At 44.0% G+C, this 71,911-nt stretch overlaps 2 protein-coding genes across 4 annotated transcripts in view; both read left to right on the forward strand.

Moving 5' to 3' along the window:
• Positions 1-21,241: 21,241 nt before the first annotated feature.
• On the forward strand, positions 21,242-36,446 carry TMEM183A (transmembrane protein 183A). 3 transcript variants are annotated; one of them, XM_056844257.1, is made up of 8 exons: positions 21,242-21,437; positions 21,526-21,615; positions 23,327-23,479; positions 24,867-25,026; positions 31,678-31,858; positions 34,728-34,802; positions 35,320-35,472; positions 36,183-36,446. In XM_056844257.1, the coding sequence occupies exons 1-8, from the start codon at positions 21,332-21,334 to the stop codon at positions 36,363-36,365; spliced, it is 1,101 nt and encodes a 366-aa protein (XP_056700235.1). In that variant the 5' UTR covers positions 21,242-21,331; the 3' UTR covers positions 36,366-36,446. The 3 variants fall into 3 exon arrangements, with proteins under 3 accessions (XP_056700235.1, XP_056700236.1, XP_056700237.1); XM_056844258.1 differs by lacking the exon at positions 34,728-34,802; XM_056844259.1 differs by lacking the exon at positions 23,327-23,479.
• Positions 36,447-62,059: 25,613 nt separating this feature from the next.
• LOC130473666 (alpha-1,6-mannosyl-glycoprotein 4-beta-N-acetylglucosaminyltransferase-like) overlaps positions 62,060-71,911 on the forward strand; it is a 14,228-nt gene continuing 4,376 nt past the window's right edge. Inside the window, exons 1-2 of the mRNA XM_056845235.1 lie at positions 62,060-62,123; positions 70,431-70,593. Coding sequence (XP_056701213.1) covers positions 70,495-70,593 — 99 coding nt within the window. The 5' untranslated portion in view covers positions 62,060-62,123; positions 70,431-70,494. The remainder of the gene's footprint in view (positions 62,124-70,430; positions 70,594-71,911) is intronic.

Here is a 71,911-nt window from a genome sequence, read left to right on the forward strand (position 1 = left end):
TTTTCATAAAGATTAGGAGCAGATTCATGTTACAAAATCTACATGGTAGCCATGTGGACTGTGAATAGCGATCAGTTTTGTGCTGGCAATTCCATTCCCAGGCACACCACACCATGATCTGGATCAGGGCCATAACAGAGAGACAGGGCTTTAGCCTTCCCACTGCTCCATTTTCCTGACTTGAAACAGACCCAAGGGCTCTTCTTCAATCCATCAGGGAAGCTTAAATGTAGTGATGACTGCACCTAGGTTTTCCCAACAGGCTTGGGCTTCCCGAGGCTGTTACAGGTCAGGAAACAGGGCTGGGGAGTGGGGGGGGGGGGGAGTTCACTCTCCCTGCATATTATGGTCTGAATCTGGATTCCCAGTAAAAAAAAAAAACTCCAAGCACACATCTGATCCAAAACCTTCATGGCTGCCACATAGGTTGTGTGGAATCAACTCTGTGTTAATGTAGAAGAGTAGTTCTAAATCTTAGAAAGAGCGACATAAATTCAAAATATTACTATTATGCATTCAACAGACATTTGTTCTAATCAAGTTTCTTATTCTGAAATGAAGTCAATAAATAAAATACTAACTGGCTGTTGCTAACCCACGGCCTAGTGGGGAAGGGGCAGAAGGACGCAAACCCCAAAACGCAGCATGCAAGTAACTAGGACACCATTGGAATGTAGAACAGCCACAACTTCATTGGTTACAGCTAAAAGAGCATTTGGCATAGGATAGGGTCTGGATCCAAGACATCGGCCGGCCCACCTGCCAACTTATGACTGACCTCCTACTCCCAAGCCTGGCTGCTGGGAAGTAGCCTAGGATGGCAGTATCTGGGAATTTACCTGGGCTCGAGCCACTTGGTGATTCCCCTGCCACTTGGAAAGAGGCTGCCCTGACAGCCCCCGAACTGGGCATATCCATTTCCCAAGCTTCCCCCAAAACCCTTAATGGGATCCCCAAGGTGGGGGAAAGGGGCACACAGGCCGATTTCTCCCCAAACTGGATCCGGCCTCATGCAAACACTGCCATAAAGTTGTGACAGAAAAATCAAGCAAACAAGGAAGCACTGCTACAACCACATTAAAAAGAGGGAGGGTGGGGGGACAAAGCTGAGAGGTAAACTGAGCAAGGTGGCAAGGCAAGGCTGAATAAATATCTAGCAGGAAGACCCAAGTGAGAACTGCAGGTGTGAGGTCCTCCTGCTAAGCCCCACCCCCTGCCGGCCCCAGGAGACCTGGGATTGGCTGGTTTAAACGGTGGGGCGAGAGCTAATTGGCTGAAGCCAGCCAGGCCTGGGAACCTCTGAGTAGAAGGACAACGTGGCTGCATGGTTTCCAGGGCCAGTGCCATTTTGCCTTGCCACAGAGAAGACAGCTCTGCACAGCTGCTGCCTCCCCTGCCCAGGCCAGCAAACAGAGCTCAAGGTAAGCCCTAGAACCCTCACCTATAACAAAATGTATTGATTTAGAGAAGTATCCAGAGTTTGAGGACTGAAAATACTGCAGAACTCCAGTAGCTGAAGCGTATATAGTGGGGGAAGAAGATCATCTAGATGGATTCAGTGGATGATCCTGGTAAGATACTGGAATACAACCTCTGGAATCTAGTATGTGGGATGATTAGCAAGCATAGCAAAAAGTCTACATTATGATACATGACATACAGTTCATACATAACAGTTATCCACAGCTCAGATACTTGTCCGCATGGCTTTCTTCTTTATATAGAAGTATCCTTTAACTCAACAGGCTACACCCAATCACTCCATTCTGCTAGCAATGGAACTGCTCTTCTTATGTTCTTAATATGAGAAAACCATGTGGAAATTCCTGTACCCTAACATCTTCTCCTCCTCAAAAACTTTCAGCACTCTTGGATTCTTGAACAGGCTTGTTTTCCTTCTCCTCCCTTTTTTCTGTTTTCACTGACTTACCTGCTCTCAGTATTCCATACCTCATCTAGTTGTTGTGAATGGGGAAAGAGTACTTCTTCTTTTGATTAATTTACAAAGATACTTTTCAATGTACCTTGGGTATACCTTAAGTACAAAGATGCCCTTAACTCATCTCTTTAGTTTGATGCTCTCATGACTGAGGGGGTCCATCCATTTTACTATCAGATATGGCAATAGCTGCTCACAGTACATATAGAGATAGCAAGTATACATCTATGCCACTCAGGCAACATCAGCTGCTCTAGTATTTTTCACTATTTTTGCCACATGCCTGGCAGCAGTGATGATGGGGACCAAGCTTCAATGAACATCGTATTCTCTCAGAGCAAGACCAGTGTCAGCATTCAGATGGTAACGCCATTGGACACAGTACTCATGCTCTCTCCAAAGTGAAACAGCACCAACAGGAATCTTCAGATAGGAAAGAGCCTCAGAAAACAGAACGTGCGTGACTCAATGCTTCATTAACACTCTCTAACAGAAAAAAAATTATAAGTGAGAGGTGGGAACAGCTCACTGAAGATAGTACTAAAGAAAACCTTCACAGCACAGCGCACTGGGGAAATCAAACAAGGCGACAAAATTTTCAGTATCAGCATATACCTTCCCCCAAAGAGAGCTGAAAAAGCAATGGCAATCCCTTGCTTAAACCACCTAAATGAGGTCATGATCAAAAGCAAATGAAGGCAAACAAGATATCAAATACTACAGTGTAGCATCAATACCATTAAAATATCACAAACTGGAGAGAACCAAGTTCTTTTAAAAAATGGTTTCAGCATAAAAAAATCTGATTGGCACAGAAATAACTGAAACATAAGTAAAATAGTACTTTGAGTCAAGTGATTTATATAGGACATAGGAATTGTTCTATGTGAATATTGAGCTAGCACTGTACAACAACACAATACTTTGGTGTACACTGATGGCCAGGGTGGATTTGAGTTAAATCAAATTGATTTAAATCATGATTTAAAGACTAGATTTAAATCACGGTTTTCTACATAAACAGCATTTCTCATGATGTTGTTTCATTTGGGCCACCAGGCTTTGCATTTTGCACCCATGCCTGCCTTAACCATAGGTAGAGGAATTTCATTAAAATATTCCCAAACCGGGTCTCTTTTATGGTCTGCCACCATTATAGGTTTTCTCCTCCAGGGAGAGAATATGATAAACCTCAGGCTATACACACACAAAAATCCCAAGGCTTGTGCAGTATTCTGCTCAAAAGGTTTCACTGTCATTCTTACTGTTATCCCTCCCTCCTCACACTTAGTGCCTTGTGCTGATCTATTCTACTCCAAATAATCTTCTATTCATTTAACTTCTTGAAATGTAGCACTAAAGAGGTAAGGTGTTGATTTTGTGTACATAGAATTGCAAAGGAACAATGGGGTTAAGGTCTATCTCAACTCTGGATGTTTATTTTATAACATTTTTGCTGTGAAGAGGAGGCATGTTATCTCTGCAGACAGAAAATCAGTTTTGAGAACTGCAAAACCAAGCAACTGTGATAATATCTTCTAGACAGAAAAATTGCCCAAATTAATCTTACAGAAACCTCAGGAAGAGCATGACATTGTGAATGGATTAATAGAATTTACCAAAAAATTTAAACATTGCATGACTATACAGCCTCATGCTACATAATTAAAAAGGAATCCTTGCTTCATGATGAATAACTTTTGGACTATAATGTAGCTTAAATAGAAAACTATTTTTGATATTTTCTCAAAAAGCATTTTATTTTTTTAATCCCATTTAAGTAGGGATAATAAGCACTACTTCTCAAAACTCAAGGGGGCGGGACATGTCATTTTTTGCAGGCAGGGTTGTGTGTGTGTGTGCATTGGTGTAACTGTGAGGGGGCGGGACCACGTGTTCCAGCTGCTGGCAGGCAGGCAGGCAGGGTGTGTGTGTGTGTGTGTGTGTGTGTGTGTGTGTGTGTGTGTGTGTGTGTGGCCATAGCTTTCTGTACAGGAGGGGGAAGATGGCTGGAAGTTTTCCCCAGTCGGTGGGGTTGTAGAGCACTTCTGAGTGGTTATTTTAACCCATGCCACCTCCAGCCAGGAGATTACCCAAACATGTTGTTTTTTACATGCCTGAGGGGTTTTTTAGCACCCTGTGTTTAGGGCACACAGTGTGCTTTACGCAATAGCGTGTTTCAGAGCCCCCTTACGGAACAGGCAGCCTAAAGTCCTGTTTTTTTTCTATGCCAAGCCTGCTTGCCATTTTTTCAGCCCCCAAGACAGAGAGAGCCAGACTGCTTTTAAAATCATGCCCTCTCCTCTAGCTATACCCCCTTAGAATACCCAGCTAAAGCTCTGCATTGAAAGCCTTTCCACCTTTCCCCCAGCCACAAAAGAGCTGGTTGTCTCTGGCCACCGCCTAGTACCTTTTTAACGACCCACAGAGAGACAGAGACAGAGAGAGAGAGAGAGAGAATATTTTTCCCTTAGAACGGCTGCAGGGCACACAGGGAAGTTAAAACTTTTGCAGCTTTTCTAGGCACGTTTTGCACAGAGAGGCAGAGAAAGACCCTTTCCCCTAGAGGGGGAAAGACAGAGGTGAAGGTGCTCGTGCACTTTTAATAATTTAAGCAAGAGAGAGAGACAGATCTTTTTTTTCTTTCCACTTTACACCCAAGGCAGCTCATTTTTTTTTTTTTTTTACAGAAGGGAGCTGATTCCTAGCCCCACTCATTCTGTTCCTGAACAGATAGAGAGTAGCGGAAGGTCTTTCTGAGGGGGAGGGGAGGAGGGGCACTTTCAAACCCTTAAGACAGAAGAAAACAGTCTAAACCAGCCCTCCAATTGCAAGTTCCTTGCAGGAACTTTTGAGAAAGCAGATTTTTGCCCAAACTAACTTCTCCATCTCCAAAAGCCGCTAGCTGTTATCTCACACTATGCTGCTTATCAGCAGGGCTTCCTATTTTAAAAACCAAGAGTTCTGAGAGAGAGAGCCACAGAGAGGGAGAGAAATCAGCACACATGCAAAACTCAGACTTAAGAGGAGGGGAAGGGAACTTATGCAGTCTGAGAGAGGGAGAGAGAAGCGACGCTTTCATAGTTACTGTAAGGAGGGGGGCTGTGAACCCCCCTAACCCCCAGTTTATTTGTGCTAATGTTCAACCAGATCTTACCCCTCCAGAGAAGTGTAGCGAAAGAAAGGTAAAAGCTGTGCTCCAACCGTCTATACAGCGAACAGGCGGAGTTGGGTATTTGGAAAAGCCTCCGTTCCCTACCATCTGATCTGGCTTTAAGAATATGACAGGCTGTTTGCACCCCATGTGCTCTCCAACTCGGGGAGGGTTGAGGGAGAAAGGGGGGAGAGGAGGGGTTGGCTTCTCTCGTTATCTTTTACCAAACAGCTCTCAGCAGTATGAAACGACAGGGGCAAGCACGTCACACGGCTTTCTAGCTTTCCCCAATCTTTATCAAACACGGGTTGTTGTTTTTTTGAAACTTTGCCTCAGAGACAGCGACGGGGCCCCACAGGACAGAGTTTGTGGATTGACAGGTCCCGGGGGGGGGGGCACAAGATGATCGGAGGAGCCTTCTATTTTTTTCTAAGTGGCTGAACGAGCCCAATCTCGCAAGGAGGTCTAAAGGGGCTGAATGAAAGCGGCTCGGGGTTCAGACTCTTGCTTAGCTGGTCCCTGTGAAAATAAAACACAGAGGTGGGTTTTGAACCAGACCCCCGCAACTTTTTTCCCCTCAAGTCCTCCCTGTGGAAAAAGAGAGACAGGATGGCTAATTCATGTGAACAAAACACTCACACGAGCGCCCCTGATGCCCAGCCCCGACAGAGACCAAACAGGGCCCACCTGTTTTTGCCTGCTTGTGTGGTTTTTTAAAAAACGCACGTCAAGAGGGCCACCCCAACACACCAACTCGCCGGGAGAGCGGGGCAGAACGCCGATCTTTGGCACGGAGGTCAGGGGCGGCAAGTCTGGGCGCCCCGCTGATTTTCGTGGAATTCTGAGCTGGTTCAACCGACAACCACTAGGGGCGCTTTGCCGCACATGTATTGTCGGGGGTGTCACTTGTCACCTAGGTTACCCCCCAGGGCCTGCAGCCTGGCACGGAGGAATTAGGGCGCAAAAAGCACCCCCAGTCGAAACACAAGGTTCTGAGAGGCGGCGGGAGGCACGGCGTGGGGAGAGAGGGCCTCCAAAACTCGCTAGATGGAGAAGGGTGCGGCCCGAACCGCGGAGGGGAGCCCCGGGGGGGGGGAAGCCAGAGGCGGGGTGGGAGGCCCGGTGAGCGGGCTTAAAAAGGGAGGACGAGCCGGTGGTCTTTCCACAGCATGCTCAAATGCTTATGCATCTCTCATTGTGCTATGGAGGATAAAAACAACGTTTATTTTGAAATGCACCCTACAACTCTAGCGCTGGCAGGGGAACAGGCTAAGGGAGAAGATTTATGAAGAAATGGACGCACTGGGGGCACCGGCTAAGGGGGAAGAGGAGCCGATTTATGAAGAAATGGACGCGCCATTGCCCCGTTCAACGATGTCCCCGATTCTAAGGAACCTGCTGCTGTAAAGCAACCTAGATGTGTGGCCGGCTTCATAGAGGAGGCAAGTACAGAGGGTACGATGTTACCGAGGAAGAACCAGATGTCCGGCGATGGTGAGGAGAAAATTATAGGGTATTTTTTTTCTTTCTGTCTTACAGCTGAGGGAGAAAGAGATTCCGTTTAGCGTTTTTTCGGATATAGTCGAAATCGCCCACCAGGAGGTGCGGCGAAATTGCTGTGCCGGTTGTTACGAGATTGAGTATTACCAGCACTTCAGCTGTTTGAGAAAAGAGGTTGATGAGGTGGTGGATTCACCCAGTGTAAGTACAAGTTGTGCCTAAAGGGGGACATTAGAAAAAGCATCCGTAGGGTGTGTGTTTGAATTTTTTTCTTTCTGACAGTGTGAGACCGCTGAAACGGCTAAAACGGAGTCTGCCGTGATCTCGGAAGGAGATGCGCCGAAACGTGGTCAGACTGGACAATATGCGACCTTCTCCTCGGACTCTGAAGAGTCAGAGGATGAAGTGAGATGGAAGACCGCACAGGTGTTGTATGGCGAGGAAGACGACTCTTCGGATTCGGGCCACCTTACAATGGAGGAGGAGGAGGAGGAAGGAGAGGCAGTAGAACCCCCGCCCTCATGACAAGGGACAGCCGAACGCCCCAAGAATGACCCCTCCCCCAAGGGGGAAGCAGAACAGCATCCCTGCAAGCAGGAATAATTCCCCGGTGTAAGTAGACCCACAGAGCCCCCGTCTGTGAATGAAGTTATGGTGGCACGAGCGCTTAACAGAGTTTTTTTCTGTTTTTCTAATGCAGGTGTGGTCAAAGCTCGTTCATTACAGCTGCCTGGCTAAAAGAGTCTCCGCAGAACTGAACCCCACATGTTGTCACCGATGTGCTTTAACCCAGCTGTTTCAATAGTTGAATTTGGGGGAGGCCGATGCATGAAAGATGTGGACATGTTTGAGATTAAGGAGTCAGAGCTGTTTGATCTCCTAAAATCAAACATGCGAGAGGTGGCGCTGGGGAAGAAGAAGACAGACCCGAAGGCCAGGGAAGCAGCTGAGAAATAAAATGACGAGTAGGGGTGTTTGGGGAAAAGAAAAACCACACACACACACACACGTATTTTGTATATAAAACTGTCTAATAAAAATGACTTTTTCATTGTGACTGTGAAAGACTGTGGCGTCATGACTCGGCAGGAGGCTATCCTGAAAAAATTTTATTACCAACCGGGTGAAGAGGGGAGCTTCGGGGGTGCCGAAGAGCTTTTCAGGGCGGCTTCTAAGAGGGGGTACGTCCAGGATAGAAAAGGGGCCAAAGCCTGGTTGGCGGATCAGGATGCTTACGTCCTGCATAAGCCGGCCAGGGTGCATTTCGAAAGAAACAGTGATTGTGGGGGATATTGACGAGCAATGGCAGAGCGATCTGGTGGACATGCAGAAATATGCGAGTACAATGGGGGATACAAGTACATTTTAACGACGGTCGACATCCTTTCGAAATATGGTTGGGGAGTGCCTCTGAAAGACGGGGCCGGAGGTGGCGAGGACTTTTCAAAGCATCTTCGCCGAAGGGCACGTCTCTAAAAAACTGCACACCGACAGGGGGAAGGAGTTTCTAAATAAACACGTTGCTGCGGTGTTAAAACAGCACGGGGTTCGACACTTTGTCACCAACACATCGGTTCCCCTTCTGCGCGACTGTGCAGGGAAAGGCTCATGAGTTTATCACGGTGACTTACGACCACCCTCACTATATCCCGAACAGCAAACAGCACATCGAGACGATCCACATCGAAATAAAGAACCATCGAAATAAGAAAGTTCTGTTTCGCTACGGAAAAGTGCTGATTAAGCTGCATCTCAGGCCTCGGAAAAAATGGTGATTGTCAAAGAGTACGGGGACCCCCGGCTGTTCAGGGGCTATTATCAATCCCAGGCCGGGTACGGCCTCCCCGGCTTTCAAGGGGCGCCGGTGATGTATGGTCGTGGCATGGGGGGGGGATTTTTAATCGGCTTTTTCGAATGGACGTGCCGCTTTTTTGAAGGGGGTTCGAGCTCGCCAAGCCGCACGTGAAAACAGCGGCGCGCCATTTCGCACAAGACGTGGTGGGCCGAGTGTCTCAGGCCGCTATGAATAAAATTGCGCCTCAGGAAGACTCGGGGATGATGTACCTTCCAAGAAGGGGCGGCTTGAAAAGGAAAGCCTCGAGGACGAGCAGCGCCCCCCCACCTCGTCACACTACCCCATCGCCTCCCTTTTCAGCCAGCTGGACGTGACCGTGGGGGACAGCCTGGTCAGCCAAAGCAGCAACTGCTACCCTTACAGGGCCTTCATCGAGGGGGTGCTTAACTACAGCGGCGAAACCTTGACGACACAGTTTTCCCCGGGGCTGTTTTACAAAGACACCCCGGGGCACCTCGAGAACACCGCTCTGGACAGCCCCAACGAGGGCTTTAAGCAGAGGGCCACTGTGACCGCCGAGAGCAAGAAGCTCGAGCTTCTGGGGAACCTGCACGCCAACATTTTTTTCCAGGAAAAACTCCTCCTGAACGGGGTCGACGTGAAAATCAAGCTGACCCGCAGCAAGGATGCTTTCTGCCTCATCAGCCACGGTCACGTCGACCACTACAAGGTCGTGATACTATCCGCCTCCCTCTTTGTAAAAAAGGTGAAAGTGGCCCCGGGCATCAGGCTGGCCCACGCCGAAGCCCTGCTGTCCTCTACGGCCAAATACCCCGTGGACAGGGTCGCCATGAAGGTGTTCAGCATCGCAGCCAGCACTCGCGTGAGCAACCAGAATAACCTCTTCCTGGGGCAGCTACCCAAGATGGTGGTGATGGGTCTGATGGACAATGATGCTTTCAGCGGGGATTTCAACAAAAAACCCTTCAACTTCAAACATTACAACATTAACTTCTTGGCGATGTACATGGACGGGGAGCAAGTGCCCGCCAAGCCCTTCCAACCTGACTTTCCGAACAGGAACTGCGTCAGAGAATACATGAACCTGGTGCAGACGGCCAGGAAGCATCTGCAGGACAGGCCTCTCCTGATAAACAGGGACGGGGTACATGCTGTTTGCCTTTGACCTGACACCCAATCAGGAGTGCTCCGACCATTACCCACTGATCAAGACGGGGAACCTCCGAACCGAAATACGCTTCGCCAATGCTCTGGCCCACACGGTCAACCTGATCATGTAAGGGGTGTTCGATAACGTGGTGGAGATCAACCACAACCGCAATGTCCTCTTTGACTATATGTAGCATGGACACGCTGCAGCTGACGAGGGCCTTGCTGGCCAGCCCTCACACGTGAAAATCCTTCGCGGGGGTCTTCCCTTGCGATCGGCTGCCTGCTAAAAGATTGCTCCGCCATCCTGTCTCTCTAGTGGTCAACACCCACCCGCACATAAGCCCACTGTGATTTGATGGCAAAAAAGGGTAGTTTCCTATCCCTTGGAATATAGTAAAAGCTTTCCTAACTTGCACTAGGTTAACTGAAAAACTCGATTAACTGACTTAACGCACTAATCAAATCATCTTTCAAACATATACATACAGTATCCCTGGAATTCCTACCCAAGATTGTATTTATGGTAGTAGTGACATCTGCTTGAACGGTTTCAGAAATATTCATTTAGCCAGAGCTAAGCATGTTTCACAAGGAAATGGTCACATTAGGGCACACCCAGTGCTTATCCCTAAAGTTAACTCGCTTTTCACAGAGATCAAGAGTTATGTCTTCCTTCCTTTTGTCCTAAGCCTCAGTATCCAAAAGAAAAGGAATACTGTAAGTTGGATGTTGAAAAAGCACTATTTTCTTCCAAAATTTAGAGATCCATCTAAGGTCTGTTCCTACAAGAAAAAGATACCCACACCAATGCCCATTTCTCCTCCCTTCCCCACCCCCCTTTTGTAAAAAACAATTCCCATGACATACATACCCAGTGCTAGAGAAGTGCAGCATATATCAAAAGAAACGTTAATGAAATGTTGTCTGAAAGGATGATTCCTTTTTATAGGTCTATACAAATGCCAATGTAGGACAAAAGCAAAGCACTAATCTAGTAAAAAAAAATTTACAAGTTTAAATAAAATTTCAGCGTAGATTTCTAACCTACAACAGGCAGCTCTCTCACACATCATTATTTTTGCATTATGCATTGGCCCAAATTTTCTGCAGCCTTTAGAGACCACTTAAGTGTTAAAAACATCAACACAGTGCCTCAGTGCAAGCAATGTCCAATGCCCAGAAGCACAAGAATAGTTAACATTAATTAAGATGAGACATGGAAGATTCTTAATGCAGAGTACTTACTACTTGGCAATGCAGCAAATTAAACTGCATAATTTGTGCTTCTATGCCTGTGCAACAGATAGAAATTGACTAGAAACTTCCAGATAGGAAAGCCAGTACCTTACAAACTGAAACCCTCTCCATGAATACTTCTGTGGTCTTACAGCAAGAAAATAAAGCAAGAGGCAAAAGATTTGAAATTGGTTAACAAATATGGCTTAATTTTTCAGGAATAAAATAAGAAATATTTATGGTGCTTGCACTAGAACAGTGGTACTCATTCCACCTCTTGCGAGACACATGTGGCTCTTTCACATGACATCTGTGGCTCTTCTTTTGGGTTCTCTGGCTTTCCTCCATGACTCCAATGGTACACACCAAAGGAAACATGGAAGAAACAGAGGACCAATGATGAGGTCCAGTTAATACCACAGAGAAAACTGTTGGATTACCAAAGGGCACTAGAAGGAAGAAATAAAGAGGGAAAGCAAGAGAAGACTTGCCTTTGCCAGGAGAGAAGAGCTAAACATTATGAAGTTGTGTGCGCTTTGTGGTATGGTGCACTGGGCATATAGCATTCATGTGGCTCTTTTGGTTGATGTGAATTGTGAATGTGCTTCACTGTATGCCATGGAATGAGTATCATTGCACTAGAGAAAATTAAACTTACTCCATCTGCTTAAATTTATTCAGGTTTAATGTTATTTGCACTTTGCATGATTCATCCATAATGTTGGGGCTTGGCTTCTGATCACTGTGGATCCATCTATCCCACATGACAAAAGCAAGGGTAATGTATCTTAACTATAGTTATTTTCCTGCATAGGCCTTAAGTGTCAGGGCATGGAAGAGGTGGGTTTCCTGTCTGGCTGGAGGGAGCAAGCAGATGGGTACTGCTTAGATGCTGGAAGAGACAGAAGCAAGCAGACATTTCTGGACTTGGCTGAAGCACCTTAGGGTGCAGGTTCCTCGCCCTGAGGATCTGATATGAAGTAGCACATCTGCTTTCCTTAGGCTTGCTTCTGAGACTCTACCATTGCTTTATTTGTATATTTGTAAACAAAGCAAACAGTATAAAAAAAATCTTTAGTCTCGTTCTCTCCTCCAAAAGGAACCAACCCATGTAAAACCCATTCAGAAAAGTGGGGCACACATAATAACCAAAAACACTTTGCTCCTTTAACAAGCAGCTTTAAACAAGAAGCCCAAAACCACAAGCTGATGGCAACACAGGTGACAGATTATACTAACTCCTCAAAGATATAAGCCCTGCCTTGATTATTGTTCTGATCTTAATTTCCAATGAAAGATACAAAGCTCAGGATTGCCTCAATGCTATGGTGTCATTCATTCGAGACCTGCCCCTCCACCCCTCTTGTGTGGGACTAATGAAGAAGAAGAGTTGGTTTTTATATGTCGACTTTCACTACCACTTAAGGAAGAATCAAACCGGCTTAAAATCACCTTCCCCTCCCCACCACAGACACACTGTGAGGAGGTGGGGCTGAAAGAGCTCTAAGAGAACTGTGACTAGCCCAAGGTCAGCCAGCTGGCTTCATGTATAGGAGTGAGGAAACCAACCCAGTTCACCAGATTAGCGTCTGCCGCTTGCGTGGAGGAGTGGGGAATCAAACTTGGTTCTCCAGATTAGAGTCCACTGCTCCTAACCACTGCTCTCAACCACACCACGTTGGGATTGAAATTAGCAAGTGCTGAATTACACCTATTCTGAACATACTAAGATGCACTCTTTTCACAACCTCCTAAATGTCTTTCTGGAGACACAGAGCAGGAGGTTTATGTTTCAAAAATACAGACCCGATGCTGCAATCCTAAAAATGTTTAGTAGGTTCTGCTGCATTTGTTAAGATTAATAAAAAAATGTGTGAGGTCCTGATTTTAACCAAGCTACTATCTTCTCCAGCCCCAAACTGTAATATGAGGATAGAAAAACTGATCTACCTTACATACTGCTGCAGCTGTAATGATCATCATATGATGTATAAAAAAATATTAAATACTTAAAATGTACCAAATGAATGAAAGGTCTCCTCCCCAAAACAACATGCAGATTCCTTTATTCATGATTCATCTGAGGACAGAAGAAAGCAGGGAAGGGGGAGACGATATGGGGCTGCCAGAATAAGAGTGAATATTGTGGAGAAAGGGATAATTAAGCGATCTCTGCAAGCCCTTGCGGGTTCCTCACATGTATTGTTTTATCAACATAACATTCAATTGTTGATTAAGGGGGAAAAAAACCCTCCAGAGGCAGGGGAAAGAAATAGCCATTGCGAGAAACATAGTTGCCAATAGAGTGGGATTAGGATAATCTGAATTTTCCCACCCTCGGAGCAGCTATTCCGGCTTTGCTACAATCTCTTGCAAAACTTCAGAGCAAAGCAGGTTTGAGAAAGACTGGGGGAAAGCCAGAGAAAATCTAGGAGGTACATTAATGCACCACAGTACTGTAGGGAAGCAAAAGAAAACCCACCCCCCAATAGCACTGAACCCAGGGCAGATAACCTCATATGGAAATGGCCTTATTCTTTGACTGTGACTAGAACTGTCCTTCTCATGATGTGGCATTCTCCTAGGAGAAAGAGGTGCAGCCTTCCCAGTAGCATGTTGGCCTCCCGCTACTGACAAGATGCCAAACACCCTTCCCATTATCATAGTAATATCCCCAAGTCCATACACAGAATCAGAGTAAGCCCCCCCCCCCCGCCCAGCCATGTCACCTTTGTTTTGCAGTAGATAACTGTGGAGACTATTTTATAAGCAACTGACTCCACTTGCTCTTTCACTGGGTTGGCTTCATGGTAGCATATGCTACAGCACCGGACAGGAAATAGGCCACCAGTAGTTCTCATATAGCTTGCAAGTATTACATGTATAGAAATGACATACCTGACACCCTAAAGAGCTTCTGGTTTAGTGAGGAAGCAAGGTAATGCAACCTTGTCATGTTCTTTTTTCTATGCACTATGTGGAACATAATTCCATCAGTTGATAGTAAAGGGATTGTTTTATAGGACTTTGACCCAATACATTCACCTGAGACACTTTTTACCTTGCAGATGAAGATACCTATTCTGCCTTGTTCTGTGTGCAAACATACAATCATAAAAGCAGCCACAATGCTTACAAAACACTCAAGAATGGTTCAGCAGCTGGTGTGCTATGACAGCTGTTTCTCCTGTTCTGTACTGTCATGCTGTCCCCTTGTGTTTCTTTCAACCATTTGTTACATCCATCTGTTCCTTCTTATTTCAGGCTTGATTTCAACATTTTTGGACAAATACTCCAGCCCCATCACCCCCCCTTCCCAAGATTGCACATTATCTTTGAAAATAGAGCCATCCCTTCTCAGCATTATCGTAATACAAGTTAATTAGGACTGCATTTTCCCATAGTAAGTAATAACTCCATAACTGGGCATGCTATTCATTTTCAAAATGAATATAACCCTGCAACATTGATGGGATTTCACAGAACCATACAATAACCACCTAACAGCAAGAATTTACACAACTGAACATGACAGTCACCAAAAACAGAAGTAATCTCCATTTTAAAGCATGGCAAATACAGCAAATTTATATCACCGATTCACATCACAATATTTTAGAAAGCCATCTCTACCAAATGTAATAGTCACACTTTTGTAAATATAAACCGAATCTTTAGAATTCTGTTCCAAATTATAATCCATTCCCAAACAACCTTCTTCGACTGAGCGCCTACAATCAAGGCAAAATAAGAGATTTTAGATTCTTATCAAGAGCAAATAAGTTAGGGGCCTGTGGGAAAGTACAGGAAGGAAAAACCATTTGGAAATCCCTCCATATCCAAAATCTCCTCTCCAGGATTCCAAAAGGTCTCAGTGATTTCAGGGGGTTAATTTTCTCTCCCTGCTTTTTCCCTTTACCTGAATGTCATATGAAAGCCATCTCCCACAGCAAATTCAGTCCTCATCCAGCCATTGGGGAGGGGGCTTTCAGCTAATTTGTGTGTGTGTGTGTGTGTGTGTGTGTGTGTGTGTGTGTGTGTGTGTGTGTGTGTGTGTGTGTGTGTAAAGGTGCGTCAAGTCACAGCCGACTTATGGCGACCCCTTTTGGGGGTTTTCATGGCAAGAGACTTAACAGAGGTGGTTTGCCAGTACCTTCCTCTGCACAGCAACCCTGGACTTCCTTGGTGGTCACCCATCCAAATACTAACCAGGGCTGACCCGGCTTAGCTTCTGAGATCTGACGAGATCAGGCTAGCCTGGGCCATTCAGGTCAGGGCTTCGGCTAATTTACATATATATACATACACACACAGTGGGTCATCCAGTCTGCTGTTAGACCAAAAAAAAAAAAAGCTGGGGATCCACAAGAAATTCCAGGAGAAACAGTTTGGAAATTGCCCACCACCACACAAGAGTCCCCCATCCAAGATGTCAAAAGACCCCAGGCCCTTGAAGGTGCTTCTTCCCACCCCTCCCCTTTAAGTGACTCTCAGCTGCTCTGGACATTCCACACAGCTTGGAACTTTTTCAGTCCTCTTTATACCATTTTGTTTGGGGGTGGGCATTCCCGTTTCATCTCGGCCGTTTTCTCTGCATACCTGAGGACTACCCCCCCATCCACCCACCCAAGTTGAAATGCCTACCCTTTCTCAGCTGTTGCTCTTTAATTTATCATTAACGGGAAACAGCCACTTTACTATTTGACGGAATTACGCGAACGAATGTTTAAAAAATAAATCTCGCTGCCCGTCGATACTTCTTCAAGCCAGCCTCGCTAGGCAGCCCAGGAGAAGGGCAGCGCGCACCGGGACGAGCCGCCAGGGCCAGGCTCACCCCACAAGTGCTCTTCCTCCCTTCCCTCGAGCATCGCGGCTCCTGAATGGCCGCGTCTACGCCCATCGCCTTTATCCGCGCGACTCCACACGAGCGAAGCGGCTCTATCAGGAGAGCTCCAGGCAGCCAGGCTGCTCGGCTCGAGGCAACGGCTTTCCCCACCGGCAAGGCAAAGCCGCCTCCTGCCTCTCCAGCGGGCCTCGCGGGGATGCTGGCCGCCTTTCCCTCCCCCACCCCCATTCCAAAAGGGCAGCGCCCCTCGGTGGCGCCTACTCGCCTCCCTAAAGGCACCTGTTCGCGGCCTCAGTTGCTCCCCGAAGCCGCGGGGGAGCTGGGGGCCGGGGGGAAAGGGGCTGACGTCTTGCGGCAAGGGCGGGCGCAACGAGGCCTGAGCAGCGGGGCGCGCTCGCCTCACCCGCTCCCGCCGCTTTCCCCAGCCGCCCGAAACTCCTCCATCCCCACACATAGCCTCGACGCTGACGGCCAAGTGACTCACCGCCACGGTCAAACCCAGCCTCCGCCGGCAGAACCTTTTCCATCCGGGCATATGCAGCCCTCAGGGGAGAAACAACCAGAAGGACTCAGCCCCCCGCCCCGTCTTGCCCCCCTCCGAAATAACCGTCACTCACCGGCTTCGGAAAACCGCTTCACATCGCGGCGGATACAACAGAGTACCTCATTGCGCAAAGCCACGCCCCCCGCCCCGCCTCACCCTTCACAGCTCGCGCAAAGCCACGCCTCTAAGCGGAGCTCTCTTAGAACCGTAGCCACGCCCCCCCTTCGTTATCCCGCCCCGAGCTCTTGCGTATGACTCACAGCCGTTCCATCGGATGAAGCCCCGCCCTTCCATGGTTCCGGCACACCCTGGAAGACGCTTTCTAGGCCCGCCTCTCTCCATGCGGATAAGAAGACACCCCATGCTTTACACGGGGTTCTTTAGAGCTATGGCACGGAACGCAGGGACACAATTAATCCATCTACAGAACATGCTCCTTTGCATAAAAAGTGTCTCAAGATCACAGCGTTGGGTTACCTTGCTTTTCCACGGCGAGGGGAGCTATGGTAGCATCACTGCCTCTGGGTGGCGGATAGCCTTGTTCTGAGGAAGAAAATAGCAAGGCTTTGTGCTTACAGATCATTGTGCCACATACAAACCCATCACAGCATTTAAGATCTTGTTCTATTAAGTATAGAACAGACCTAAGAATATTGTCGAAGGCTTTCATGGTCAGAGTTCATTCGTTCTTGTAGGTTATCCGGGCTGTGTAACCGTGGTCTTGGTATTTTCTTTCCTGACGTTTCGCCCGCAGCTGTGGCAGGCATCTTCAGAGGAGTAACACTGAAGGACAGTGTCAAGTGTGTAGGAAGAGTAATATATTTTGACTATATATTACTCTTCCTACACACTTGACACTGTCCTTCAGTGTTACTCCTCTGAAGATGCCTGCCACAGCTGCGGGCAAAACGTCAGGAAAGAAAATACCAAGACCACGGTTACACAGCCTGGATAACCTACAAGAACCAGACCTAAGAATACTTGGGTCAGCTAGCAATCCTATTGAGTAACTGACTTCCAAGTAAGCATACATAGGATCTGATTTGTTTATGAATTACTTAGAGTTAAGGGTGTAATTGTATACATGGGGGAGAAATACGAATCATAAAACTATTTGTATAGACTACCTCACCCAAATCCAAAAGCACACACTTCCATTGCCAATTGAATATTTATGTGAGAGACTACCTAAGCAGGTAGAAGGAGAAGCGGCTGCTAAGAAATTGGTCTTGATATACAACTTTTCTATGCTCCCCGTGAGGCATGACTTCCAGCTGTACTTGGGAGAGGGAGGAGGGGCCTGAATCATTTGCCAATGCCAACTTCCATAAATATACATTTAATTCAGACGGATGCATGAAATATTAGGTCATTTAGTATTAAGTCTGAGCTGTAAGGGGAAAAAATGAACAAGAAAAGCCAGGCAAAATACAATCCATTCTTTACACCCAAGTTTACAAAGGATTGCCAAATCCGGTTTTTTAAAATTCTGACATCATGGGCTGAATACATCTGAGCCATACCCTTTCTGCCAAGAAATATTTTTGAAAAAAAGAATGGAGGTCAGAATGGCTCTTTTTCCTTTGAGAAATGAACAACCTTCATCTTTAAAAGAGGGCCTATGGACAAAATGCCTTAGAGCATGTGCAAGTTACACTCTGAACACTGCTTCTATGAAACATACTCAATTTCTTAATTAAACTATTACCTTTGTTATTTACATATTATACACACATAATTATATAGGTTCACATATGTAGTTATAAATTTTCCGTTACTTGTACCAACTTTTACTCTGGTGTGGCAATTAAGTAGTTCAATCATTTTCTTTTAAAAAATAATATGAGAATTTTGCTTAATCATACTGAGCGTTCATCAAATCCACCATGGTCTTTCCAGCCAGATGCTTCCAAGAAGCCCACAGGTAAGATATGAAAAAACATCCCTCCCCAGTTGTGTACCCACAGTATCTAGTATTCAGAGATGTATTACCTCTGAACATGGAAGTTCCATTTCGCTATCATGGCTGACAGACATTGAAAGCCAACTCAATTAATTTTGTCTCTAGACATCTTTTTAAAACCATCTGTATTAGTTGCTGTCACTACAGCCTACGGTAGAGAATTCCACGTTACCTATCGGATGTGTGAAACGCTATATCCTTTTGTCTATTTTGAAGCTATTGCAGGTCTCTGGGTCACAGGATAACACCAAATTCTAGCATTATGAAAGCAGGGGGGAAATCTTGCTAGATCCACTTTCTCTGTATCATTCATACTTCTGTCAGTTTCCATCTTGACCCATCTTAGCAGTCTTTTTTCTAAACTGAAAAGCCCTAAATGCTTTAGACCAGATTCACATGGACCACTGAAAGCACTGTCCTCTGCTACTATTGTAGCACATATCTAACAAGCAATTTTGAATGTGCTTGTGCATGTGCAAAAAAATAAAAATCAGGAAGTGTTTTAAATGTGGTTCTAATGGGTTTCTGAATTGCTTGATGGTTATGCAGGAAGGTTGATTTAGAATGATATCCTTACTATGGCTGCTTGCACATGGAGGTTTTTCTCCACTTTAGCTTCCTTTTTCCTTCTGCCCCCTTTTTGGAAGCATCCAGAGCTTCACTCATCTTTCCAGGTTTTCCCTGTGCTCAATATGCTCCAGTCCTTTTGGAAAGAAAAGTCCAAGTGCACAAGTGCATTAGCATTTTATGTGGAAGAAATAATGTGCATTTTCCTGCTGCCAGGTCATCAGTGCTATTTCCTGCCATCGGCCCCTCTCAAGTACCATGTTCCCCAACACTTTTTTCTTCTGTGCCACCATAGCTTTTTGATGGGCTTTTTAAAGAAAGCAGTGTTTGCTATTTTGTGATCTATCACCACTTATCTATTTTGATTTAAAAAACTAATGTAAACTTTTAATGTAATTTTTATTGCAAGAGAAAGGAAATTGTATGTTTTTAATGCAAAATTTAACCTTGAAGTAAAAGATCTGTGTTCAGGAGACTATTCTGAGCTTTCAGTCTCTTAAAAGCACAAGATTAGGCCAGCTGATTATTTCTGGTCAGTTGGTAAACCTACCTATGATCAATGCACAATATACAGTAAGTACTTCTAGGCAGGGCCTTTCAAAATTCTTTCATTTCTCTATGAAATGTGTGGTTTCCTAGTCAACTAGTTTTCCAATGAATATTGTATAACTGATTACTGAGGGTAGCAATTTTGTGAGCTCAAATGTCAGAAAATGGGAGCCTGGAACCACAAGTATTGTACAGAAAAAAAGTGAATGAAGAAATGGGAACAAATGTTTCTTAAAGAAATGGCAGGATAAATCAACAAAGGCAAAATATTAGAAATATAAGAGAGGGTGGGGGCTACAGTGTGAGGCACCATGATACCCGGAAACCTTTTTTGGTACTTTCCAAATGGTTTTAGAATGTGAGTGGGGCCAAATGGGGATTCTGCCCAGGAGGACTTCAGATTGGTCATTGGAGATCTTGTTGGCAGTGCAGGTTTTTTAAAAGTTGTTTTGGCGGCATCTGTCACCACAGCACAAGGATATTCACTGCATGACTGAACGTGTATGAAAGATAGTATTTTTAAACAATGTTTTTTTTTTGTTGGCATTCTGAGCTTCTGCCTAAAATGTTGAAGTGTTACCATTAGAGTTATGCATGACCTCACTCCCTGACATTCTGTGGTTGGCTCCCCCTCTTGTGGTAGATAAATGGTGGTTGTGCCACCACTCTCTGTCAGAATTCCAAAGATGCCTGCAGACTCAAGGTGGTTGGGGCCCCAGTAAGGTATTCACCAGGATAAGAAGGGCTTCTGATAGCAAATTCAGCTTGGGAGCTTGAAGTAAAGCTTAAGGTAGGCTGAGTCATCCTAGATCAGACTACTTGGGAGGAAAAAAATACTGCACAACTTGACAAAAATGATGTGAGTATGACCCATTTGAGAATGTAGGCTACTATTGGGGGGGTGTTATAACTTGTTTACTTGGATCAGAGCAAATAAGGATGGTTGAGCTGATTGTGTGTATTGCATGCAACAAGTTCTCTAGGAAACAAAAAGAAGGCGGCTGAAACATAGCCCAGTTCTAGCGTAACGTTCTATAAACATGCCAAACATTACCTCTACATCCGAATTGAACGCTATTCATAGTTATTACATAGTAAAGGTCCCCTGTGCAAGCACCGGGTCATTCCTGACCCATGGGGTGACGTCACATCCCGACGTTTCCAAGGCAGACTTTGTTTGCGGGGTGGTTTGCCAGTGCCTTCCCGAGTCATCTTCCCTTTACCCCCAGCAAGCTGGGTACTCATTTTACCGACCTCGGAAGGATGGAAGGCTGAGTCAACCTTGAGCCGGCTACCTGAAACCGACTTCTGTCGGGATTGAACTCAGGTCGTGAGCAGAGCTTTTGACTGCAGTATTGCAGTTTAACACTCTGCGCCATGGGGCTCTTACATAGTGGAGGCGAAGAAAGTCACAATTTCCGAATCAAACCTTTTAATTGGGGATGTAGACAGAGGGAAGTGCAAGCTAAAAGGGATTTTGAAATGTACCTTCCAACGGCAATCCTAAAGGTACTTTCTTAGGGGTGCATCCTATTGAGTAACATGAGAGTTACTTCGGAATAGACATGCTTAGGACTGCTCCCTCCGTGTCTCGTCAGGCCGGCGCATTCTATTGCACCCTCTCAATACTTTTGTAAGGTCACCTGAGACAGTGACTTGCTCGAGGCCCGCTGAACCGACATTGTAACTCAAGCCTCTCCGTCCGAGGCCTGTCTACAGTCCCTCCGTGGCTCTTCGGCTTGAGATACGGTTCCGAAAAATATCATTTGTTATCCGATGTATAAAGGAAAAATAAGAGGCCGTTAAAAGCATTTCCCGGCCCCAAGACAGCCGAAGCGAAAGAGGGTCGCATTCTCTAGGGCGGTCTTCCCAGCCTTCCCAGCAGCCATTATTGTCGCACGGTGATGACGACAGAAGTGCCGAGGGCGCCCTTCTCGCGCCGAGCGACCTGGGGATGTCGCGAGAGTTTGCGCTGGGGCTGGTCAGGTGCCGGTAGGAGCGGGATGGCTGAGGAGCGGCGCGGGGCCCACCAGCGAGGCTCCGGGGCTCAGCCGCTCTGGAGGACATGGCGCCTCGGGACCGTGCGGTAGCGGCGCCCCCGTCCGCCATGAGAAAACGCGGAGCCCGGAAACGACTCAAGTTCCGGGCTGACGACGTCTGTTCGGAGCGCGGTGAGTAGCCGGCCCCCCTTGGCTTGTCGTGGTCGGCGGCCGTTGCCCCTTCGCTCAGGCCGCTGACTCTCTGGCGCTCTCTCCGTAGTGACGGTGGCCGACTATGCCAACTCGGATCCCGCCGTGGTGAAATCGGGGCGCATGAAGAAAGCCGTGGCCAACGCGGTGCAGCAGGAAGGTGAGCTCGGGGGTGAAGGGCCCACGAACATTGGTCCTGACCCGAAGAGTCACGCCAGTGCGATGATAGTGCCCGAGGAGGAGCCGCGTTCACCTACTCCTGCAAGAGTTTTTGCTGCACTTCAGAGACTTAACGTCCTCGTTCCTAGGGCTTCTCCATAAGTTCTCAGGGCCGCTTCATGCTTTTCTTATGCAGAATCAAGTTCTTTTTAGGAAAAAAAGCACGATGTTTATCATGGGGGGGGGATTTTAAAGATAACTCTGGGCTTGCTTGTTCTGTAAATTTAGCACTCTGCTTGTTGATGTCTTGCTGGTTTGTATCATGGCTGGCATTTGGCCAGCTTCTAGGTCATCTGCCACGTCTCTCTACTGCTCCTATCAGTTTTGTGCTGCTGCACACTTGTAGATAAGTAAGGATGCTTCACATATTGCCAAGAATACTTCAGAGGTTGAACTTGAAGAAACGCAAGATTGTTGCCATCTTATCATGGGCACTGACAGGGTTGAATTTGTTCCATACCACCAAATACAGCTGAAGGAGAACTTGTACAAACAAACATATTTATGAATTTACACTGTATCAGCTCTACACTAGTCAGTGTCAGGCCATTAGAGTTGAAATGAGAGTGATCTGAAATGTATAGGAACATTGACCCATAAAAACAAATTTGGGTTAGAAATCAGAACAGGAAGTGAATAGGAACATTGACCCATAAAAACAAAACTGGGTTAGAAATCAGAACAGGAAGTGTATAAATTTCTGAAACAGCATTTTTGAAAGCTCTGTGAATGTTATGAGTCTTACTGTAGTTGAAACATGCACATAGACCATGATGTGACTTCTTCCCACGATGCCTCAATTTTTGACCATTGGGAATGATTAGGCATTTTCCCTATACTAGTGGCTGGTCTCTTTCCCCCAAATTTTCTTTTGGCATTAGGAACAGCCACAGCATGGAATATAGGCTTCTTAGAGAAAGGGATGCTTTTAATCATAGATCATGCTTCTGTCCTAGCTTGCCATATTTGGGATCAGGAAGTTATTTTCCCCAACATCAGAACAGCAGTGGCCCTTGGAAGTTCACTTTCCTAGCAGTTCAGAACATGGCTCAGGATGCCAAATGCAAACAAGCCAAGCAAGAACTCATCGCATGTACCTGCTTACCTCTTCTGCTTTGTTGCAGTTTTGACCGATAGTTCTCAGGTAGCCAACTTGCAATACAGGAGTGGCAGTTATGGCATCCTTGGGCTTGTCATAAAGGTTGACTGCCACTGGCATAAATGGGTCCACTGGATGGTCCATCTTTCCTCATGTATGGTCCTGTGATTTAACTCAATGACATTGTGGTCCTTTTCAGTGCTTATAATTAATCACACCTAAAGAATGTATTGATGTAGTTTTAGCTGACAGAAAAATAACATAAGACGAGTTGTTGATCAGGTTTTAGATCTGACACTACAGAGTGTAGAGTATTTTGAAAGCTAGTTTAACTGTAGACTGAAATATAAGTGCTCAGAACAAAAGACAAGCATTCTCTCTGCATGTACAAGATAATCCAATATTCTCGCTTAACAGACAATCTTACAATTCTCTCTTAACAGACTTTACTAATTCAGGAATATGACAGTCATTACTGAGCAAAGATAGGCATTTACCAATTCGAGGTGATATGAATATCTTATATTCTGTGTGTGTGTGTTTATGGTTCTAGTGAAATCACTTTGTGGTTTGGAGGCCTCTTTTGTACCTACTGATGAAGTACTATCAACAACAGAATCCTGTGCCAGTAGTGACGAAATGGATTCTAAGGACGTCACTAGTGATAGAATATTATCTAGGAAAAAGAAAAGTAAGAGACATAAAGGTAAGAACTGTGGCTTATTTAATCACTCCAATTTGTCAGACTGTTACCTATATGTAAACTCTGTGATTGAACGTTTGTGTTTATTTCTTTGACTAATGATCTTTCTCTTCCTACTATTTTTTCAGTAGGATAGAGGGCAAAATCGTATCTAGCTAGTGAATTATGTAGAATGTTGGACTTGGACCAGGAGACCTGGGTTTGAATCCCTGTTTAGCTATAAAGGTTACTGAATGGTCTTAGACCTGTCCATCTCTACTCCGTCATAGGGTTCTTGTAGAAATAAAATAAAGTAACTCTTATGTATGCTCCTAGAGCTCAAACTAAGTTAATAAATAACTGAATCTGCATCCAAGGTGAAAGGTGTTCTTTTCTCTCATGTTCTTGCAGACAACCAGGAGTGGTAACTTTTTGCACTTGTTCCACGCACTTGCTTGGGAGTAAAGGCTTGTTCCCGGTTGGTTTACAATGTGCCACTTTATTATATTTATATCCAGCCCTTCCAAATATCTGCTCAAGGCAGCTAAGAAGAAATAAAGAAATAAAACAATAAAATAATACAATTTTAAAACAATGAATCAATGAAACAGTTCAATATAATATTTCTGTCTGAGTGTTTTTCTTAACTACGCTCATACTGCTATTTAATCTGGCATCGTGGTCAAGCTTCTTAATAAAATCGTTCAGCTAAATGAAAGCTCTTCTACCATTGCAGATAAACTATATTGTGATCTTACTTTAACAAATCCAGTAAAGAAAAGTACTTGTAGCCTCTTTGCATTAAAAAGCTGGTGGTTAAGAGCGGTGGTTTGGAGCGGTGGAGTCTGATCTGGAGAACTGGGTTTGATTCCCCACTCCTCCACATGAGCAGCGGATGCTAATCTGGTGAACCAGGTTAGGTTCCCCATTCCTACACGTGAAGCCAGCTGGGTGACCTTGGGCTAGTCACAGCTCTCTTAAAGCTCTCTCAGCCTCACCTATCTCATAGGGTGTCTGTTGTGGGGAAGGGAAAGTGTTTGTAAGCTGGTTTGATTCTCCCTTAATTGGTAGAGAAAGTCGGCATATAAAACCAACTCTTCAAAAAAGACACACACACCCCCAATCTTACTAAACTGAATCAGGTCCTTGCTAGTCCAACTGGTAACTAGGGATCTAAATGTTATTTTAAAAAGCAACTTTTATTTATTAATATTAATTTAAACATTGATTAGTAACAGCTTCAGTTACATGAAAGGGGATCAGTCTGCAGATCCTGTCATCTCTCTCTTGGCTTCCCAAGTTCATTGTGGGCCTTCTTTAACCACTTCCAAAATGTTTATTTTTTGCTTTATTTAAATATTTAATAATTTACATTCCTATTGGTAACACTTATTTTTTTTACTACATTTAGAAAGTACTGATGGAGCAGTAGGCAAGGAATATCCCATTGATATTTGGTTGATGCTGGCATCCTACATACGTCCAGAAGATATTGTGAATTTTTCTCTTATTTGTAAAAGAGCCTGGACTGTCACTTGCACTGCTGCCTTTTGGACCAGACTTTACAGGAGGTATGACAGTTTGTCAACTATTTATTTGATAGATGATGTACAGTAGAATCCTAACCAGAGTTGCTGCCTTCTAAGCCCATTGACTTCAACATGTTTAAAAGGGTGTAACTCTTAGAGCCCATTCCTGAAGGGGGAGGCCGAAACTTCTTAGGTGCCAGCCTGACCCCACGCTGGCATTGGTGCCACCTTATCACGGAATACGGTGGCACCTATTCCAGCAAGGGGGCAAACACGCCGGCAACCCCACTGGCAGGGATTTCTTGAAAGGGAAAGCCCACACCAGCGTGAGGGGAGGGGGTGTTCCAAGGGGCAGAGCTAACGCTAGTCAGCTTCCTGACTCCTTTGGTCCTGGGAACTCCTCCTCGAGCAGCAGTGTTGCTACACCACTGTTTTTGGAGGCATAGCCCTGTTGCTCTCTATGGGGGCATTTTCACCTTTTTAATTTTAAAAGTACTTTTATTTTCCTTGCAGCAGCTGGGAAGTCTCTGTGGAGGCGGTGTGGCTGCGCTGCTCCCAGCTGCTGCCTAACTGCCTCCCCCTTCAGGAATGGGCTGTTAGTACTGTAACTGTCAGAGATTTAGGATTCTTCAAATTCTGAGCTATTCCTGTTTTATCACTATATTATAACAAGGCTATCCATTCAAATAAATGAAGTTAATTAGAACAATAGCACTAATCATGCATGTTTTGTGACATATATTCAAATAACTATATGCAAAGTAGATATGAGGTATAAAGTCTTAGCCACATTGCTTATTGTGAGGCAGTTAGAATGGAGGAGTGAATTGTAGCCACTGCAAGCTGATTAATGTAGTTAATTGGCCAACAGTTCTTTTCCCATAGGGGGTGGAGGGTTAATTCCCCCCATGTGCATAATGTGTGATGAGGGCACTCTGGAAACCTGGTTCAAGCATTCCTTCCTCCACTTCTTGATCATGTGTAGACTTTAATAAGAATGCCTGTACAACATGTTACATTATGAGAATTGGGGTGGGGATATACATCCCTGAGCCTCTATCTCTGGAAAGGGTCTCATTAGCAGAAGCATGTTTATCAACCCTCTGATTATGGAGGCATCATTCACACCAGCTCATCTTTTTTTAAAGTCCTTAATAAGGTTAACATTTATAGCCAGCTGTAGTTTGCTGTAAATATTAGTGGTTGTTTCCAGACATAGATGGGATGTAATGATACACTAATATGTAAAACGTCATGCTGAGTTTTAACTTGGCTGACTGTGAGAGGGCTGCAGCACATGATCAGAAACAGATAAGCAGAGAATATCCGAGCTTAATAGTTTTCAGTGCATTCAATAAGAATTGGTATCTTTTGAGATTCATTTTTCTTTATTTGCTCTCAGGCTTTTTCATGTAGGTATTTCAACAATCAGCCCCGTGGCGCAGAGTGGTAAGCTGCAGTACTGCAGTCAAAAGCTCTGCTCATGACCTGAGTTCGATCCCAACGGAAGTCGGTTTCAGGTAGCCGGCTCAAGGTTGACTCAGCCTTCCATCCTTCTGAGGTCGGTAAAATGAGTACCCAGCTTGCTGGGGGTAAAGGGAAGATGACTGGGGAAGGCACTGGCAAACCACCCCGGAAACAAAGTCTGCCTAGTAAACGTCGGGATGTGACGTCACCCCATGGGTCAGGAATGACCCGGTGCTTGCACAGGAGACCTTTACCTTTTACCTTTATTTCAATAATCACATTGCTGAATTGTTTGCTTTTCCACTATCTCTTTAAATGTAAATTTGGACTTTGGTTAGCCAGATTTATTTCCTGCCAATTCATTGACTGGACATAAATTTTCAAATAAATGTAACATTCATTTTATAGATTTGATGGCTCTCATTATGTGTACTGGGTTCCCCCATAAAGCACAAAACACCTGGAAGGGGCAGAAAGTTAGTGGTGACAGCATTGGAGCTTTCCCTCCTTATGCCAGCCAAGACATAGCTGGTTTGAATACTCTCCAGCAGAAAGTCCTCAATAATCCTGTTAGACTTGTGTGTATTGGGGGAGGGGAGTAACTGCTCCTCCACTTGACCCCTCATTATAATTTGATTTGGGAAGGTATGTAGCTTCAATCTGATAATGTTTCCTTATGTGAGCTTTTAGGAAGGCTCAAGGTGTCTTTTTGTGTTACATTTTCTAATGCCAGAGTTATACGAGTGCCCCACTCCACAGATGTTTGAACATATTGAGCAGCATCGACACAGCTGTGTTCAAGGGTGTCTGCCTGCTATGCAATGTAACAGATGGCTGGTGTTGGGTTGGGGGTCTCTGAAGGTGTGTGTGTTAAGTGCCATCAAGTCACTTTCGACTTATGAAGACCCTTTGAATTAATGACCTCCAGACCGTCCTGTCGTTAACAGCCTTGCTCAGGTCTTGTAAACTGAGGGCCGTGGCTTCCTTGATTGAGTCAATCCATCTTATGTTGGGTCTTCCTCTTTTCCTCCATTCAACTTTTCCTAGCATTGTTGTCTTTTCCCTTGAGTCTTGACTTCCTGTAATGTGACTAAAATACAATAGCCTCAGTTTGGTAATTTTAGCTTCTGTGTGTGTGTTAAGTGCCGTCAAGTCGCTTCCGACTCATGGCGGCCCTATGAATGAAAGTCCTCCAAAATGTCCTGTCTTTGACAGCCTTGCTCAGATCTTGCAAATTGAAGGCTGTGGCTTCCTTTATTGAGTCAATCCATCTCTTGTTGGGTCTTCCTCTTTTCCTGCTTCCCTCAACTTTTCCTAGCATGACTGTCTTTTCCAGTGACTCTTGTCGTCTCATGATGTGACCAAAATACGATAGCCTCAGTTTAGTCATTTTAGCTTCTAGGGTCAGTTCAGGCTTGATTTGATCTATAACCCATTGATTATTATTATTATTATTATTGGCATTCCACGGTATTCATAACACTCTCCTCCAACACCACATTTCAAAGGAGTCTATTTTCTTCCTATCAGCTTTCTTCACTGTCCAGCTTTCACACCCATACATAGTAATAGGGAATATGATGGCATGAATTAATCTAGTCTTGGTGGCCAGTGACACATCCTTACACTTCAAAAACTTTTCTTGCTCCTTCATGGCTGCCCTTCCCAGTCTCAGTCTCCTTCTGATTTCTTGGCTGCCGTCTCCCTTTTGGTTGATGGTGGAGCCAAGGAATAGAAAGTCTTGAACAATTTCAATTTCCTCATTGTCAACCTTAAAGTTGTGTAATTTTCCTGTAGTCATTACTTTTGTTTTCTTGATGTTCAGCTGTAGTCCTGCTTTGGCACTTTCTCTTTTAACTTTCAGCAGTAGTCATTTCAAATCTTCACTATTTTCTGCCAATAATGTAGTGTCATCAGCATATCTCAAATTATTAATGTTCCTCCCTCCAATTTTCACTCCACCTTCATCTAAATCTAATCCAGCTTTCCTAATTATATGTTCTTCATATAGACTGAAGAGATAGGGATATAAAATACATCCTTGTCTGACACCTTTGCCAATTGGAAACCATTCCGTTTCTCCATATTCTGTTCTAACTGTGGCCTCTTGTCCAGAGTACAGGTTGCGCATCAAAACGATCAGATGTAGTGGCACACCCATTTCCTTTAAAACCAGCCATAGCTTTTCATGATCCACAGTCAAAAGTTTTGCTGTAATGTATGAAACACAAGCTGATTTTCTTCTGAAATTCTCTCGTATGCTCCAGTAACCAGCGTATATTTGCAATATGATCTCTAGTGCCTCTTCCTTTTCTGAAACCAGCTTGAACATCAGGCATTTCTCTTTCCATATATGGTAACAGCCTTTGCTGTAAGATTTTGAGCATCACTTTACTTGCATGAGAAATTAATGCGATGGTCCGATAGTTGCTGCAATCTTTGATGTCTCCTTTCTTGGGAATTGGAATATAAATGGATCATTTCCAGTCTGTGGGCCATTGTTTTGTTTTCCATATCTGTTGGCATATTCTTGTCAAGATTTTGATGGACTCCGTTTCTGTGGCTTGGAATACCTCTATTGATATCCTATCTGCTCCTGGTGATTTGTTTCTCCCGATTGCTCTCAATGCAGCTTTCACTTCACTTTCTAAAACTGTAGGTTCTTCTTCAAAAGATTCTTCTTGGAAAGAATCTTTTATCCTTTCCTCTCTTCTGTATAGTTCTTCAGTGCATTGTTCCCACCTTTTCTTTATTTTCTCCTGTTCAGTTGTTAATGTATTTCCATGCTGATCTTTCAGCATGCCTAACGGTTCTTTAAATTTCCCTTTGATTTCTTGGATCTTGTGGAACAGATCTCTTGTTCTTTTTTGTTGTTCTCGTCTATTTCTTTACACTGGTTATTATATTAGGTCTCTTTGTCTCTACGTGCGAGTCGCTGGAACGTTGCACTTAGACTTTTGATTCTATTTCTGTCACCTTCTACTTTTGCTTCTCGTCTATCTCTGGCAATTTTAAGAGTTTCCTCAGACATCCATCGAGGTTTTTCTTTTCTTTTGGCTACAGGAATAGTCTTTGCACATTCTTCCTTGATAATATCTCTAGTTTCCACCCATAGTCCTTCAGGTTTACATTCACTTGAACTCAGTAATGCAAATCTGTTCCTTACATGGTCTTTAAACTCTTTTGTAATATTGCTTAGATTGTATTTTGGCGCTATGAATGTTTTGGTGTTTTTCTTAAACTTTATCTTGATTTTCGATATTAACAATTCATGATCTGTTCCACAGTCAGCTCCTGGTCTTGTTTTGGCCGAGAGAATAGAGCTTCTCCATCTTCTGCTTCCAATTATATAATCTATTTGATTTCTATACTGGCCGTCAGGTGATGTCCATTTATACAATCGTCTATTTGGTTGCCTGAAACATGTGTTTGCAATGTACAAATCGTTGTCTTCACAGAATTCCAAGAGGCATTCTCCTGCTAAATTCTGTGCTCCTAGCCCAAATCTGCAAACAACATTTGATTCTGCTTTGTTTCTTACTTTTGCGTTCCAATCACCTATGATTATCAGCATATCTTGTTTAGGTGTGTGATCAATTTCTTCCTGAACACTGGCATAAAATCTTTCAATTTCTTCCTCATCAGCATCTGTAGTTGGGGCATAAACTTGAATGATGCTTATGTTGATAGGCTTTCCCTGAAGTCTGATTGATATTATTCGGTCAGACTTTGCATTATAGCTTCTGACTGCCTTTGCTACATCTTGCCTCACTATTAAAGCAACTTCATTTCTTCTCTTTTTGTCATTCCCTGAATAAAACACTTTGTAATTTTCTGATTGAAAATGTCCTAATCCAGTCCACTTTAATTCACTTACTCCCAGGACTGAAATGTCCATACGTTCCATTTCTTGTTTAACAATTTCAAGCTTACCCTGATTCATGCTTCTCACATTCCATGTTCCAGCTTCGGACTTTCCTTTTGCATCTATTCATGTCAACCACTGAACGTCCTTTTGGCTTTAGTCCAATCGCATCATTTTGAACAGCACTACTTGTACTTGTCCTCTGCTCTACCCCAGTAGCAGATTGAGTGCCATCCAACCTAGGGGTCCCATCTTCCAGCACTATATCTTTCTTCATTTTGGATTGTCTCATCATAGGGTTTTCAAGGTAAAGATTGGTCAGAAGTGGTTTACCAGTGCCTTCTTCTGCGCAGTACTAACCAGGCTTAGCCGTAGTGGCACTGCTGTCGTCTACGAAAGATCCTCCGCCAGTGTCACCTTCCACTACTGCTGCTGCCCAGTAGCTAACCTTCAGGGATTCCTCTGCCCCCATCCCCATTGGAACTGCCTGTTCTCTTCTGCGGATGTGGCCATTGATCCCTTAAGGGGGTGGATGCATCTTCGTCTCATGTCTCAGCTGTGACCATTCCGTCTTGAGTGACTCTGCTAGGAGTTTAGACTCTTGATAGAGTCTAGACCCCTTACAGTATTGCTCTCAGCTTCCCTGACACACACAAACCCCCTCACCACGTTAAGGTATGCATCCAGAAGGGGTCTTCTAGGGAGAGTTCAGGCTTGATTTGATCTAAAACCAACTGGTTTGTCTTTTTGATGTTCCACAGTATCTGTAAAACTCTCCTCCCACACCACATTTCAAATTAATCAGCTTTCTTGTCAGTTTTCTTAATTTGTCCAACTTTCACTTTATCTCATCATAGGGTTTTCAAGGTAAGAGATTATCAGGTGATTTACCATTGTCGTCTTCTGTGCAGTACTAAAAAGTGTTAGCTGAAGTGCCACTGCCGTTGTCTATGATAGATCCTCTGCTGGTGTCACCTTCCATTACTGCTGCCGCCCAGTAGCTACCCTTCAAGGATTCTTCCACCCCATCACCATTGGAACTGTCCATTCTCTTCTGCTGATGTGGCTGTTGATTCCTGAAGGGGGTTGCATCTTAGTCTGGTGTCTCAGCTGTGATCATTCTGCCTTGAGTGACTCTGCTAGGAGTATAGCCTCTTGAGAGAGTCTAAACTCCTTACGGTATTGGTCTCAGCTTAGCTGACAAATACAAACCCTCTCACCACATTAAGGTGGGCATCCAAGAGCAGGGAAAGTAGAATAATTTTAGATGGGAGACCCAAGCTCAGAATCTGAGAATCTCTGATTTAAATAGTATTTAATTGAAACATAGTCTTACTAACTTAAATTATTTCTCTTTTTAGGCACTACAACAGGACTGCACCCCTCCCAATCCGTTTACAGCCAGAGTCAATGGAAAAGATGTATTGTCTTCGAGCATGTGTAATTCGATCTTTATACCATATGTATAGACCTTTTGCTTCTCGAGTAGCCAGAAATCCAGCTATCCCAGAGACTACTCCCAGCACTCTAAAAAATTCAAAAGTAAGTAACAGCATTAGGGTGGAGGGAGAGTTCCTGTCCAATTCTTTAACTTGTTTTTAGTAAGGCAGTGAAATGCATGTGAATGAATTCTCTCATTCAGCTTTTGACATAGTTTGTCTGCTAGAAACATTTGTGTGCATCTCTACTTGCTGATTAACGCTGAGTTTCTCAGAGGTTTGTTCTATGACTAGCTGGTGTTTGGACCTGCCAAATAAAAGAGAATTACAGTAGAAATTAAAATATCTGAAGATAGAGGATTCACATTAAGTTTGGGGGCATAGTCGTTAATATATTTGTCTCTATTTCTGGGGAGTCTAGTAACAATATATGTATGTTACTTGTGTCAAAGCAGCTTTCAGTCCCCTCTCAAGTTTTTCCTAATGCAGCTGGAGCAGGGGCTAACCCACTCTCAGTCCAGTGGAAAGAGTGGATTTTGGATTTTCTCATGTTCACATCACAACGGCTTTGGTGTCCACAGATAATGCTGTATCATGCTAACAGTTTGTATATCCCTTGTGTATAATAAATTGACCTTGGAAAGGAAATTAAATATCAAAAGTTTGTATTGCAGTAACGGTTGTGGTTTGGCTTAAATCCTTAAAAGCACAGGAACTCAATATCAACTTGATTCCACTGCATCTTGGCATTATGGAAAAAAGTCATGCCTTTGTATTTACTTCTTTGTGTCTTTGCACACTGTACTATCAGAGAGCCTGTACATTTGGATTTTGCTTTCACCTATTTAGAGCCTCCTCTCATTTATGGGAGATGACCACGTACATTATTTGTATAAGGCAGGGAGACTTGGACTCTTTGGTTGCTGAATCCAGCTTTTCCTATTTAATTTCCTTTTCTCTTTCCTAGTGTAGCTTTTGTGGGACACTGGAGCTGTTTTGGTGTCAGCAGAAGTTTGCTCATAAGATACCCACACTCTTTGGAGCAGCAGGCCATATGGTATACATCTGAAGGGCAGGACAGCTGATATGTGGACAACGTCCTCTGCCCCTTAGGAGGTAATTGCTTTCCTCCTTGTAACTAATATCCAAAGCTGCTCAATTAAACAGATTTTGCATGGAAGAGGGATTAAGCATGGAGAGCATGCTTCCATTAAACCAGTCCTAAGGGACACTTTGCATAAATGTCCCTTAGTACTGCATGCTAATTGACAGTTTGGCTTGTGCATGCCTCCTTTATAAAGATTCGTTTAAGTCCTCTAATTTGAGATTAAAGTAAAGGCTGCCCTATTAGCTGATGGCTTGGGTAGCAGGTTTGCTGTCTGCTCATAAGGAGGGATTGTGTTGGAATGTTCACAGTGGCATATTTGCATCAGGGCTTAGTATATTTGGGGCTGCTTGTGTATGTTTAATAAATCTTGTAAATGACAGGCAAGGTAATAGAAAGGCAGCGTTCATAGGATGCTGTCACTAAAATAAGTGTAACCCAGATGATGTTAGTAGAATAAACTTCTCATAAATCCAAAATGTAGATTTCCTATCTTGAACACATGTTTTAGAAGTGTCCTGAGGTATATTTCCTCTGGCTATTCTGTGTATAAAATTGTTTGCTCTCTGCTGTTGAAATCATTATTGCTTGTCTAGACTATTGAAGGTTAACTTGAAATATAAGCCTTGACATGCAGTTTGTTTCCTCTTAGCAATCTCTGTTTCCAGTTCCACAAAAAATATTAATTTCCTACTTCTTAATGTGATGCTTTTGTGTGAACAGTTTACAGGTGCATTAAATCACAAAACCTATAAATGTGATTAAAAAAATTTTTTTGTCGATCCCCACTCCCCCCAAAAAACTGCAGGCATACTAAATTGACAGGCTGTGTTTAATTGCATGTGAAGGTAAACTGAGATGCCGGCTCAAGTGCATACGTTATAGGCTACAGTGTCAATAGCTTGGAAATAAAAGCTGGTAGAGCTTTGACTGCAGTGTATTGAAACCACACCCCACCCTAAATAATTGGCTGACCTGCTGTAATGAACTGTTCACACTGCTCAAGGTTAGTCAGAGGAGAGGAATTGAGTGCTAATGGAGGAAAGAAGCGTAGAAAAGCAGGCCGTAGACTCTAAAATAAAAGTTAGACTCCATCTTGTTGCCAGCTTTCTCTTGTATACATTTAGGAGTCAGTTTCCCTGCCTGTTGCCATATAACTGTGAAGAAACTGCATAGTCATAATTAAAATTCCAACGTTTCAGTTAAGATAGAATTTTGTCTGTGAATCCACAGAAAAAGGAAGCCTCTTGGAATTGTTCTTAGTAAAGAAGTAGTAACAGATTTGGCCTGCAGGCAAGTAAGAAGCAGTCTGCACAAAATGACAGTGAGCCGACATGGCTGCGTGCTTGATATCAAATTATTTGTTTCACCTTTCCAAGAATAATTCGAGAGATTCACATCCAGGTGCATATTATGTGGAAAATTCCTGTACTATTTGTGGGTTCTTCTTTAAAAAATGAGTTAGATTTTTCAGTTTTGGTAATCTGTTCCTAAAAGCATCCTTAATAGCACTGAAAATGTAAACTGGCTTCTTCAGTTTAACTGTAAGCACAATTTGTATCTCCCTTTTACATTTAATCAGTTTCTTTACTGTGTATGTTTCAATGTGAGCTACATACTTAAGTCAGTTGGGTTAGATACTTAATTTTACTGGCTGAAGTTTGACACAGGTATCATGTGGAACAAATGGAGCAGCCATTAACAAGTACTGTGGTGCCCACCACCACCTTTTAAAAGGATGAAAGATTTTGCTTCGTGGATTTTTCTATGTTTACTTCTCTAAGTTGGTTTACTACTTACTTCTGAGTCGTTTTTCCCCTAAGTTAAACAATGTCTACAAATTCAACATTTCTCTTGTCTGCATTAGTGTCTGCTTTTCTGGTCTAAAAGGGTTGACAAACCATCTTCACTGTGGGAATTCAGCTTCAAATTCCAAAGGCAGGTATGAAAATAAAACCCTTACTATTATCTGAATGCTAACAGTTTGAAATCTGTAGTAGTATTTAGTACTTAAACTATTGAGTGTATAAGAGATAACATTGCAATACAATTGATCTGAGTCACACTGGCTTTCAAATGTGATCTAAAGACATGTGGAATATCACAATATCTAGGAACCTTTTGAAAGCATTTCCCCCCTTCATGGTAGAATCTTAAGTGAAATTTTATCACACCATGATTGATTGGAGTCTCAACTGTCCTGCCAAATCTTAGGCCATTCCTGAATTCATAGTTTGTTCATTGTGAAAGTTAGCACTCTAAATTCAGGCACTGGAATGGAAGGCTTCAGAACAAAACAAAAAGCCCTTACAGAGAAGGAAATAGATGAACTGTAGAAGGTCAAGGAATTCAAAGCAGTTTTGATTCTTCCTTCTCCCTTGAATTTGAGTGTGTGCTTGTGAAAGTTTATGGATATGAAGTTAATTTCTGATAAACGGTATGAACTTATTTCTTTTGAGTCTCCCAAGTTCAAGAATAGCCATTTGAAACTTCAACCTCCTGTCCGGTATGAAGATGTCCATTTGAATCCTGACCAGGACTGCTGCCTGCTGCAGATAACTACCTTTGACTTTATATATATACCCATAGTCATGGGCATGACAGTTAATTTGGTAAGTGCCTGTCACTACTCCTTAAAAATGTCCAGGACAGTCTTTATGCTAGAGTGGCTAGAGCAAAAGAGATTTTTATAGTGCATGGTGAGTCAGAGGCATAATCTCTGTCTGATGTTTATTAGACAGTTTCATGGATAGAACAGTCATTGCATCTGCTTCTGAACTTAAAATGTGTTTGTATAGCAACTTTAAAATAGGCCTCTTCCTTCCCAGGTCAGTTTCATGTGTTTTCTAAGCCTCTGTGGTATACTGGTTACAGTGTTGGGCTAGAATTTGGGTGTCCCAGGTTCGAATCCCCACTCTTCCATGGAAGCTTGCTGGGTGACCTTGGTCCAGCCGCACATACTCAGCCTAACCTATCTCACAAGATTGTTGCAAGGATAAAATGGAGGAGAGGAGAACACTGTTGTAAGCTGCTTTGAGTCCCCATTAGGGAGAAAGGGAGGGTAGAAATGAAGTAAATAAATATAAATAATAAAATCCTAGAAATGTAAGATTGAAACCTAAAAAGCTGTTGGCAGCATTGAAAAGTCCGTGGCCTTTTAATCAGTTTCACAATTCCAAGTATTTTCTCAAAAGATTAAGCTTACTCTGAAAATATTTACGAGTTAAATGATGTTGTTGCATTAAAAATGCCGTTTACTTTAACGGGACTGAGCATGCTACAGAAAGAATGCTTAAGATGTCTTGTTCTGTCTCCTTTGCAGTTCACAATAAATGTAAGTACTGATATGAGGCATCACAGAGTGAAGATGGTATTCCATGATTCTCCGGTGTGGAATGGCAAGAAACCTCGATTTGACCACGGAGTGCAGCTTATCATGGACCCTGTGCACAGTGTGCGCTTTTTTGACTGGTGGCACCCACAGTTCCCACCTTCACACATCTGAAGATACACAAGTAGTTGCTTGATATGAACTGAAATCTCTAGGAAGCCTGATTTTCATTTTAGTTGTAGATTGTATTCTATACAACCCCCATAAATGACTGAACTTGATAGGCCAGCCTCTGTATACATTTGTTTGATCACCAGTGGGGAGTAGTATTCTCTAGTAATAGGGTTGTGCTAAACATTTATGTAAAGCATATTTTCTGATCTTGAAAAAAAAAACCCAACTTCGACTAAAATTCTTCTGGTGCTAATACAACTTGTCCTGAGGTTTTTTTCCTGTAAAAGATGCCAGTGTTTTGCTTCTGTGCAACATGTTAGGAATACTCCTCTAACCGTTCGTATGTTAATGATATGAGGGCATAATGATCACGTGTTTTCAGTGTTCCTTTTAAAATCTGCTCAAAGACAACTGCTGGACTAGCGCTACTATTTCTGTCGTCTACAAAGGTGGCTGGGCTGCCATATGTTTAGATTTCCTCACTGATCCAAGTACTCAGCGAGGAATGCTCTCTACATGCCTTAAGAACCTTTTTTCAAATGGAGGCAACTGTATAGGAAAAATAGGAACGAGGCCGCAGTATAATCTCTTTAACAGCTGTCTTTTTACCTTTACGGTAAGAATATATATTTCCCTTCTGCATTACCTTGGTCGCTTGAGATCAGTCTGCTTGTATATGCCATGTAGTTATTTCCCCTTAGTGCCTGCGTACATTCTCAAGGGTCGGGCAATTGCAATCAGTTTTCATATAGCGGTAGTTGGAGTCATGTCTGCTGCTTGGTAGCATCCTGGACTGTTTCTGGGAGCATGTTCCTCCTATAGCAGAGGGAGGGGAGATCCCCTACTGAGTGTTTGCAACCTTTTGGCTCAGATGATGGAGAATTCACTGTTGAGTTTGCCAGTGGGTCTTCACACCATATGCCAGCTATGAAATGAAGGCTTATGTATAGAACATGGTTGCCAAATGTGATGGTTAAACGAAAATGGAGGTGACGTAGTAAAATAGAGTGATTGTTACTAAATATTTTATATGATATCCCACACATTTGCAAGTCTGTTTTTCACTGGAATCAGTTCCCAAGGTCAGACGCAGAAGAGCAGCAGCTGGAAGATGAGAGAAAGAAAGAATATTTAGGCGATCTATAACTTTTCATCTGGAGGGGTGAGAGTGAATACATGCTCACAGTTCCTTTACTCTGTCAACAAGAGCAGCTGTCCTTTTTATGTGCACAAGACCTGATATATCTCAAAGTAAAGAAAAGGTGATTACTTCCTTTATTAGTCCTCAGAACAGAAGGTCACATCTAGATGCATACATTCACTATTATCTGCAAGCATAACAGAGTGATGGTGCAAGCATGAAGACAGCCATTTTCTCCAGGGGAACTGATCTCTGTCATCTGGAGATCAATTGTAATTCCTGGTGATGTCCAGCCCTCAACTGGGGGTTGGCAACGCCAGATCCCCTGGAGGAAATTGCTGCTTTCGAAGGTGGATTCTATTGCATTATACCCTTTTGAGGTTCCTTCCTCTCCTCAAACCACTCCTTCCCCAGGCTTCACCCCTCAAATTGCCAGGAATTACCCAACCTGGAGTTGGCAACCCTACCTCCTTCCCACCCAACAGCCAACCTACCTTTATCTGCCCCTCTGACTTAAGTTTTCCATCTCCCTCCCCCCACCCTGCAGCCTCTATCTTGGAAAACTACAGGCTTTCTCCACAGTAGGGACCAAAGCAGCTTACATTATTCTCCTTTTCATCCACACAACAACCCTGTGAGGTTGGTTAGGCTGAAAGTATGTGAGTGGTCCATAATCACCCAGTGGGCTTCCACAGCAAACAGGATATGAACCTGGGTCTCCCAGACCCTTCTCTGAAGCTCTAACCACTACACCACAGAGCAATTCATAGGGTTGAACAGTAGCAAGCAGCCAGGCCTAGTTGAGTCATCCAAGTGGTATCAATTCATGTATAGGTTGCTATGGTTGCCAACTTCCAGGTGAGACCTGGAAATCTCCAGGAATTACAACTGAACTCTAGACAACAGAGATCTGTCCCCCTGAAGAAAATAGCTGCTTTGGAGGGTAGACTCTATGGTATACTTTGCTGAGGCCTCTTCCCTCCCCAAATGCTGCCCTCCTCAGATTTCACCACAAAATCCCCAGGAATTTCCCAACCTGGAGCTGGCAACCCTAGTCAAGCCTGGCCCCAGTGAGTCCTCCCTCAAAAGACAAAATGGGTCTGGAAAGGGCCCTGCCCCCTTCCCCTACCTTTTACTGGCAGAACCAAGCCTGGAATATGTGGTTACCTAGTAACAACCACTAAGGGAATCTACTTAAAGCTACATGTACTCCTATCATTTTTGGCTTTTTTAATGTATTTTTCATTTAAATTTCAGATATTTCTGCAAACCTGGGGCCCTTTTCAGGTTTTGAGAAAGATCTGTCTTGCCTGTTCACAGTTCGTCACCAGATTTAAGTATCCAAAGATTTGCCAATTTTGTTATTTTATATATATATGTGTGTTTATGTGTATATGTGTGTGTGTGTGTGTGTGTGTATGAAGAAGAAGAAGAGTTGGTTTTTATATGTCAACTTTCTCTACCACTTAAGGGAGACTCAAACCAGCTTACAGTCCCCTTCCCCTCCCCGCAACAGACACCCTGTGAGGTATGTGGGGCTGAGAGACCTCTAACAGAGCTGTAACTTGCCCAAGGTCACCCAGCTGGCTTTGTGTGTAGGATTGGGAAAACAAATCCAGTTCACCAGATTAGCCTCCGTCGCTCATGTGGAGGAGTGGGAATCAAACCCAGTTCTCCAGATCAGACTCCACCGCTTCAAACCACCGCTCTTAATCACTACACCACACCAGGATTTGTGCCCTGACCCAGATAGCCCAGGCTAGCTTGAGCTTGTCAGATCTTGGAAGCTAAGTGGGGTTGGCTCTGGTTAGTATTTGGATAGAAGAACGCCAAGGAAGTCCAGGGTTACAATGCAGAGGCAGGCAATGGCAAACCACCTCTGAACGTCTCTTATCTTGAAGACCCCTGGGTTTTCCATAAGTCAGCTGTGACTTGATGGCAAGAAAAAGTATTTGCAGATGTCAGAAGGGTAGCTTTTTCTTTCATTAAACCTACTTGTCTCATTATCGAAGGCTTTCATGGTCAGAGTTCATCGGTTCTTGTAGGCTATCCGGGCTGTGTGACCGTGGTCCTTCAGTGTTACTCCTCTGAAGATGCCTGCCACAGCTGCTGGCGAAAAGTCAGGAAAGAAAATACCAAGACCACGGTCACACAGCCCGGATAGCCTACAAGAACCGATAAACTACTTGTCTCATGTTTACAGCTTGGATGCCTAATTAAAAATTGGGGGAGGTGGGGGGTATTTTGCAACAGTGTGTGATTCTCCTGTTTTGCTGCTTTTAGCTTTTCAAAGGTTTTCTTCCATGCCAAATGGTTATAGTGATGTTATCCAGTAGCACTTAAAGCTTTTCTGGGTTATATTTTCTTCTTTATTTGTATTATTCTTCCTTCTAAGATATGATGTCATATGCAGATGATTTCGTTCCAAAACGTGCAGTTCTGGGTTAACAGAATTTTTTTAACCATTGTTGAGTTAAAATTCAAGCTTAGGAGGGGGAAATGCAAGTGTATTTGTCTTAATATTTTTCCCTATATTGATAGGAGTCATTGTCCTTAAGGATGAACAGAAAACAGCACCCCTGTCAATGTGCTTTTAAAATCTTTCCTGGTTAGGGCTTTCCTTCTGTTCCCTCCCTGAGTCACCTAGTATGAGCCTGTCTGCAAATGTATAAGCAAAGTGCTGTTGTCTTGGATACTGCTGTGAATCTAAGCCAGCAACCGTTTCTGCTGAAAATACTGGAATAGCAACAATGTGATAGCACAGTGGGAAGACATACAGGCAACAAGAAGCAGACTTAAAATGAGAGATACAAAATGGAGGTAGGCTGCACTAGAGTCTTCTGAATCCAAAGCCAGATGTATCCTTTCTCACTCAAAACTGTCATTGATCAGTAACCTGATTGTACCTTTTAATTGCTCCACTTCAATTTTGTGCAGCCTCAATAACGATCTCCTCGTGTAACTTCGCTGTAGGCAACCCGATAATCATTAACCAGAGATTTGTAGGTGCTAGAGTATATTAAATACAGTAATTGATTGTTTATACGGACAGTATAAGGAAGATGAGCAGAGAACCATACTGCCATTAGGAAAGCCAGACTTGGAGGGGAACTGGTTACATTTGTTCATGGTCCTGGGAACCAAAATACTGGAAAAAGAAATCTGGATTTCAAAATGACGCAGGAACACTGGATGATAACCCTTAAAAAGGTGTTCTACCCGCTTCTTGCTATAATTGGCATTCCATGTGAGTATGACGGACAAAAGCAGTAGTCAGAAATGGGAAAAGCTAAAGGAGGTCTCAGAATCATGAGCTGCTGGCATGGTCTGCTTGACAAAACCAGAGGTATGGACTTAGGGTATAGGGGATAAATGTTGGGAACCATGGCACTCAGCAAGTGGAAACAGACTACATATCTTGCAGATATGGATTAAGGAAGAGGACGCTGCTGTGAAGTAGGAGACCGAGGAAAACAGTCCCTGAAAGTGGGTGGAGTGTCTTCCAGTCTTGGCAGGGGCTCCCCCTTGCATTTCTGACATCTCGGACAACGTTGGCCATAAGTAGGGTTGCCATATAGTTATTCCCTGTGCTGACAAGTGTTATAGATGGGAGCCTAGGGTGAATCGAGTCTGTTGCTTTGAATACAATGCAATGAAAGGAGAAAGTGAGATTTTTTTTCTTCTGGAATTTGATCTTTGGGGGAAGCACAGAACATTTGCAGTTCAGCTTCTGTGACAAAATGGTGCCTATATCAAATATTAATAAATATCTCTTGCATATTTTAAAAGTAGAAGAGTAGAGGGCAAGCTGAGACAAGGAAAACAAAACAAAAAATGTTCCTGAAATTAGGGCAACTAAGAGAATACAGAGGCAGGCTAACAGAAGAAAGAGGCGTGATAGGCAGTAGGGATGTATAGGTGGGAAATTTGCTTTTGAATCTTTAAAAAGGTGCTTTGCTTTCTTGATTATAAAAGCTAGTTTTAATTATTTGTGTTTTTCATTTCCATTGATTCCATTTCCATTAGTTTCAATGGGAATGTGTTGCTGTCTGTAACTTTCCCCCCTCCAACTGGACTTTTATTCCAGGGACTGCACCCCTCCCCCAAGTGATAATTTTTGCAAAATTTCAGATAGACTGAAGAAGGAGATCTCACTTTATGGGCAGAGGGCAGCATCTGGCACCACAATCCCAGAAAGCAGGAAGACTAAGAGGAGGCACAAATCATGCCATTTTGCAGTCATTATGTGTAGCCGGAAAGGAGGAACCTCTCTGTATCAGGCATGCAAGAAACGTGATCTTGTGAATTGTAAAGCCACCACTCTGCCCCTTTGCCCCACAATATTTTTCTCTTTTCCGTCAAGACAGAATAATATGGTATGAACCTAACCAAGTTTTTACGTTTCTTTTTTAACTGAATGGATCGTAGTCTCTCTGTGTATCTGATTACAACGTGCACATATTGAGACAGGATGGAACTCAATGCCTGATTTCTGGAGAGGGGTCAGTTTGCCCTTGTTTTAAGCCTCTGGGAACTTGCCTTCCATTGTAAAATTTCTACATTGCCGAAATGATATTTACCTGACCCATCCAAGGGTGTGTGACCACTTCGTGGTTCTTCAGGTATTCCGAAACCTGTACCCAGTCCTTCAGGCAACCAGAGCACCTTATTTAAAAGCCTCCTATATTAAAAAATATTTCCCAGTACTAATGAGGAACTACCCAGCTATGTGTGATCAGTGGAACAGACATACTCTGAAAGTATAACCTATTTTTTATTTTTACTTTTAAATCAAATTCACATGGCAGTTTTCTGCTTCCAATTTTTAGAATGCTATCTGTTATACAGGAAGGTAACTTTGGGATGCAAGCTCCTGAAAAATGCTGGGCTATTAAGAATTAGATCAGCTTTTTTACACTCAAGTTGCTCCATGGAGCCTTCCTTGCTGTTACAAATGAAAAGGTATTCACAGCAGCAACAGTGTCCACACAGCTGTGTTCCTGACACTACTCTCTTCAGCCTCCCATAGCCACTATTCCCCTCCTACCACCACCAGAGGGCACGTTTGAGTCTTTTAAACTAACAGTTGCAGTATTGCTATAGTGCTATAGCATTTTTTAATTTATTTTAGGGGGTGAGCCCTGGGTTGGGAGAGTGGCCATGAAGGGCTGAGTGAAGGAAAATGGTGCCAATGTGGATGAGACCTGCAGAAATGTGCACCTTCCCATCTGCATGCCATGCTTTGGCTGATCTTTCACAAAAGGATTGTATCAAAACAAGTTTTGGGGAGAAACTGGTGCAAAGCAAGGGAAAACCTGGATAATGCATGCTTAAGCAATGCCATTGTGTAGATGCTAAAAATAAAAAAATGCCTGATCCTGTTTGAATGCCAAACTGGAGCAAAACATCCATGTGAAAGCAACCGAATCATTGAACCAGACTGGAAAATTTTCCCCGTGGGGCAAGATCTATACATAAATCTACTGACTGGAACATTCCTTGTTAATTGCATTATCTGTGGACTCCATTCCTCTGACCTCTGTGAAGTCTTCGGCAAACAGCTACAATGACAGTTTCAGAGGGTAGCCGTGTTGGTCTGCAGTAGAATGACTAGATTCGAATCCAGCAGCATCTTAGAGACCAACAAGATTTGGGGGGTATGAGCTTTCAAGAGTCAAAGTCGCTTTGTTGGATAGAATGACAGACTAATCCAAAGACCTCTGGATATAAATTACCAGCAGCTGTTGATTTTTTCCTTTGGATTAGTTTTGTAATAATGTGGTAGGTTAAGGAAACCCTAGTTGTTTATGCATGGGTACTTTCACGTTCACCCCCAGTCTGTCTCGGTTGTTCCTTGGAGTTATGCATGCGTTTTCTGTCCACTAGAGATGACATCACTGCCAGCCCTCACAATTTCCGGGACTTCCCATTCTTCTGTTAATTCACATGAACACATGAAGCTGCCTTATACTGAATCAGACCCTTGGTCCATCAAAGTCAGTATTGTCTACTCAGACCAGCAGCAGCTCTCCAGGGTCTCAGGCAGAGGTCTTTCACACCACCTACTTGTCTAGTCCCTTGAACTGGAGATGCCGGGGATTGAACCTGGGACCTCCTGCATGCCAAGCAGATGATCTGCCACTGAGCCGTGGCCTCTCCCCTGATTCTTTCATCTCCCCTAAGCTCAGCCTGGGTGAAATCCCCATGCATTCGCCAAAGCACAGGACACAGAAGCTTGGTTTCTCTCACAGACAGAACTACAGCCAATTACAAATCAGAGTGTCAAGGGGCAGGGATTCAAATGCTTCCTGCTTCCTCTGAGTTCTTTCTGAGCAGAAGAAAGGCTTTTCAAAATGAGGCTTGGGTTTCTCTCTTCCCCCCCCCCTTTCCTTTCAGATAGCTCCATTTGTTGTTTTTGTTCTTAAAATGCTTTTTTATGCGGCAATTGGGTTTCGGGGAGGAGACTTTTCTCTCACAACAGCCAATTACAAAGCAGCATTTCAAGGGGCAGGGACTCAAATGCTTCTTGATTTATGCTTGGAGAGTGCTGGTGCATAGATTCCCAACAGGAAAGTGTGAGTCCAGCGAGCAACGAACCTCAGATAAAACTCCCATGCATAAACAATCCATTTCTGTGGTCTACATCTGCAGCTACACTGTGGTCATCCCCTATTACTGGTCTAACTGTTCAGAGGTAGTGAATGGTATGAGATATGCTGTGGGATGGGCCGTGGCTCAGTGTCAGAGCATCTGGTTTGCAAGCAGAAGTTCCAAGGTTCCCTCTGGCGTCTCCAGTTACAAGGATCACGTCAGTGACGTGAAAGACGTCCACCTGAGATGCTGAGGAGCCACTACCAGTCTAAGCAGACAGTACTGACCTTGATAGACCAAAGGTCTGATTCAGTATTAGGCAGATTCATGTGTTCAGGTTTATGGTGTAGTAAAGACAAGGAAAGAAGGAAAAGGAAGAAACGAATGAGAGAGTGTGCTATGAAACTAAGACCTATGAAGCAATAGAATTTTGTGGAATTTGAATTTCACCTGTTGCTTTGAACTATCCAGCCAATGTATTGGCTGCAGGCTTCTGTTCTGATAGTGTTAGAACACCTTTAGAGTTACACTTCTAATGCAGGAAAACACAGCCAAAGAACAAAGGATTGCCTACTATTTCTGAATCAGATATTTACATGGTTTTTCCTTTTCTTTGCAGCAAACATTGTGACATTAATTATTTTCTGGCAAAAAGACTGCCTAATTTCCACCTCCAGTCGCTATCACCTTATGGCTATGTCCGTGGCAGACACAGTGGTTCTTGTTTGCCTCGTCATTGCTGAGATTATCACAAAATCATTCAGCGTTAGACCTTTCTGGTATAAAGACCCCTGGTGTACCCTACGAGATATGTTCAACTATGGCGCAGTCAACACTTCTGTCTGGTTGGTGGTATCCTTCACTGTTGAGCGTTTTATTGCTATCAACTCTTTCAGGCTGAAGGTGAGAATCTGCTCCCCCAGGAAGACACTGTTTGCCATTGCTGTGATCTACATCTACAGCTACACTGTGGCGATCCCCTATTACTGGTCTAACTATTCAGAGGTAGTGAATGGTACAGGAGATGCTGTCTGCAAATATAATCCTAACCTGCCTAGTACGTATGTTGAAGGACTTGTGTGGTTCCAGACTTCTCTGACCTATATTATTCCATACATCATCATCTTCACCTTAAACAGTCTCAGTTTAAGACAGATAATTCTCAGTAACAAAGTACACTGTGTCACACGGGGAGGCTTGCATAGAGTCCCATCTGGATCCCAGTTCAACAATCAGAAGAAGAAATCAATTATCCTCCTGCTGACTGTTTCAATGACATTTGCCTATCTCTGCACCACCAGGTTTATCACCCAGATTATCATCAAGACCTCCTACTACAGCATTGATAGGCAAGATTACTCTAAGAGCATTAACATTGTGGCAGATATCGGCACCATGCTGGAAATGACAAATACTGCCATCAACATGTATCTCTACGCTTGCACCCAGTCTGTTTTCCGTAGGGAATTAATTCAGTACCTCAAGGCCATTGTGCATCCTTGGCGAGAAAAAAGAAAGAATGTGCCTGTTGTTTTCCAGGTATAGAACTGAATTTTGAACTGAAAAATATACTGCTGTATTGTTACAGTATGAAATGCACTGAGAGGCAGAGACTTGTCATTGCAATCTCTTGCAAAATATTGCTAGAAAAACATGAGAGTTTACGCATATGGCATAAACCCAAAGCCTGTTAGGTGCTACATCCCAGGTGTCTGTCCCTTTGAAGCTAGAAGTTATGGAAATGCTTCTGGATCAGCCACAAATACTAAATGCTCAATGCTTAACAATAGACTGAATAGGACACTGGACATTTTAGACCTTTTTATAGCTTATTGGTACATATGTTTTTAATAGATAGAGGAGAGAGCCTGCAGTTCAGAGACAGAAAATATGCTTTGCATGCAGAATATCTCAAGTCATCCCTCTAATGTTTACAGTTAAAAGAATTTCAGATTGGACGGTTGGGAAAGATCTCTACCCAAGGCCTTGGAGAACAGGGAAGGCTCTACTGAATTAGTCTAATTCTGAATTACACCCTCATATGTATCTTTAGCACATAGGCACTCCACCCTTCTTGAGCTGTGAGAAGTCCAACCATAGTGTTACAAAGAACAAGCAACAGCCAGGCACACTCCATCATGCCGGGTTACAGCTCCAGCTAAGAACAGTCTTTCTCCTAGCTGTCCTGCAATCAGTAAGACTTAAAGGTGAAGCGACAGCAGCCAAACACCATTATAGTTGGAACGTGCTCCATCTGAGAGCTTTCCTCCTAGCTATAAACTGCGATCATTAACAATGGAGGGAGGAGACGCAGAAGCCAGACATCCTGTGTCATGGCTGAATCTAGATCATAGAAAATTATATTTAAGTTGCTATATTAGTTTAAGTGCTATACACTGCTTTGGCAGTCAGTTGTTACATAAGAAAGGCCCTGCTGAATCAGACCAAGGCCCATCAAGTCCAGCAGTCTGTTCACACAGTGGCCAACCAGGTGCCTCTAGGAAGCCACAAACAAGACGACTGCAGCAGCACCATCCTGCCTGTGTTCCACCGCACCCAAAATAATAGGCATGCTCCTCTGATACTAGAGAGATCAGGTATGCAGCATGACCAGCATCCATTCCAACTAATAGCCATGAATACCCCTTTCCTCCATGAACATGTCCACTCCCCTCTTAAAGCCCTCCAAGCTGGCAGCCATCACCACATCCTGGGGCAGGGAGTTCCACAATTTAACTACGCGTTGTGTGAAAAAATCCTTCCTTTTATCATCTCTCACCCTCCAGCTTTTAGCAGATGACCCCGTGTTCTAGTATTATGGGAGAGGGAGAAAAACTTCTCCCTGTCCACTCTCTCCAAACCATGCATAATTTTATAGACCTTTATCATGTCTCCCCTTAGCCGCCTTCTTTCCAAGCTAAACAGCCCTAAGCGTCCAAACCCCTCCCCATAGGACAGTTGCTGTAGTCCCCTAATCATTTTGGTTGCTCTTTTCTGCACCTTCTCAAGCTCTGTAATATCCTTTTTTAGGTGTGGTGACCAGAACTGAACACAGTATTCCAAGTGTGGTCTCACCATAGATTTGTACAAGAGCAGTATGATATCAGCAGTTTTATTCTCTATTCCTCGTCTAATTATAGCCAGCATGGAATTTGCCTTTTTTTACAGCAGCCGCACACTGGTTTGACATCTTCATTGAACTATCCACTACCACCCCAAGATCCCTTTCTTGGTCTGTTGCTGCCAGCATAGATCCCATCAGTGTATATGTGAAGTTGGGATTTTTTGCCCCAATATGCATCACTTTACACTTGCTCACATTGAAACTCATTTGCCATTTTAATGCCCATTCTTCCAGTATGTAGAGATCCTTTTGGAGCTCTTCACAGTTCGATTTTGTTTTAACCACCCTAAATAATTTGGTGTCATCTGCAAACTTGGCTACTTCACTGTTTAACCCCAACTCCAGGTCATTGATGAACATAACCCCAACTCCAGGTCATTGATGAACATCCAGGTCATTGATGAAGCTATGGAGCTGCTAGGACCGCCCAAGAAACTGTGTTAACCCTTTCCCACCCGGGCCATGGAGAAACATATTCCCTCTGTACTACAAGAGGGCTGGGGGCAGAAGTGGCGACAATGGAGGGGTTAAAGGGGGCAGGGCCAGAATGTGCGGGGGGGGGGGGCGAATTCTTAGCCAGTGTGTCCTCATTTCATCCCTGCAGGCGGAGGTAGCAGGAGCCATCTGTAGAATCCGCCTGGCTAGACGGCTACACCTGGCTGGTTCAACAGATCATCCTGTGCCACCAGGTGGGCAACTGCGCCCAGCAGTTGGATGCCTGCCTGCTTGCCCGCACCGGGGGGTCATCTGGGGCAGCTGCCTGCTTGGGGCTTGGTCAGCTAATTTTTAAGTTGATAATTTTCAATGGCCCGCGAATGATGTTATAAATATCCAAATGGCCCTTGGCAGAAAAAAGGTTCCCCACTCCTGGTTTACTATGTTGCATACAGAGAATCCCACGCTATTGATTTAGATTATTGTGGGAACTACTTTTTTTCAAAAATACAAAAGTATATTCTGGATTAATTAAACCAGAAGAATATATTATAGTTCTGTACAAAGTCTAATGTTAATCCGTCACTACACCACTGACGGGGGTGGGGGGTATTGAAAGAGTGGTAGGAAGAAAACAACCTCTGTCTCATTTTCTGTTTTAGCAAGGTCTCAAAGAATGGAGAGAGAGAACAAGCAATGGAGATTAGGGCTATGTTGGGCGGGGTGGGGGGAAAACAGAGGCTAGAAAGCATTCATAGCCACAGGGAAGTGGTACTGCATACTAGCTTCTATAGATTGGCCACAGATCCCTGCCCTGTTCTATTTCGTGTCTGTGGTTTCATCAGGCACTGGGATGGACCCTACCCTCCCACCCCACTGAGCAAAATCTGAAACCTTCCTCCAGCCTAAGGAGTCTTCTTCCAACTTAAATGCCTCTTCCCTTCCCTCCCACCCAGCCCAACATAGCCCTAATCCCTTAGTTCCTCTGTCTTCTCTTTCTTCTTTCCCCCACAGCTTCCTATCCTGTGACCATTCTTCTTTCTGTATCCATTTCTTCTTTTGGCTTGGGCAATTCCTGTCCGTTGGTCATCTTCCTGTATTACAGGAAAGTGTTCCTCTCTATGTCTTCTTTCGCCCCTGCTTTGAGCTCTTTCATTTTGCACTTGTTACTCCTGACAGGCTGAGTCACTTGAATAATGGAGAGGGGTGAGGTCAGCTGTAACCCGATTCAAGGATGCTGCGTGGCTCTGTGGTTCCTTCCAGCAGCAGTTGGAAAGGTGGGTGAGGCATGAGCTGCTTTCCTCTTATCTGCTCCTCTGCTCTTATCCACCCTTGTAGGGGATCAGGTTGGTTTATTTCCCCTGTTGGCTGTATTTCTCTCTGGAACACCGAGTGGCCAGAGTTGCAATCTGACGCTGGCCTCTAATTGGTGATTCAAAGAACTCCTCTGATGCACAGCTTGAGAGCTCTTTTGTATATGGTGCGCGGCACTTACTAACCTCATTCCCAGAAGCACCTCAGCTCTGCCCCAAGGCTGGCCCTGAACGCAGAGGCGCTCTCCTTCGCTTGGGTTCGTAAGTGTGTTCTTTTCTTTGCAGATTTACTTATCAGTGCAACAGGAGAGGGGTGGGCAACATCTGAGCGGGGACCTGGCATTCCTCGCAGTATACGCAGTGAGGTAAAACTGCACAGCTTGGTGAAGACACCACACAAATCACTTGTGTCTCAGCTTTTCATGGGCACAGCAGGTTGAGAAAGTAGCCAGACTGGCAGTATATCCTCCTTTGGGTCTCTCGCCCTCGATTGTGGAGGTGGGGCTTTAACCATTTCAGTTATCATTTGGGAGAATGAGAAAAGGAGCTGAATCCATGCCCAATTGCTTCAGGACTGAGGGGTCAGGACTTGCATTGTGCAGCTGCCCTCCCAGGTGGTCATCCAGGCCGTCTAGTCCAGCCCAGCCCCTTGCTCAATACAGGATCAGCCTAAAGCATCCCTGACAAGTGTTCATCCAGCCACTGCTTGAAGACTGCCAGTGAGGGGGAGCTCACTGCTCTGCCCATGATTTATTCCCATCACTGTGAGTCCTGAAAGCCATCGTGGTGTAGTGGTTAAGGTGTCTGACTGGGACCTGAGAAACCCAGGTTCAAATCCCCACTTGAGCCACGGAAGCTTGCTGGGTGACCTTGGGCCAGTCACACACTCTCAACCCTGACCTTGGCTAGTATTTGGATGGGAGATCTCCAATGAATACTAGGGTCATGATGGGAGGCAGGCAATGGCAAACTATCTCTGAATGACTGTTGCCTTGAAAACCCCGCAGGGTCACCATAAGTCAACTGTGACTTGATGGCAAAAAAAAATTGTGAGTCCTATCCTCTACTTCCACAATAGGAACAACTCCCTGCCCTCCTCTAAGTGACAGCCTTTCAAATACTTAAAGCTTGCAATTGTGTCCCCCTCAATCTCCTCTTCCCCAGACTAAACATTCCCAACTCCCTCAGCCTTTCCTCATAGGGCTTGGTCTCCAGGCCCTTGATCATCCTCATTGCTCTCCTCTGCACCCGCTCCATTCTGTCCACATCCCTTTTGAAGTGTGGCTTCCAGAACTGCACACAATACTCCAGGTGTGGCCTAACCAATGTGGTATACAGTGGGGCTATGACATCTTGCAATTTGGATGTTATGCTTCTGTTAATACACCCCAAGACTGCATTAGCCTTTTTTGCCACTTCATCACACTGGCTGCTCATACTCCGCTTACAGTCCACCCGTACCCCACAATCTTGCTCATATACACACTGCTACCCAGAAGTGTATCCTCCATCCAGTATGCATGTTTCTCATTTTTGTTACAAGATTTATTTGGCATAGCTGCTTTTTTCATCCCTATGGGAGAAAGGAAATAATATGAGAATTCTGAATGCATACAAATTGGCTTTGACTGTAAATAATTGCTATTCATTATGAAATGTGTACCTATAAGGAAATTAAGTTATAAAAAGTTATAAATGGATTTTTGCATACAGAAATGGGGCTGAGGAAGAACAAACGATCGTCTCCCTTGCTACTCTTCTATGAAGATTTGTTGCAGTTCATTGTTGGATACTTGTACCTGTACGGGACTGTTTATACCAAGTTCCCTCGCCATTCTTCTATGAAGATTACTCATAGTGGAACTTTTGAGACTTGTACCCTTTAGGACTGTTAACATAGGATTGTATATAGATTTGTGTGTTGTATGTCATTCACTGCACTTAATACACCTTGTTTTTGTAAACTTGTGATTGATTGATTGAATATCATCAGCCTTTCCTGTACTTAGTACCTGGAGGTTGGCAACCCCGGGAACAGGGGATCCTCAGAAATTGCATGAGGGACAAATCAGGAGTCTGCAGAAAGGAGGGGGCATTGTTGGAAATTATAACTCCCATTAAGGGAAAATTTAGTCTGGATCCAACCCCTTGATTGCATGGAAGAAGAAGAATCAAGGGATTAATGATGATCTCCTTGGGCGTCTTCTTGTTTATATGTATTTTAGGTTAGTAGTTGGTATTTTGATCAGCAGGGACAGCAGGCACATTTAAAATATTCTGCACAATGATAAGGACTTCACACACACAGTTTCAAAAATAAGATGAAAACTCAATCTACACCCCCACCTAGTCTTAGCACAACTGTAGAGAAGGGAAATCTGAACAAATAGGAGTCTGGTGTAGTTGAACCTTAAAAACTAACAAAATTTTATCCCACCATAAATGAGAGCCGCTACACAGCAAAATATAACCCCTAGGTCACTGAAAACCATGATCCTATACAGGAAAGTCAGTGTGGTGTAGTGGTTAAGGTGTTGGACTAGGACCTGGGAAACCCAGGTTCAAATCCCCACTCGCACCATGGAAGCTTGCTGGGTGACCTTGGGCCAGTCACACACTTTCAGCCCTGACCTTGGCTAGTATTTGGATGAGAGACCTCCAAGGAATACCAAAGTCATGATCAAACATCTCTTGCCTTGAAAACCCTATGGGGTCCCAATAAGTCAACTGTGACTTGCAAACAAAACAAAACAAAAAACAGGAAAGTTCAGCTACACAGGTGTTACTGCCATTCCCACACAGCATTGTAATTCCAAAAAAGAAGGGAAGAACACCGAGTTTAGAAAGTTCAAGCCTACAGACAGCAGCAGGAGCTAAACACACCCAGTTTAGAGCTTGCAGCTGACAAGCCCTTTCCAGGGAAATCACAATTTCTACCGGGAAAAGAAAGAGTGTAGAATAAGATTAACATGCTGCCAAACCACTTCAGTATGGGCAGAGGAAGGCTCTCGGTCACAGTTAAGGCAGCATTTGGTTTCACAGAAAGCTGTTCCTTGTTTGTCGCTCACAATGCCAGACTCAGAATGGAAACTCTCAGGGTCCCTCATTCAAAGGTAAGGGTGTGGCAGGTGTCGCTTGCTTAAGCTCGATGCATGTAAAAACCCAGTCCAGAGTCTTGAAACTGAGGATCTGTTTCTTTAAGGAGAATGAATTAACTATATTTAAAAGGGGAAGTGAGAACAGCAAAGGGTAGGAGGGATTTGGCATGTGGCCACATTGTAAGATTTCTTTCTTTTGATTGCATCTGTGTTGGCCACAGGGGGGAAAGTATATTTCCTGTGTTTTTCGACATGAATCGAAAACAAAGTCTTTTACTTGCAGGCGTTCTGAAAACTGAAGAGAGTGCTGATGGTGGTGAGCTGAGTTCAAAGATCTCCTGAGAGAGTGGAGCCCGGGATCTCAGGGAAGGCAGCTGTCAGGGCAGGGAGCCTTGAAGTATTTATTGTGTGTTCACTTGAAGCAACTTGACTGCACTTAACACACACAGAGGTAAGTGCCGCTGAATTCAGTGGGCCTTACCCTTCTTCCAAGTGAACGCATGCATGATTGCAACTTTGGTGTGTTTGGAAAATAAAGAGAAACATCTCAAGATTCCCCATGTAGCTGATCTCCAGTTCAGGATCACTGTCCCTACCTTTTCCCTTGTGTTCTCAAAATAGGGTTGTTATGACTATATCGGTATCCTTCTCTGTTGATCTCTCAGACAGAAAGGGAGAGACCCTAAGAGCAGAAGGATATTTTGGGGAAAGTGGATGGTTTCAGCTTCAGAAGTAGGGTTGCCAGGTCCCTCTTCGCCATCGGCAGGAGGGTTTGGGGGCAGAACTTGAGGAGGGAGGGGTTTGGGGAGGGGACAGACTTCAACAGCATAGAGTCTGTCAGGCTTCAGCAAATTTACAGCGTTTCAGGCAATAGACCTTCAATCCAGGCAGAGCAGCGATTCAAAGATTTATTTCAGAAGTCAGTGATTTCAGTAAGAGATGCGCAAGGTTGGAATACATGACAGGGAGTGGGGATACATTTATAAGGCTGATACAATAGGGTTAGGGCTGTTGATTCGGTTCGGCCCGAACTGAAAAACAGCCGAATTTCCCCTGATTCGGCGGTTTTTAGTTTGGGACGAACCGAACTAAAAAATGGCGGGCAACCTGGGAGCCGAATTCAGCGAGTTCAGGAGTTCACGAATAAATCCGGCCAATTCGGGGCCGGCAGCAAGCAGCATTCTCCTTCCCCAGCCAATCGGTGGCCAAGCTGGGTCTTCTTCTGGCCAATCAGTCAGGACTTAGTACTGGAGGAATCAGCTGATGTGTGGCCCGGCTGGGGAGAGAGAGAGAGAGGGAAATCCTCGTGTGTGTGTGGGGGTGCTTGTGCGCTCCTTTCTGTGGCTGCAGGGGGTGTATTTTTGGGGTACAGACCCCAAACTTTCAGCAGAGATTCAGACAAGCCTTCTTAAGAGACCACCCATTGTAAACATTGGTTCAGGGGGTCCCGAGATATGGACTCCCCCTTTTTTCTTTCCATGGCTGCAGGGGGCGCATTTTTGGGGGTACAGACCCCAAACTTTCAGTGGAGCTTCAGATGAGCCTTCTTAAGATACCCCCCAAGTTTTGTAAACATTGGGTCAGGGGGTCTCGAGATATGGGCTCCACCCCTTTTCCCTCCCCTCTTTTCCATTTACGTGGCTGCAGGGGGCGCTTTTTTGGGGATACAGCCCCCAAACATTCAGCATAGCTTCAGACAATCCTTCTTAAGATACCACCCACGTTTTGTAAAGATGGGTTCAGTGGGGGCAGAAATATCGGCTCCCCCCTTTTCTCTTTCCGTGGCTGCAGGGGGCGCATTTTTGGGAGTGCAGATCCCAAAATTTGAGCGGAGCTTCAGACAAGCCTTCTTAAGAGACCACCCAAGTTTTGTAAACATTGGGTCAGGGGGTCCCGAGATATGGGCTTTCCCCTTTTCCCTATTGGGATGAATGGATCAGCTGAGCAAAACGTCCCGTGCCGAAATGGAATCGTCTTGGATTACCCAGTCCTCCCCAGCCCCTCTTGATGGAACAGAAGACAGCCACAGTAAGACCCCTTTGGGGGCTTTAATCTATAATTTTTCTCCTGGGTGTGTGTGTGGGGGGGGGAAGCAGTCTGTGTGTGTGTGGGGAGGAAGCAGTTTCTGTGGGTGGGTGGGGGGAAGCCAAAGGGGGCTTTTGCAGGTTCTGCCTGGGGTGTGTGTTCCCCCTCGAGTCTCTCTCTCCCTGGTTTGAGGGGGGGTTTCAGTTGTGTGTCTTCAGGTTTTCCCTCATTCATAAGAGCGGTTAGGTCTATTTGGATGCTTGCTCAAAACTGGTTTTCAAATGGTGACTTAAAAAATGCATTTGGAGTCCCATGCAAAAGGGGAAATTCCACCCCTCCTGCTCATTATGCATAGCTAGCTGCCTCTGTCCCTTTCCATGGTTTGCAAACTCCCAGGTGTCAGGTGTTGCTTTGCACAGTTGCAAAGGTGTTGCTTAGCAGTCGTGTTGCTTTGCAGTTGTGTTGCAATGCTTTGCAAACTTCTCAGCTGTTTGTCGGGGCTGGGAGCTTTGTCCATGGGCGGCAAGCTCTGCTCAGACATGCACATTAAGGGTGGGGGGACCCCTTTCGGGGCCCATATCTCAGCCCCCCCTGACCCAATCTTTACAAAACTTGGGGGGGTCTTTCAAGAAACGTCCTTTGAAGCTCTGCTGAAAGTTTGGGACCTCTACCCCCAAAAATGCCCCCCCAGAGCCACGGAAAGGCGCGGTTGTGTTTTTAATGTCTTTATTCGGCCGAATTTTTTCCCCGAACTTTGAATTCCCGCCGAATTGAACGGACCCGAAGTGGGGGAGTTCGGACTTCGGCATATCCCGAATCTAAACGGGCCAAATTCAGCCGAATCCGAACTATACCGAATTTTTTTAAATTCAACAGCCCTAAATAGGGTTTCAGGAACAAGGAGACAATGTAGTCGTTTCCTGCCGGTAACAACTTAAGTAAAACCGAAACAGAAACAATCATGAACAATCAGTGGAGGAGATGGCCGAGCTCTCGGCTTTGTGCGCGGGACCTGATATCAGATCGAAGATTTACACGGGCGGGTCCCAATACAATTGTAAATCTCTGGCTGGAGCTCGTGTGTAAAACGGGGGGGGGGGAGTGCACGGAGAACTCCATTTTGTTTGTGGGGAAACCATCTTGTTTGAGGACGGAGCTGTCAGAAGCCCTATCTGACATTCCGCCTCTCCAAAGGCCCCCTCCCCGGGTTCCCAGGCTTGTCGGGACAACTCCGATGGAACTCGGTGATCAGAGAGGGAGCGTTCACGTGTTCTGCCGCAACCCACTCATCATGACTCGAGTTCAAATGTTTCCAGTGTACCAGGTACTCCAGCAGACCCCTCCGCAGCCTGGAGTCCAGGATCCTAGAAATTTCAAAATGCTGTTCCCCCTGCACCATGATAGGTGCTGCCTCTGGGGGTTCGGGGTGCCAATCGGGCGGGAGAAAAGGGCTTCAGGAGGCTAACATGAAACACGGGGTGCACTCCCTGTAGAGTGTTGGGGAGGTCCAGTTCAGCAGTGACCTCATTGATTACTCGGGATATAGTGAACGGACCCACGTACTTTTGGCAAAGTTTTCTACAAGGACACAGGTACTTTAAGTTCTTGGTGGAAAGGTACACCTTTTCCCCGACCACAAGATCCCACTGAGGCGCTCTGTGTTTGTCAGCCTGCGCCTTGTACCGTTCTGGTCCAACTGTTTAACAAGTCCCGGCCAAGTATTTCTGACGGTGTTAGACCAAGCAGATGCCTCCGGAGGGTTGCCTCCCGGTGGGAGGGGAACCGCCCCCAAAGGGTCGAATTCCATCCCATAGACAGTCTTAAAGGGACTCTGTCCAGTAGCAGAGTGCACAGAGTTGTTATAGGCGTACTCCGCCAGGGGTAACAGATCGACCCAATTATCCTGGTGATAATTGGTGAAGCAGCGCAAGTAGCATTCAACGACCGCATTCACCCTCTCCGTCTGCCCATCTGGCAGTGGGCTTGATTGCTGGTCCAGACAGCCTCACCTTGCAATAAAAAAGGGATTCCAGAGGAATTAAAGCAGGGGTTACTGGGATTTCCCCCCTAAATTAGCAGAGTGTTCAAGGGCACATACATACTACAAAGTACCGCCTAGTTTGTGTGCTGCTATAAAACCAAGTTACACATGGAGCTTTTTTATCTTTGTAAAACTAATACACTTCCTTTATTGCAAGGATGTGTCACTGGCCACCAAGACTAGATTAATTCATGCAATCATATTCCCTATTACTATGTATAGGTGTGAAAGCTGGACAGTGAATAAAGCTGATAGGAAGAAAATAGATTCCTTTGAAATGTGGTGTTGGAGGAGAGGGTTACGGATTCCGTGGACTGCCAAAAAAACAAATCAGTGGGTTATAGATCAAATCAAGCCTGAACTGACCCTAGAAGCTAAAATGACTAAACCGAGGCTGTCGTATTTTGGTCACGTCATGAGACGACAAGAGTCACTGGAAAAGACCGTCATGCTAGGAAAAGTTGAGGGCAGCAGGAAAAGAGGAAGACCCAACAAGAGATGGATTGACTCAATAAAGGAAGCCACAGCCTTCAATTTGCAAGATCTGAGCAAGGCTGTCAAAGATAGGACATTTTGGAGGACTTTCATTCATAGGGTCGCCATGAGTTGGAAGCGACTTGACGGCACTTAACACACACACACACACACACATTGTAAGGAACTCCATTTCTAGACAGGACAGGGTAGAGATAGGTTTCTAATCTATCTAACTAGGATGGATGCACATCCTGCCCTCATGGTGCCAAGATAGAGAAGAAGGGTGTGGAGAGAAGATGTAAAAGTGAAAGGAAGGAAAATTCCCTGAGAGTAGCAGTCTCCACATCAAAGGGATAGCAAAGAGAGCAGTAGAAAGGAAGAATGTTCAGTGTCATGACCTATCTAGCTCTCTGTTTTGTAGTCTCCCTCTGAAGTCTGGGATTAAGACACAGCACAAACAGGAGTGACCTGCATCCCAGGTCACAAGTTAAAAGAAAAACCAGAAGCCAGTTTGATGGCAGTGGATTAGTGTACCCCATCCATCCAGGAGTTCCTTAGGTCAGGCAGAAGATGATAAAGGGGGAGAACAGGGTGGGTCAGTCCACTGCCCAGAAAGAGGCTCCTTAGCTGATCCACTCCCACTCTGGTGCTTCCACAACACCTGGGCAAAAAAAATAAAGTTTGTAATTATATGGTAGCATTAAAGGACCTCGGTCGAGAAGGTTTCCAGGTGAAAATCCAGAAGCAGTGCCAGTATGTTTAGTGGAATCACAACTGAAAAGTAATTAACAGAAAGTTAGGCAAGCAGGGTAGGTCCTGTACTATTGAACCTATATAGATCATATCAAAGGGCTTAACTAGACATGGCCAAGGAAAATAGTGACTTCCCACAATATTTAAAGTCCAATGCCCAAATTGGGTTGGTGAAAATGTTGGGGGAAGGGTCTCAACCTTTTCTGCTGGACAGCTTTCATAGTTTAACTGTTCATCCCATCTCCAAGCTGTTGTTTGGCCTACTTAGGGAAACTTATAAAGAGCAAATAAACTGGGCTGTAATAAAGTTGCCTCACACTCTTGGCTCAGTTGTGATTCCCTTGAAGATTACGATGCTACATCGTCATGAAGTTCTGGTTCCCAATTGAACTTTGCCTTTTGTGCAACAGGAGTGGGTAGGGAGAACTACTCCATCCCTTATGTGTCCCTGGCATTGGTTACTGCTTTCGGCATGTGATCAGTTTATGCCACTACAGCCCTATTTTTGTGTTAATCTTTTTCCTCTCTCTATGATGAGTTTAAGATGCAGAAGAGTGGCTTTAGCTTAGACACTAGGAAGTCTGACTGAGCAAGAGCAGTAGCACAATGGAAATTTCCTCTTCCTTATCCCTGACCTCTTCTGGCTTTATCACTGTTCCGGTCAAGGAAATAGTTACTGTAAACATTCACAGCAAATTTTGAAACCACCATCAAATTGTTGGTTAACAATTCTAATCTGTCTGGATTGCTTGTGGTCCGAGCAATCTGGAAATTTACTAGAAGATGTGTGGGGAGAGGTGAAGAGTAGGATAAATCAGAAACGAGTTCCACATTCCAATTCAAGTTAATGTGTCATTAGCACAACTGCATGAGTGAAGCTTGTTTGGGCGACAGATACAATGATGTAAAAGTTTCACCTGCTAAATGTCTGCTTGTTAAAAGCACAAGTGCTAGAGTTGCCAGCTCCGGGTTGGGAAATACCAGGAGATTTTTGGGGCAGAGCCTGAGGAGGGCGGGATTTGGGGAGGGGAAGGACAGAATCCAGTTGCCCAAGTGGCCACTTTCTCCAGGGGAACTGATCTCTATCAGCTGGAGATCCGTTGTAATAGCGGGAGACCTCCCTCTACCTGCCTGGAGGATGGCAACCCTAACAGGTGCACTGTCATACAAAAGCTGGTAATCCTCATCTAAATACAAGCTAACAGTTCAACTAACAGGCTTCTTTCTTATTAATTGGCTTATTTGTTAGGTGGCCTTGCCCTTGTGCCATTAACGTTGGTATAAGTGGAAATCTAGCAGGTTTCCTTTTATACAAATGTGATGCTGGCAAAGGCTTGTACTCTGATTAGTGACAGGTATTCTGTTAAGGGGGGGGGGAACTGTTACTGGAGCAAAATAAGAATACATCTCTGCACAAACTCAAGATCCCATATAGCTCATTGAATAATATAAAATGCAACAACAACAACAGCAGCAGCAGCACTTGTCAAAGTTATAAATATTCTGGCAAGTGTCCCAAATCAGTCAGCAGATAAGCTGCTGATGAGAGCAAGCACAGCACTACTGCTAACCTCAGTTCTAACCATCTTTCATTATTAAGTTAAATAATGTATAGCAAAGCTTGAAACTATTAAAGCTTTGAGCAAATCTGCAGTCTGTTAGAGACAGAGATTCCTGTGGCTCTAAAAATACATTGTGCCCATGGATTGTTCCCATCTTTTTCTAATTTGAGGCAAAACAAAACAAAAAAGGTGAAATCAACAAATAACTAACAACTAGCAAGCTATAAAATTGGTTCACATGAGGGAAGTTGGTAAGTTTATATTGTTTCTTCAACAGGAACACTGCCCTTATCACATAATATGTTGAAAGAATATGCAGATCTTTGAGTTACAGGAACCCTTTACTAGGTAGAGTAGAAATCAAAACCCCTGTATTATTCCAGGCTCACAGCTAAATTACTTGGCTTTAATAAAAGCATTTGGAAACATAAATGGTCCTTTGCAACGATACTACAAAGGTCTCCTGGTGATGACCTTTCTGAATTCCTCTGGTTCCTCTCTCTGCTTCCATGATTTGGCTAATGTTTGCTTTAAAGAATTGCTGACTCGGCTGCTCTGATGGTCCATGTTTACTTCCCACGCTGCTTCCTCATTTAATTTAAAACATCACCTACTTTACAAAATGTGTGGAAAAAAATATTTGGGGGAAAACCCCATTCTTTAAATTTATCCTCTGATCAGAACAAAGTGGTACAGAGTTGTTGGGGTGTTTATAGGGGGGGAGTTGTCATTTTCACAGAAGTATACTCCTATAAAAAGATATTTTTGTGATAAATCCATGGAAAATTAATCCTGGATAATATGCATTTTGTATATGAGTTTTGTTTAAGGTTGCCAGGTCCCTCTTTGCCACTGATGGGAGGTTTTGGGGGAGGAGCCTGAGGGGGTGCGGTTTGGGGAGGGACTTCAATGCCATATAGTCCAATTGCCAAAGCCGCCATTTTCTCCAGGTGAACTGATCTCTATCAGCTGGAGATCAGTTGTAATAGCAGGAGATCTCCAGCTAGTGCCTGGAAGTTGGCAACCCTAATTTTTTATGATATTTTTACCATATGCTGACTCCACGAAATTTTCCATCTATGCAAGTAATAGCTAACGGAGTTAACAGGCATCTGGTGCATAGGATAATTCCACCTCCCACCCCCAGTAAGGTGTGCTTCAATGTGAGACCTGGCATTATGTGTTCTACACTGCTACACAAATATTTGCAGAATGACTTATGTATTCAGTGGATTAATTGGGTCAAAGCAAGTGAGCGCCGAGTGTAAATGGAATTGCAAGATCCAGGTAGAACTCTTATATCAACCATGTACTCATCTGGCAGCTGAGAAGTTGCCCTCCTCACAGCTTTACAGCTATGGAACTCCCATCTCTGCTCCAGGGGCTCATTAAAGTCTCAGCCTGGGCATTTTCTGCAGTCACCTTAATAACTTTGGTTGGGCAGTTATAAAGTAAATTTGATTTCATGATGGTCTGTATATTCTAGGAATTACTGGTCTGTTTTTAAAGGCCTTAAAAAGCCCTCCAGTGGCCTGGCAGAAAAAAAATGCAACGAAAACGGCACCCACAAGGTGTTGACATGAAAATGGTGCTGGTTTGGGGAGGACCTTTAGCAGGTCAAGAAAATATGTATTGCTCCTTCCAGAGGACATACTAACATGTTTGGATCACGTTCTTTCCAAAAAGATTGGATTAAGGCAGGTCGGGGGAAGAATTTATTGAAGATGGGAAAAACTGGAAACAGTATGATTAAAGTACAATGTCACATGGAAGCTTTCCCCAAAAAAGTGTTCAAGTTAGTAAGCCAAGGTGTGTGTGGGCTGGGGGACCACTGTGTAGAAGCATCCCGAATTTGTAACTCCATACAAGTTTGTAACTCCATTCAAGTTTGAATTTGTAACTCCTGAAGATCAAGTGTGTAATTTAAAAAACTGGTACTGCCAAATCTAAAACAAAACACAACAACCACTACTTCCTCCTTGCTCATTTTTTCCCTCCCTTGGTACTCATAACACCCCTCAATGAATTAACTGGCAGATTTTTGAAAACTCCAATCAAACAGAGTCTGCCCATGTGGAAAGACACAGACAGAAACACCCATTTTTTATTCAGTTTTGATTTATATTCTCCTATAAGATCTTCTTTGATTACATCATTGATTTTACACTTTCCTGTACGTTCTCATGACTACCATGTAATGTCTGGTAATTATAAGGCTGTTACTCTATCAGTAGTTTACTACTTTAACAGCTGCTTTGAAGATACGCCAAAAGTTATAATCAAGTTACGTCTAAATGCTCATTTGCATACAGGCGCTCTTTTTGAACTGGAACTGGTACTCATAATTTCATAGGCATTGTTAGCTGTATAGTCATCCACAGAAGAAAAGACCACCATTTCCTACTGCAGTTGCAACCATAAAGGAAAATCATTCTTTCCTCTTAATTAATTGAAAAGTGCAATGATAGAGCCAGAAAAATGGTCTAATGAAAGTCAGAATTGTAATTCTGTGTTTATTTCTAAAGGCTACGATCCTATGCTTGCTTAGCTTGGACTGTCTTACAAGTATTGTGCACAGGCTGTACATTTTTTGGCTGTAATTTTTCCCCTGCTCCAGAGTTTGGGATGCTTTCTGCACTAGCTTTCTTCAACATGCAACAAAGACCTCCTCACTAAATATGTGTTAAGTATTTAGTCATGAACAGGCTCTGCTGCACCCCTGAGGGAGGGTCAGGGTTAACAGCTAAGTGGGAAAGAACATTTGCTGTACTGTGAATAATATATGAAGAATGCTAGAGAGATGCGTATTGTTCCTGCAGGAAACATCTTACACTTCACAAACACTGGCATTTCCCACTGATGTATTCCTGTTGTACACTTGGAAGCCTCGAATGAGGAGCCCCTGATGGGGAAAAGAGAGCATTAACTGAGAGTCCCGGATTTGTGTACTGTTGTGTCTGTGTGGGTGCTCTCAAAGGTTCTTGGATCTTGGAAGAGGCGCTTGTCCTTTTTCCTACGATGTTGCCTTTAACGAAAGTATCCAGAAGTTTTTTGTTTTTCTAAAAGACGGCTTTCTCTGGAACTCCTGGCTCCTCAGTCGAGTGTGAATCTTGGGTTCCTTTCTTTGCTACTATCCCTTTTGGCCTCCTGAACACTTACACTGTTGAAAGGAAACTCATTGGATGAAGAAGTAAAAAGGTAGGCGTTTCACAGCCAGGTTGCATTACGGTTGCTTGCGCCTTCGTGATTTAATCTGCAATGACAGCTTCTTTTTTAACAGACTATCCCAATAGTTTTGTTTCGCTGCATTTTTTCCAGACCTCTTTTGCGGTGGACCCCCCCCCCTTACTTAAATACATTTGCAGCATCGGCCATCAGAATGGGGACTGACTAAGGTATCCAATGGCTGCTGTACCTTTAAATCCTTTTGTTGCCTGTGGCTTTTGTGACGCTTCTGACATTACTTGCTCAGTTGAGGGTCTGGTGCCCCAGCATTCCAGAATAGATCCTTTACCTGAGTAGGGCTAGTTTTTCCTGCTCAGCAAACGTGATTCTTTATTTTTTTTTCAAATGTTCCTCATTGTATTAGGAGCTCAATTATATATAAAAAAAAAAACAAATGAGCACACAATGCAACCTGCTGAAATATAGTCAGTGAAGCCTCTCCCTCTCTCCTGGCAACGAACTGTCCACAAGTGAACAGGAATAAACTAATGATGCACCACAAAGAACCAGAGGCTGCTGTGAGACAGAGGTAAAGAGCTTTAAAGGGGGTGGGGTGGGGATGGCTTTTCTTACTGCCCCCTTTTAAATGCTCATTGCCTCTCCTTGGTGCTTCACTGATTACTTCTTGGATTAATTCTTAATCAGTTCCCTTTCTTGGGGGGCGGAAGAGAGGAAGCTTCAGTTCTTGCATTTTTCTCAACTGCAACCTGTGCTCTTTTTTGTTCGTCATTCTTGTAATTTCATAATTGCATCATGATGAGCATTTAAAAAAAAATGAATGCTCACATTTGTTGCAAAGGAGAAAAGGAGTCCTTAAAGCCCTCCCCCACCTTGCTCCCTTGCTGTAGCAGCAGGAATTATCAGGAAGTAATTAATTAACTCTGCTGTGAAGTTTGCATAAAGCAAATATTGTGGGGAGGAGCAGAAATCTGGTGAACCAGGCTTAATATAGAGTCAGCATGGAAGTCCTTGGAGATGGGCATTGCCAGAAATATTTTTTTAACAAGGAAATCTAGCACTATTGTAAGTGCTGTATGAAACCCCTATTTTAATTCCACTTGCAGCTGGAGGCGAAAAGGAAGCAAGCGTTCAGCACCACATTATGGTCATTGTTTGGAACCACCTTGATTTAGGTAGGGGTATTGAAGTATTGACTGAAGTAATGACTACAGGAGAATTACACAACTCTAAGGTTGACAATGAGGAAATTGAAATTGTTGAAGACTTCCTATTCCTTGGCTCCATCATCAACCAAAAGGGAGACTGCAGCCAAGAAATCAGAAGGAGATTGAGACTGGGAAGGGCAGCCATGAAGGAGCTACAAAAGATTCTGAAGTGTAAGGATGTGTCACTGGCCACCAAGACTAGATTAATTCATGCCATCGTATTCCCTATTACTATGTATGGGTGTGAAAGCTGGACAGTGAAGAAAGCTGACAGGAAGAAAGTAGACTCCTTTGAAATGTGGTGTTGGAGGAGAGTGTTATGGATACCATGGACTGCCAAAAAACAAAAACAAATCAGTGGGTTATAGATCAAATCAAGCCTGAAATGACCCTAGAAGCTAAAATGACTAAATTGAGGCTATCATATTTTGGTCACATTATGAGAAGGCAAGAGTCACTAAAGAAGACAGTCATGCTAGGAAAAGTTGAGGACAGCAGGAAAAGAGGAGGACCCAACAAGAGATGGATTGACTCAATAAAGGAAGCCACAGCCCTCAATTTGCAAGACCTGAGCAAGGCTGTCAAAGATAGGACATTTTGGAGGACATTGATTCTTAGGGTCGCCATGAGTCAGAAGCGACTTGACGGCACTTCACACACACACACACACACACACACACACACACACACATTGAAGTACAGGAGCATTCTCCCAGCGGGGAGAGAGGTGGGGTAGAAATGAATTAAATAAATAAATGTGCTGATCAACCGAGTCTCATGAGAGGAGGAAATAAACCATTAAAAAACACAGGCTTGTTTGTTGAGGTGAGGGGCAATTAAAATCCTCAGATTACTCCAGATAGGGAAGGCGACAGCTTTAGGGGGGGAGGACTTGAAAACAGGAATCCCACACTTGAAATATTGTGTACACTTCTGGTCACTGCACCTGGAAAAGCATATTGTAGAGCTTGAAAAGGTGCAAAAAAATTGCAACCAATATGATCAGGGGGCTAGAGCAGTTGCCCTATGAAGATCGGTTAAAACAATTAGGGCTGTTTAGCCTAGAAAAAGGGGGAGTAAGGGGAGACATGGTAGAGGCTTATAAAATTATGCCCGGGGTCATCCACTGAAGCTGAAGGGTGGGAGATTCAGGACAGACAAAAGGAAGTATTTCTTCACACAGCGCATAGTTAATTTGTGGAATGCACTGCCACAGGATGTGGTCATGACCGCCAAGTTGGAAGGCTTTAAAAGGGGAGTGGACAAATTCACGGAGGACTGGGCTATCAATGGCTACTAATCATGATGGATATCTACTCCCTCCAGTACCAGAGGTAGTATGCCTCTTTCAATCAGTTGCCAGTGGTCTGATACAGCATGGCTCTTATGCTCTCATAAATGAACTTTGGGGCTCAAATCTCACCTTTTGGTCACACTGTCAAGAGAGTCAGGATAAATCAATTTTAATATCCCATCTTGGAACCCTAAAATCAGTAATCCAAATGATTGCCACGACTGACTAACACATCTTTAGTGAGTAACTTTTAGCCTGCCCCCCAAAAGTGTGATTGGTCCCAGAAAGGCAGTTCTGTGCTGCAAGAAATGGGATAAAAAACTGTCAGCCTTAGCTCTTGGCACCAAGAAGGTAAACCTGTGTTCCAGGACTGTATTGTGTGGCAAGGCTTCAGGGTAGTCTTTGTTGAGCGCCCATCCCAAAGAAGGAGAATGTAGTGGTCTTGGTGTAAGTATAGGCATAGATAGCATGATACCTTCTGCCTTTAGCTGTCTTCTCATTCAACACAATTATTTGTGTTCGGTAGGATTTATGTTTTAAAAGATTTTACTGATCTTGTGGCTTGACTGCTTTTGAGAATCTGGCCCACAATGATTGCAACCTGGTGCGGATGGGACAGCACTGGCTGAGGAACAGTGGGGAAAGCAGAGGGGAGAGAAGAACTCAGTTCCATGCCTGCATCTCTCCTTTTCACTCACTCACACTCACATAATCATCCTAGGGACCAAGAACACCAGGAAGACACACAGAAGAGGGAGGGTGTTTTGTTGGCAGAAAACAACTGAAGGATCAGGGTCCAAAGCCTGAGGGGTTGGGGAAGTGTTTTTTTCTGTCGTTCAGGGGTTTATTTTAAGGAGCCATAAATCAGGTCCTCTTGGTTCACCTGAACAGGGAATGAGGCCTGGGAAGGAGGTTTATTACACTGAGCACACAGGAAACAGGTTTCAGGTAATGGTTATAGCTGTCCTTAAGGCTTCTGTATGCGTCATTGAGGTGTAGAGGTAAAGGGTCCAACCTCTCTAACAACCCCACCCTTTTTTGCAGCCTCTGCATTCTTATCCCAGTACCCAGGCAAGTGCTGGGAGGAGAGCAGGATGGCTGCAGAGCAAGATGGCTGCAGAGGGAAAAGAGCAAGCTAGCCACAGTGGGGTTGCAGTGGTTTTACTCCCCATTCCTCACTACCAGCTTGCTTTCCATTGGGAGCTTTATCCCTCATTCTGAGGAGACAGCAAGAAGGCAGAGAGGGAAGCCCTTCCCCTCACTCTCAACATAGAAGGGCTAGTTTAGGTTCAACAGTGGTGGAGAGACTGCCAGCCAATTGTTGGGAGAAAATTGGTACAAGATGTTCTACCGCTGGTATATAACTCCAAAAGACATTCAGAAGATGAATAGGGAGTACCGGGGGGGGGGGTTTGTGTTAGAAATGCAAGAACAATGAAGGGATTTTTATCATTTGTGGTGTTCCTATAATATAGTCAAGAAATATTGGAAAGAAATACATGCAGGAATGCAGAAAATTTTAAAAAATTAAGTTCCCAATGGACCCAAAGAACATGGTACTGGGAATTATACCAAAAGCCATTACAAAAACTTTAGAAGAACTATTTAAATATATGGCAACAGCAGCTAGAGTCACGTTAGCGACAAAATGGAAGTCAGAAGAGTGCCCAGATACAGAGGATTGGAAAATTAGCAGAATATGCGATGATGGCAAAATTCGCAAACTATGTGAATAGAAAGCCAATTAAAAAGTTTCAAGAGAAATGGAAACCATACTACATTTATTCCTCTCAAAATTTGGTGTGAGGGGGAGGGTGGGAACTGAGAGAAATATGTTTGTTGAGATGAAATTTTAGATTAATTAAGATTATTTGTTTTGTATAATGTCTGGATATCACAAGTAAGATATTACATATAAGAGGTAGTTAGGATCATATAATTGATATAAACTAACAAAACACCTACCTCACAAAGGGTCTGTTGTTTATATCCCACTTTTTTGTTTATACCCTGCTTTTCTCCCCATTGAGGACCCAAAATGGCTTATGACATTCTCCCCTTCTCTATTTTATTCTACAACATCCCTGTGAGGTAGACTAGGCTGAGTGTGTGTGACTGGCCCAAGGTCATCCAGCAGCCTTTTGTGGCAGAGTAGGGATTTGAACATCGGTCTTCCATATCCTTGTCTGACACTGTAACCACTAGGCCACATTGGCTCATTGGCATCTTGCTATGAGGGCCTTCTAACTTGATCTTATTATTCCTAGAGCTTCCCTCTGACTCTAGAGCTCCCTGTTTGGAGTGCTGGCTGCGGTCAAGGACCCAATATTTACCCTCTCCCTTGCAGGGAGTTCCAGGTGGTAGCTGAGACTGATAAGCCTGTCGTAATTTATCAATATTCAATCACAATAAAACAGTCGGAAATTGATGATTCAAAGCAGTTTGTTTTTATTGGCCAATACACAAAAAGCTGGTGAAAACTGCCTAAAGCGCAGAGCAATTTCCACGCACATCAAAGGGTTGCAAGCATGGATATAGACTTCGATAATGGGTGGTTACAGAGGCGTAATACACACGTAAGGCCCAACTGCCCAATACTTTGGACATCTAAATTAGAATAGCCTATAACAGCATTGAAGGCATTGCAGAGAAAGTTATGATCTCATGTCCACTAATGAGCAAGAAGAGTTTTCAGTGTCAGGTGCTGCTATGTTTTGATCCTAAGCTACTGAAGTTCTTATCTTGGATCCTCGCACTTGCCAAAGCTAACTAAGGGAGTGTTCCTAGCTGGCCCGAAGAGGGAAGTGGGGGGGGGCAGCTTATGAGAGCATACTAAGATCTTCTATAGCTTCTCTAATTAACTTCTAACAAGCAAAGCTGGGCCTCTTATACTCAAGGTCTTTAACATATGTGTGCTTGGTGTGACTTTATAATGGATGCCAACTCTTATATGCTGAGTCTGGCATATTCATAAGTGCAGATTATACTTTATTGATTACAAAGAATATATTTCAAATCAAAGAATCCATTTTTAATACATTTCCCATAGAATATAATGATTTCAGGCATTACAAGACCTGGTTTGCACAGCAGAAGGGGGAATGCTGCTCTAAGGCAGAGGTCCCCAACGACGTTGAGCCTGTGGGCACCACTGAAATTCTGACACAGAGTGGTGGGCACAACTCCAAATTGCCACCACAGGAGACAGAACTCACCACAAAATGGCCACTACAGGAGGCCAAGCCACACAGACACACACAGGAAGCCCAAGCGCTGGGGGCCAGAGGAGTAATTTATTCTTTAAAAAAATCAAACACTGAGAAACAGGAGTGAGAGACAGGATGAAACCAACTCTGTAGTGACATTATTTTAATCTGCACATAGGGTTGCCAACCTCCAGGTACTAGCTGGAGATCTCCTGCTATTACACCTGATCACCAGCCAATAGAGATCAGTTCACCTGGAGAAAATGGCCACTTTGGCGATTTGACTCTATGGCATTAAAGTCCCTCCCCTCCCCAAACCCCTCCCTCCTCAAGCTCCGCCCCCAAAACCTCCCACTGGTGGCGAAGAGGGACCTGGCAACCCTATCTGCACAGCCAATCAGATCTTCAATGGCCCATCAAAAAGCCCTGCTGGGCTAGAGCCCCACCTGGCCCCACCCACTTTCTAAAAATACTTGGCAGGGGCCAGAAAAAGTGTTGGTGGGTGCTATCTTGGGGACCCCTGCCCTAAGGAATAAAGTCCACATGAGGTTTGTTACTTTAGACAATAAATGGATTGTTAAGGAACTAAGGAAACGAAAAATGAGCATTGTAGCTATCTAAGATAAGAACACATCTTGCCTTCATGGAGAGTAGACAAAGAAGAAGGAAGAGGAGTCCCGAAGAGTAGTCATCTGACTAAACAAAGAACAACAGAACAGACGAGGGGAAGTGTTCAGCAGAAACTGACCTATTTACCTTACTAGCTCAACGGCCCCTTCTGGAGTATTGGTGTGCTTGGTACAATGAGACACTGTATAGTCCTTCACTTCCAACACCAGGGACCATCAGTCATTGTCTGCCAGGGCAGTGATCCTGTAATGCTGTATGCATAACAATTGTCGGGTCAGCAGTAGCCTCTGATGCTGCCCAATTCTACTTATGGATGGCCAATTCTACTTATGGATGGCACTATACCTGGATATCAGTGTATCTCCAGACATACCAACATATTTCCTATTTATGCTTGTTCAGTTGCCATCCCAAACCATTGAGAGGCAGAGGTTAGGATTGCACTATAAATCTCATACACATTTTTCTCCTGTGTCAAGTTAGATTTTCACAGTGGAAAAAAACATTGTTAATGCTGTTTTCAAGGCCATGATATTCAAGTGGATGTTTTTTGCATACGGTAATAGAGCATGATACAAAACATTTACTACTGTGTCTTGTGATGCATTAACATATGACCAAATTGCCTCACGTTAGTCCTGCCATTTCTGCTCAATGTGATTTCCCCCCCCCCCCATTAAATTTGCCAACACAAGTTCACCAAATCATCTAGGGCATAAATTGTCTTCTATATCCTTCATATAGACTTTTTTGAGAATGAAATTGCTATTTATGAATGAAATTGCTATTTTTAATATGTTCTTTACTTATGAAGATTTTAGTTTGTTTTTAGGATGTACATAACCCAATTCCTTTCTCTTTCCTTGTTCTTTTATTATTTTCACTGTAGTCAAATGATCTGGACAAAAATACAATCCAGTGCAGAATTAAGCTTAAGCACATTTAACTCTGCATAAGATGGTGGCCTTTATGTTTGGACTGTTATCACCTGTACAGGAAGCCCTGAAGATGACATCAAGATGAAAACTAAAATGAAAAATACATGCTAGATATTCTTGGTAACCTTTCAGTTTGGTCAAACACTGGCTATTTTGCCAGTCCATTAAATATGCAAATATCTCTTCTGTTTGGTTCTTGTAGGTTATCCGGGCTGTGTAACCGTGGTCTTGGAATTTTCTTTCCTGACGTTTCGCCAGCAGCTGTGGCAGGCATCTTCAGAGAAGTAACACTGAAGGACAGTGTCTCTCAGTGTCAAGGGTGTAGGAAGAGTAATATATAGTCAGAAAGGGGTTGGGTTTGAGCTGAGTATTGTCCTGCAAAAGTATTGTCCTGTAAGTATCAAGATAATGTGCTAATGAGGGTATGGTATGTTAATATGGAACCATTGTATCCTGAAGTGATCTGTTAATGTGTGTAATCCAAAGCTAATCTGTATGGCTATTGTTGAATGTTGTCTTTGTCTGGAGGTTTTTCAGGGCAGGAAGCCAAGCCTTATTCATTCTTAAACTCTCCTCTTTTCTGTTAAAGTTGTGCTGATGTTTATGAATTTCAATGGCTTCTCTGTGCAATCTGACAAAATAGTTGGTAGAATTGTCCAGTCTTTCAGTGTCTTGGAATAAGACCCTGTGTCCTGTTTGTGTCAGTCCATGTTCAGCCACTGCTGATTTCTCAGGTTGGCCAAGTCTGCAGTATCTTTCATGTTCTTTTATCCTTGTTTGTATGCTGCTATTTGTTGACAGGTTTTTATAGTTGTTGACAGGTTTGTTGACAGGTTTTTATAGTTCTCAAATTACTTTTATGGTACTCAATGGTTGATGTGCATTTTGGGAGAGCAAAATTATTTTGGCAGTTTGATTTGTGGTTAAGTCCTCAGGTTCAAAAGGATTTGCTTTAAGGATTTGGTACAGTGTTATGAGTGAAGCCTTTTTGCTGTGTACTGGAAAACTGAATAAGGTATTTTTTATTTTATTTTTCCTGCTGTCAGGGTAAAGGCAGAGAGCCTGTGGAGTCACTAGCCTCCTGCAGGGAGGATTCCTTCCCAAAGTGCCATGCGATGCTTCCTGAGGCGTTCACTTATAGCAGCCATATTTCTCCTTGTGTTTCTGCTGATCAGCCTGGCTGTTTGGACCCCAAAAGACCTTGAGATGGTGAGTATATTGTAAGACTGGGCACACCAGTTCTGAAGATTAGAAGAGACATTGGTCATGCCATGGACCTGTCTTTTCCCTTTATTAGTCTAGGACTTGGAGCAGTTTTCCCTAATGATCATCAGGAAACAATAATTACTGTAGAATTGAGGCAGGCAATGGCAAACCGCCTCTGAACCACTCTCTTGCCTTGAAAACCCCATGGGGTTACCATAAGTCAGCTGTGACTTGATGGCAAAAAAAAAAAAAAAAAAAAGGGAAGGAAGCTGTCCTTTGTCATGTCCTCCATTTTGTCATGTCCTCCATTTTGGGGTCATGTCCTCCATGTCATGTCCTCCATTTTGGGGTCCAGAAATGGGACAAGATACTTTGAAGGAAGCCAAAATAAAATGGAACTCCAATGATGGTAAACATATAATAAATATATTTGTCAATTTGTGTGTCTTGACTAGTACCCTCAAACCTGCTACCTCGAAAGTGTAAGCAGTTGGACCCCTCCTCCTGCTAAGGGTGCCATGAAGGTATGGGGGCCAAAGACTGGCATAAGATGGAGATGTACCACCAGGTCTATGGCTAAGGCCGCAATGGTTACATCAATAAACTGGCCTCCCTTTCCCTTTCCTGTCCCCTCTTCCCTCATTCTTTCTACTATCTTTTGGCCCTCTGCCTACAACTATGATGGGCTTCCTCACCTCGATGACCTAAATTTTATGATAGTAGCTGTAAATTAGATGGCCATTTAAAATTGTACTGTAGTGCTACAAATGTTGTATTTTAACCTTATGTTTTAATATATATTGTATAGAATTTCTTGTTGGAAGCTGCCCTAAGCCCGTCTTGGGATGGGAAGGGGCAGGGTATAAATTGAATAAAAATAAAATAAGAGCAAGACACTGCTCCCCACAAACTGGATGCCTCTCAGAGAGTTTTGGGATCCATCTTGTGTGTTAAGTCTGGGCAGGAAGGGGGTTGGCTGCTGAACTTTTCCCCTGGCCCTAAAGCGTTCCATGCTGGACAATGTGTGTGTGTGTGTGTAAAGTGCCGTCAAGTCGCAGCCGACTTATGGTTACCCCTTTTCGGGTTTCCATGGCAAGAGACTAACAGAGGTGGTTTGCCAGTGTCTTCCTCTGCACAGCAACCCTGGTATTCCTTGGTGGTCTCCTATCCAAATACTAACCAGGGCTGACCCTGCTTAGCTTCTGAGATCTGACGAGATCAGGCTAGCCTGGGCCATCCAGGTCAGGGCATGCTGGACAATAGGGCTAGCTAATTCCCACTGTGACCATTACTTACCCTATCAGCACCCACCCCAGCAATC

The sequence above is a fragment of the Euleptes europaea genome, chromosome 2, assembly GCF_029931775.1.
Source record: "Euleptes europaea isolate rEulEur1 chromosome 2, rEulEur1.hap1, whole genome shotgun sequence".
Taxonomy (NCBI): domain Eukaryota; kingdom Metazoa; phylum Chordata; class Lepidosauria; order Squamata; family Sphaerodactylidae; genus Euleptes; species Euleptes europaea.

What these genes read in the sequence shown, in the direction of transcription:
- TMEM183A (XM_056844257.1), top strand. Translation starts at nt 21,332, where the DNA reads ATGGCGCCTCGGGACCGTGCGGTAGCGGCGCCCCCGTCCGCCATGAGA. An exon ending in CAACGCGGTGCAGCAGGAAG is followed by an intron (nt 21,616 to 23,326) that starts GTGAGCTCGGGG and finishes TTATGGTTCTAG; the next exon opens with TGAAATCACTTTGTGGTTTG. An exon ending in GCTTCAAATTCCAAAGGCAG is followed by an intron (nt 34,803 to 35,319) that starts GTATGAAAATAA and finishes ATTTCTTTTGAG; the next exon opens with TCTCCCAAGTTCAAGAATAG.